Source organism: Malus domestica, chromosome 11 (genome assembly GCF_042453785.1).
Source record: "Malus domestica chromosome 11, GDT2T_hap1".
NCBI lineage: Eukaryota > Viridiplantae > Streptophyta > Magnoliopsida > Rosales > Rosaceae > Malus > Malus domestica.
Genome location: NC_091671.1, coordinates 18,105,580 through 18,177,668, shown reverse-complemented (window position 1 = coordinate 18,177,668; position 72,089 = coordinate 18,105,580). Strand labels below are relative to the sequence as shown.

At 37.6% G+C, this 72,089-nt stretch overlaps 3 protein-coding genes and 1 long non-coding RNA gene across 4 annotated transcripts; 3 read left to right on the top strand and 1 right to left on the bottom strand.

Moving 5' to 3' along the window:
- Positions 1-16,828: 16,828 nt before the first annotated feature.
- On the bottom strand, positions 16,829-18,739 carry LOC139189591 (uncharacterized). The gene is made up of 2 exons (XM_070808584.1): positions 17,508-18,739; positions 16,829-17,203 (listed from the first exon to the last, which is right to left on the bottom strand). The coding sequence occupies exon 1, from the start codon at positions 18,574-18,576 to the stop codon at positions 17,587-17,589; it is 990 nt and encodes a 329-aa protein (XP_070664685.1). The 5' UTR covers positions 18,577-18,739; the 3' UTR covers positions 16,829-17,203; positions 17,508-17,586.
- Positions 18,740-22,221: 3,482 nt separating this feature from the next.
- On the top strand, positions 22,222-35,228 carry LOC114819566 (borneol dehydrogenase, mitochondrial-like). Its single transcript, XM_070808105.1, has 2 exons — positions 22,222-22,416; positions 34,291-35,228. Exons 1-2 carry the CDS (start codon positions 22,376-22,378, stop codon positions 35,063-35,065), a joined length of 816 nt encoding a protein of 271 aa, XP_070664206.1. The 5' UTR covers positions 22,222-22,375; the 3' UTR covers positions 35,066-35,228.
- LOC114819568 (uncharacterized) lies at positions 27,483-29,726 on the top strand. Its single transcript, XM_070808106.1, has one exon. The coding sequence runs from the start codon at positions 27,749-27,751 to the stop codon at positions 28,391-28,393; it is 645 nt and encodes a 214-aa protein (XP_070664207.1). The 5' UTR covers positions 27,483-27,748; the 3' UTR covers positions 28,394-29,726.
- A 404-nt stretch (positions 35,229-35,632) lies between the features above and the next one.
- Positions 35,633-36,387, top strand: LOC139189325 (uncharacterized). Its single transcript, XR_011573143.1, has 2 exons — positions 35,633-35,833; positions 35,940-36,387. It is a non-coding gene; the product is annotated as an uncharacterized lncRNA (long non-coding RNA).
- Positions 36,388-72,089: the final 35,702 nt, after the last annotated feature.

Here is a 72,089-nt window from a genome sequence, read left to right as displayed (position 1 = left end):
AACTAGACTCAAAGAATGCAAAACTATACTTTAAAACACTAAAACAAACCAAAAGACTCAAAACAGCCCCTAAACACTCAAAACTACCTTAAAAACACAATCTGGGCAATTTTGGGACTCTCACACAAACTTGGACAAATTTTGGTTTTCTAATGAACTAAAACACTTAAAAACATAATCTAAGACAAGTTCTAATTAATATGACTCAAAGAAATAAGATGGGGTTGATTTTCGACGAAAATAATTAAATTAAGACAAGAACAAAGTAAACAAATTCTTAGACAAATTTAAGTGAATCAAAATAGATTGTAAAATGAATTTGAATGAAACTTATGGATGGAAGGCTAGCTAGGAGGTTCTTCTCCACACATGTCACACTTGCATACAAAACGATTTCCAGTTGCTTTTCGATAAACTATGAATACTCAACGCCCCAAATTAACCGTGAATTGCACTAATTAACCCTCAGTTTTTCCACAAGTTATTAGGTTGGATGATCGCATACGACAACCCAAAACATTCCCTACAAGTTCCGTACATGAATTGCATAATAGAGATACAAGCAAGAATCATTAAGTTCTATGAAAAACATAAGCATTGACGAGGCACTCGTTACTATGATTTGCATGAAACTTATGCCAAGAATTTACTTAACGTGATTGTGACTAGCAACCTTCACTACTTGTGAATATAAGTTCATAACGATTAGGTGAAACTCCCTTATACTCTAGCGTCAAATTCATGCATGAAAATTAAGCGTGCACTCTCAACCAACATACACAAATCAGTTTTTATACGAACGGATAAGTAAATTGAATTCACAACTTATGAATCACAACTGGATGTAATCAAATCATATTGCAAGCATGAACATAGTTTCGAATCACCCCCTAACTAAGAGGGGTTTAGTTCCTCATACTTACAAAGCAAAGATGCATAAATTTAGACATTAAAAACAAAGATAGAAAACACCTAGAAACGCTCCAACACTCCCGAGGCTTGGGCATAGGCACGGCACAAGATGTTCCTTCTCTTTCCTTCCTTGCAAGCAGCGGCACTAGAGGTTTTGGACGGTTTTGGGTGGTTTTTATGGTGTAGAATGGATGGGGAATGGTATGGAAAGGTTTAGGGTAAGTGTGGAGGAGTGTTTGAGGGTTGGAGGGTGGTGGAGAACTAGGCAAAGAGGGTGGAAGAAGGTGGAGTGGCTGTTATGTTTTCTAGGCACTAGAATGGTGTTTTTGGGGTGTTTTGCTTCCTAGGGTGTGTATGGACGAATTGTTGTGATAAAATGATGAATATGGGGGATTGTCCTTTGGCCAAGGGGTGTAAACATGTATTTATAGGCCCCAAAAACCTTAGAAAATTAGGTTAGGTTAAGGATGAAATGCATGGCAATTTGTGTGTGTGGTGTGTGCAATGGTCCAAGGGTGAAAATGAAGTAATTATGCAAAGTGTGAAGGGTAAAATGGAGTGGTGTTGTAGCTAGGGAGCATGAATGATTGTGTACATTGCATAGAGATGGAAAGGGAGGTGAAATGTGTCAACAAATGGGTCAAAGGTGTAACAACATGTGTTGCACATGGCATTGGATTCCAAATGTGAATGATGGAGCATCAATTGGTGCATGTAATGGATGTAAATGTTGTCTAAAATTTAATGAGTGAAGGGAACAAGAGGTATCAAGCAATTGAGTGTAATAATTAAATGAATTGAAGCATGAAATCAGAAATTATGTAGGGGACAAGAGTGATCAAGCATGGCATGGGAATCCAAAGGGAATTCTATGTGGTTTGCATGGCAAGGAATGCAAGTTGGGGTGACAGATTTTTGGGCTGTTTTCTTCATCTTTTGGACCATAATTCTTCATATTCTTGGCCTCTTTAGTTCTCAAATTCGTCCATCCACTTTGGCCCATGCATTTGCTATCCATTCCAAGCCCCATTTTGCTCCAAAATGCTCCAAAATGCATCTTCTTGCCTACTTTGTCCATAAAATCTGAAAACACACGAAAATGACTTTAAACATTAAAATAACTAAGGAAACACGACATAAATGCACAAGAACAAGCCAACTAAGTCGCATGAATATGTTCCTATCAATGCCTAAGTTAGTTTTCCTGAAAAGAGTACGTGTTTAGGGCTTTTAGGGGTAGTAAAAGCTCACCGAAATTTGAAAGAGATGGAGGTATTTATAGGGGAGTGGTCAACCATGGTGTTAGGGTTTTACCCTACACATGGCGGCATCCTATTGGCAAAGGTTTAGGAAGAAATATTCCCAAGATATTAAATAGGAAATAATATCTTGAGATAATGGAGTAAATATCCCAAATTGATTTAAATAGGGATTATTTACTTGAATAGAGTAAATCTTCATTTGGGAATGCATTAAAGACATGATTTGGGTAATTAATCTTTATCTTGAATGCTTTGACTTTTCCTTGCAAAAGGTAGGTGAGCTATGGGCAGTCGTATTCAATTGCATGGACCTTCAGGGGTGCTGAGCTGCACGCGGGAGTATCTGAGGAGTCTGCCTATTTAATGAGGGCAATCTTGTCTTTCTTGAGCAAAAGTCCATGTGTCGCTTCTGTAGTGAAAAATATGATTTTACTAAGTTTATTTGAGCAACATTTAATCATGCAATTAACAATTAAAGATGGAATCATGCTTGTATGTATTCAAAAACAAAACTTTGCCCATTAAAGTTCAAAGCCTAGTAGTTGTGAACCAAGAATCAACTCAAATAAAATAGAAAGGAGTTGAGATTTGTTATACCTTTGTTGAATTCTCTTTGTATAAGCAAAGGTTAATCACCCAAGAAAGTGAGGCTTCACTCCTTGCTTCTTGGCTTCATGGATTTCTTGGAGGAGGATGGAAGAATGGATTCTCCATGTTCCCAAGAAAGGGAACCTCTAAGTTTCCACACCAATGAGAGACTTAAAGAAGAGATGAGTGACTTGGGGAGGATTTGATGCTAGTGAAATCCCCCCCCCCTAAGTGCCTGCGTCCTAGAGAGAAAATGAGTGCTTTTATGGCCACTCACATTGGAGTAGCATAAATGAATTTGTCCTATAAATTTCCTTTTATAGCCACTCACATTGGAGTAGCATAGTTGAAATTAAACCAAATCCTATGTATGGTTGGCCTTGGGGTTATTATTGGGCATTTGGGCACTTTGTATTTAAGTTGTCATACAACTTAAGTTATTGGGCTTGACTACTCAAAGCCCATTGGGCCTTGAGGCCCAAATCTAACCCGAGGTCTAAAATGAACTTATTCGTTTGAATAATTAATATATTAATTAATCCTAGCGATAAATAATTAAACTATTTAATTATCATTACTCAACTCCGTTGTTTCTTCAATCTCTACCTTACACGGTGTACGATCCATTAGGTTCTAATTAGTGAGGTAGTGAGCGTTTAGAACTCTTACTAATTGATTGTGAACTGAAACTTACTTTCAATTCTCCCTTTAACAAAGATTAGTGATTGCTAATCTTCAGGGCTTTCACAAACCATGAGTTGTCATGGTTACCTAAGCTAAGCAGAAGAGGTGGACAACCTATTCAGTTTGTGATTAGAATGCAATACAATCCTTCTCGAAACCAATACTCTTAATCACATTGTTTGGATGATAGTTAATTCATGCCTTCTATACAATGTGATCCTCTCGTTATATTATTACCTAAAATGTGATTTGGAACATACTTCCCAAATCGTATTCATATGCTATGGCCATAGACTCTTATTCATATCATAGAGTATTCTCTTTCAATGGTTTGAAGGTTAGGATATATGTATGAAAGAGAATGGTCTCATGAATCTAACGTCTTTAGATCACATTCTCCTAATTACATATTCCTCAGACTTATTGTTTAAGCATACAACATTTATATGAGATGGCTTTAAACAATAATTTTTGCTCTTATATTAAGCTAGTTTAGTTTAACATGTCAAATATCTGTAAAGTATCATCATATGATTGGATTTAGGACACAATTCCAATAGCTTCTAGAATTTTTGGGGATTATTATAGGCTCCACAATATGGCCTGATATGTTTTTTATTAGAACAAATGGTGTTTTAAAACAAACCTTGTCTTGACAAGTGTGTGCTTTTAGTATTTCGTAATTTAATTGCATTGGGGAATGGTTGATTGCGCCAAGGATTTCAGTTGATTTATGAAAGTATTTGGTTGGAATTATTCCTTCCTGAATACAATTCAAATCTACTCCTGAATCGATTAGGGCAATTGTTTCTAATTGGAAATCTTCAATTATTATTTTGACTTTTGAATGCCATTTTCTTATTCTAATTTTGTTAAGTAAACTTAAAATTAAACTTTTGGTCGAACCTTATCATTTTCTTCATGGTTGTTTTCTCTTGGTTCTTCGTCAGATGAGGACGAAGTTGATTCATTGTTTTGTTTAAATTCTTGTGTTAATTAATTTTTGTGTTTGAATGAAGTTGAAATGTGATATAATTTCTTGATTGTTTGTCTTGAGGATTTTTATTTCTTCCTTAATTTTGTTTACTTCGTATTGTAAAACTTTAACTGTAATTTCCTTTTTTGGTTTATTAAATGTTTCCAAGGTTGTACTGAGACATATTTTACTTTGTGGAGTTGGTTGCTGACTGGTGCTAGCTTTTTCTTAACTTACTAATTTCTTTAATTTTTTCAAGTAATGGGATTTTAATTCTAGATCATTGATTTTACTTAATTAATTCAATTAATAAACCTTCGTGTTTTTCTTGTTTGTTTAAAAATGAAATTATTTCACAACAACTATCTCTACATCCCATATTTATGTCGGGGGAGTCAAAGTTGTTTGAATGGTTAGACTCTGTGGAGTTAGAATCGAACTCTTGTTCATTTTCACTTTGGTATGTGTCTTTTAACTCTAGTACCTAGATTAATTCGGTTTTTTTAACCTCTTCAGATATTTTTAACTAATTAATTGTCTTTTTGACTCTGCATTTGTTTGCATAGTAGCCAAATTTACCACATTTATAACAATTACCTTTGTTTTGGTCTTTGAAATAATTTTTATTAAATGAATTTTCCTTCCAATTTTTGTTAGGTTTGCTTTTTTCATAGAATTTATTGGTGTTAAAATTCTTTTTTTGTTGTACATGTCATATTTGTGAATTTTTTATTTGGGTATTTACTGAGATATCTTTTGGTTCTTTTCTTTTTACTAGAAGCGGCAATAAGGGGTAAACCATATTGTTCATAAAATGTTCCTAACTTATATTTGGCTATTGATTTATCTTTGTTTACTTGTTTTGTTATTTTCATATCAATATAAATTTTTAATCCTTCCTTCTCGATAATATTAATAATATTTCCATAAGTAAGAGTATTATATGGTATGATACCTTATTCGTTGACTAAAACTTGCATGATTTTGTGTGCAAACAAGTTTGGTAATCCATTTATGAACTTTTCTTTCCAAAATGACTCTTTATTTTCTTCTCTAAGCATTACTCTAGACATTAAAACGTCTTTGTACCACCTAAAATCGCTTAAAGTGGGGTATATTAGATTACTTAGTTGATCATTTATTATGGAGGTTACGTTACTTGGTGTTCCTACGAAGTGTTCAATTATTGTGAAGAGTCATGTGCAAGCAGCACCTGGGACTCCCATATCGATTCTTTCATCGAATATAGGGGTTCCATCTTCATCCCTTTTTACTGCATGTTTTATTGCATTTCTGGATTGTTCAATGAGATGTTTTTCCCACCAGGAATATAATATTCCTGTAAATCCAGTGATTAAGAGATCAACAACTTCTTATTGATTGAGATTATGATTGTGTTTGGGCCCAAAATATCGGTTTGGGCCGAATTTAGAGTTGTTCTCGGCCTAGAGGCCGTACTTAGGAGTCACTGGGGGTCATCCGGTTTATGGGCCATATAGCCAAGGCCAGCCGTGTCCTATTAGGAATCCATGGGTAGTGGAATCCTGATACGAGAAGGAGTTTTAACAGGATAAGGATGTTGAAGTTTGGGATTGAATGCAACCTAATAAGGGGGTTGAGTTCAAAGTCTTAGTAGGAGTAGGACTGGCCGAGATAAGGTTGGATCGGGGGAATGAGTTCTAATTCGAGTATGGTTATGATTCGATTGGAAGCAGGTTGACTACTATAAATAGAGGGATGAGGACATCATTAAAGCCCTCTCCAATTCAACACACAAACTGCCCTGTGCAAACCTTTACTTTCGCGAAACCTTTTAACAACCTTTAGATTTTTATTTTCCTTTTCCGCTGACACATATTCAGTTTAGATAAACAGCACTGTGAAGGCAACCGGTGATACCTTCAGTTTGGATAAACAACACTATTGCCGTAGAACCAACTGACTGCCGTAGAACCAAACATCCACCCACTACACCCATTACATCCACTTATGACCAAACATCCATCCACTACACCCATTACATCCACTCATTACCAAACATCCACCCACTACACCCATTACATCCACTCATTACAAAACACTCACCCACTACACCCATTACATCCACTCATTACCACAACATACACCACTACCACCTTAATTAAATGGTATTCCTCTCCCTAGCCTATAAATACATCCACCCTTCACCATAACAAGGGGGAGGAGAAAAGATCCATCAAAAGACACTACATTCACATCTCACAACTCCATACACTTACACTTTCATTCCTTGGCCGGGAAAACACAATCCACCCATCCACCCTTCACCATAACTCACGTATATCCATCAACCACCATAATTTACCACTCATCCATCAAACCACACCTTGTGCCGCAACAAAGAGAAGAAGGAGGACCCTTGGACGTGCTTGTCATTCAAGTTGGATTGTTGGAGGGTTTTTAGGTGTTTTCATTCTTTTGTTTTCAATGTCTAAATTTGTTTATCTTTGCTTTGTGAGTATGAGGAACTAAACCCCCCTTAGCTAGGGGGAATTCGAAACCATGTTCATGCTTGCAATATGATTTGATTACCTTCAGTTGTGATTTCATAAGTTATGAATTCAATTTGTTTAACTGCTTGATTGATAACTTATTCGTGTATGTTTATTAAGAGTGCACACTTAGTTTGCATGCATGAATATGATGCTAGAGTATAAGGTAGTTTCACCTAATAGTTACAAACTTATATTCACAAGTAGTGGAGGTCGCTTATAAAAGATCGCATTAAATAAATTCTTGGCAGGAGTTTCATGCTCATCATAGTAATGAATGCCTCGTCAATACTTATAGTTTTCATAATGCTTAATGATCTTTGATTGTATCTTTATTGTGCTGTTCATGTAAAGAACTTTTGAAGAATGCTTGAATTGTTGTATGCGTTTTCCCATCCCATTCAATAACTTAAGCAGACTTAATTAACCTGGGGTGTTGAGTTTCATGATTGATCGAAAGAACAACTGAAAATTGGTTTATGTGCAAGTATGTCATGTGTGGAGAAGAACCTCCTAGCTAGCCTTCCATCCATTCAATTTACTCAAATTCGTGCAGATTTCATGAGTTCTTTAATTTACTTGTTTTGTTTTCAAATTCGTCAAAACCAAAGCCCCCTTTACTTTAAAGTGTTTTATTAGTCAAAATCTGTTTTCATTTGTGTTTTAAGGTGTCCCAAAAGTGTGTTAGAGTCCAAATCTGCCCAGTTTGTGTTTTTAGGCAGATTTGAGCGTTTTTAGCTTGTTTTGAGTCCTTTGAGTTTGTTTTAAGTTCTTTGAGTCTAGTTTAGTGTTTTTAACTTTGTTTATATGTTTTTAAGTCAGTTTAGAGGTTTTAGCAAGCCCTCCTAATCCCCGGTTTAGAATGATCCCTACTTGCATTTATACTACAATTTGAGAACAAGAGGGTTTAATTTGTGTGTTAAGTTAATTTTCGCATCAGCCGACTAGTTATCTATCCAAGTCTCGGTAGAGAAAGACTTTCGGGACTTTATTGGCAGAGGTCATCTCATTAGCCTTTTTGGTGAGGTGAGGTGTTACAATTTACTAGGGCTCGGCACATTGAACACCAAGTTGTTTTATGATTGGATACTCATAAGTAAACTTTAAAGTTCAGTATTCTGACGGCTGAATCACATTTACCATCAAGAAATATTTCTGTTATGAGTATTTGTGCCCCTATACTCTTGTGTCAATTCGGCGTGCTTATACCCTTACAAATATAATCACTGTGACCGAATACGGCGCCAACAATTTGTGAACTTCGCAAAAATTAATAGCCTTGTCTTTAGACTCTGGAACCCGACGGCCGAGAGTGTTCCTTCCTTAACCGCAGTCTTAAGATCAAGAAGTCAGCCGCGCGCTCAGTGCAGCATCAACACATTTTACTCCTCGGCCGACGTTGACCAATGAGTTGGCACGCCCCGCATCAACCAAAGGATGTAGTTAGCTCATTAGTTACTCGGCCTGCTGATGGGAAAATTATCTTAACACATAAATTTAACCCTCTTTTGACAATTGTAGTACAAGTATAAGTAGGGATCGTTCTGGACCGAGGATTAGGAGGGCTTGCTAATAACCTCTAAACTGACTCAAAAACATAAAACTAAACTTTAAAAACACTTAACAAGACTCACAATACTCAAAGCAAACTTTGGACGAAAATTGACTTTTACTTGAATCAAAACACTTAAAAACACAAACTAAAACAGATTTGAAACACTTTGAAACAAGAAACTAAAAAGGGGGTTTTGATTTGGATGAAGTTGAAACAAACAAACAAGTATGAAAAACTAGACAAATTGTAACATAAATTTGAGAAATAAGATGATGGATGGGATAGCTAGAGGCTTTTTCTCCACACATGACATGTATGCAAATAACTTGATTTCCAGTTACTACTTCATTGAATTATGAACGACAATGCTCCAAATTAACCGTGACATCATTAGTTAACTCTCAAATTTTCCTTGTTTTATTGGATTGGATGACATCATTCGACAACCTAAAAGATTCTTCAAAAGTTCCCTACATGACATCATAATAGAGATACAATCAAAGATCATTACGTTTAATGAAAATCATAAGCATTAACAAAGCACTTGCAACTATGACATCATGTCGCTTATGCTAGGAATTGAACTTAACACGATCGTTTATAAGTGACCTTCACTACATGTGAATATAAGTTTGTAACGATTATGTGAAACTTCCTTATATTCTAGCAACGGATTTATGCATGCCAATTAAGTGTCGATCCTTAATTAACAAATACAAATAAGTTTTCAATCAAATAGTTAAGCCAATTGCATTCACGATTCAAGAGTTCATAACTGGAATTTATCAAATTATATTGCACACATAATCATGGCTTTGAAATCACCCCTAGCCAAGAAGGGTTTAGCCACTCATATTTACAACAAAATGAAAGGACATGAATTTAAACATTAGAAACAAAAGAAAGAAAACACTTAAACGCTCCAACGATCCAAGTTGGACAACAAGCACATCCAAGCACTTTCCTTCCCTTCCTTTGCTATGGCACAAGGTGTTGGTGAGTGTTTGAAGGTTTGTTTATATGGAGGAATGGATATAAAGATGAATGGATGTGTTTCGATGAAGGTTGTATTGAAATGGGGATGAATGATCAAGCAAAAACTCAACTATATGGCTGCCACACACACTTCCTTTTATAGAGGAAGTGCACGGCAATGGAGGGAAATTGGTGGTGTTTGAAATGATTCAAGGGTGAAAATGAAGTAATGATGCAAAGCATGGGGGTAAAATTGAGTAGTGTTGCAGCAATGAGTGCATTGAGTGGTGTTTGAAATGATTCAAAGGTGAAAGTGAAGTGATGATGCAAAGCATGGGGGGTGAAATGGAGTGGTGTTGCAGCTAGGGAACATGAATGATTGTGCACATGGTAGAGAAAGGAAAGAGAGGTGGAATGGTGCAAAAATGAGTCAAAGGTGCAGCAAGACTCATGATGCAAGGCATGAGATTCCAAATGCGGTGGATAATGCATCAATGAGTGCATGTAGTGGAGGTAAAAGTTGTATGAAATCTGATGGGTGAAGGGGACAAGAAATGTGTAGCAATTGAGTGCAATGATTCAATGTTTTGATGCATGAAATCAGAAATAATGAAGGAGACAAGGGTGGTGCACGGCATGGGTGGATAATGAGTGCAATGGTGCATGAAATGAGTGCAAGAAATCTGGTGCATGAAGGGGACAAGGGTGATTATGCATGGTATGGGTGGAAAGGTGAGTAAGTGGTGAATCAATGAGTGCAAAGATGTGAAAGAATGATTGTGCACATGGTAGACAAAGGAAAGGAAGTGGAATGATGCAACAAATGAGTCAATGGAGGGAACATGGATGATAATGCACGGCATAGGAATCCAAAGGGAGTGCAATGGTGGTGCATGACAATGATGGAAAGGTGAATGGTGGAGTGATACCCCTTTGTGGCTAAGCTCTTTGTCCTTTTTACATTAATTCTTCTTTCTCTTTAACACATTTCTAGCCTCTTTAGCCTTCAATTTCATCCATCCACCTTGCTCCATGCATGTGTTATCCATTCCAAGCCCAAAACTGCTTGAAAATGCATCTTATTGCTTTGTAAGGCCTATGGACCTACAAACACACGAAAATAGCTTAAAATACATAATTAACTAATAAAGAACAACATAAATGCATGAGAACAAGCTAACTCAGTCGCACAAATATGCTCCTATCACTTGCGCGCGTAGACTTGGTAGTTTTTAGAGTCAATAGATTGGTAACATAACTATTAGCAACCATAGACACATGTTGTAATTTTTTTAAAATATCTTGTTTGGATAAACCATCTATATTCTATTCATAGAGTTTATCTGTCAACACTGAGAATTGACTTTAGAAATTTCTTTCTTCAAATTGAATATTTGGAGGTGTTGGCCTTGGATACCAATTCTTGATAAGACTGGTTGGATTTATTTTGCCTTTGTTTGTTATTCTTTTTAATTCAAAATTTTGGAAAGCTTCTTCCAATTTTTTTATTGAGTTACTGCCTTCTGATTTTGAGTTATTAGAGTTTGTTTCTTATTGTGATTCTTGGTGTCGTACTACATTAATGGTGATTTGTTCCCTTTTTAATCCCTTTAACATTTGGTCTATTTTGTCACTAGTAGAGTTTGTTTTTAGAGCTATTTTACTGGATGAGGCATTTGGGAAGTTTGCTAGGGGTTTTTCTATGGTTATGGTTTTTTGTTGTGGTCATCTGTTTATTTTACTTTCAATTTTATCTAATTGTTTTCCTATGACATGTAGGCTTTGGTTTGTGAAATTGTTTTGTTCTATGACTGGTTTAATCCCTGCATCTTCTTTAGGGATTTTATAAGGTGTGGCTGTTACTTGTGCATTTGAGGTGGTGATTAGTATTGTTTCTTGTGGAGGGTGACTTGAAGAAATTACTATTTTGTCTTGTTTGACCCAATTTTCTTTTGTGATCACTTCAATTTTCTTTTTTGATTCATAATATTCTTTAACAAAATCAAAGAAAAATATATCAATCTTGTGTTTACTCATAATGTGTTCCCATTTTTTGTAAATATCTAATTTTTTTATCTTGGGTGTAACTGTGTCTGAATCTTTCTCTCCTTGGTATATTTTCTTCTGCTTTGATGTCAGCTTTTAATGATTTCCAATGTATTTTAAATGGCTTGCTTAAAACTAATAATGGTTAGTTTACTTCAAAATCAGGACTTGTTGGTGAAGTTGGCTCTTCTTGAGTTTGGATAGTTTTGTTTTGGGATTGGCTTTCGTAGTAAGGGTGAGCAACTTGGGAGTTTGCCTAACTTACTTGAGTCTAATATTTATTAAATTATTTATTAACTCTTGGTCACGATCTAATGCGTTTGTTGAAGTTGATCCTGAAAAAGAATTTCTAACTGGTTCTTTGGACCTAGTTGATTGACTTAATTCTTGATGTTGGACGCTTGACTTCCTAGCTAGAGTGTTGAAATTGATTTTAAATGTACCATCAAAGTATTGTTCTATGTTGTCTAGGTTGACTAAGTTGTTTTGAACATTAACTGGTTTACTTTCATTAATTAGGAACCAATTTGATCGTAAACTGATGTTTAACCATTTGATGGTTCTGAGTATTTTGATATTGGTATTTTCTTGATTACTTTGGATTAATAAGGTTTGTTCTCTGAGACTTTTAGCTATGGCTTGGAAGTTCATCTTTATACTTGTGCACTCGTAATAGACTCTAAAAATCAGAGCTATGGTTAGACACCTTCCAAGACTTGATAGCCACAGATTTTTATGTTTAATGTGAGTGCTTTTAACACATGTGGGTCTGTTAGGCTTACTGTGAGGTCTGGGAAACAATCAAAATGGATTGGTCTGTTGTATAGGATTGACTCGGTCATTCTAAGAATGCTATCATTAAAGTCAGTCAATCTTTCATCTTGGAGACATAACATGATAGAGGTGTTGAGACTTCTTCTTGTTAATGATTTATTGCAATATGTACAAGACCATTGTGAATGTAATTATGACTGTCTTTTCTATGAGCTCTTATTTGTTCTGGTGTGAATAGTTGACAAGTTTCATGTTCTTTACCGACAACATAAGCTTACTCAACTGTTCTTACTTGGTGTTCACTTCTAAATGAAAAGAGTGATTCTTATAAAAAAATCTACTGGATACTTTGGGGTATTCCATTCTTCAAAGTCGAGACTTTCGTCTGACTGAAATTATAACTTTTGTTCTTCATTTACTATGTCTGGGATCCTATTTAAATTGGGCCTAGAGCTAGTATTGGCATATGAGTGTGTGTGTGTGTGTGTGTGTGTGTGTGTGTGTGTGTGTGTGTGTGTGTGTGTATGTTTAATATGCAGATGCATATTATTATGTTAGTCTCTGGTGAGACTTGTGACTATATTTGATAATATCCTTAGATCATCAGTGATCTATTTTCACCATATAAACCTATTTGATAATAGTATTTGATTTTCAATGAATGATACTCTATATTAATATACATTTGATATATTGAACTCTAGTTATATAACAACATAAACCTATGTAATTTGTGGTATTTTATGTAATTTGAAAAAAAAGCATCTACACATAATTATCAATGATAATCAACCAAATTGAAGAATGATGATCAATCTGTGTTACTATTTGTTGCGCTGGAACCTAATTTGCACCAATGAAATCAATGCTCTCATAGTGGGAAATCTGGTGAAAAACTGTTATGTAATGTATTTGAGATAGCGAAATAGAAGAAATCTTGGAAATAAACTTGCAAGAGCTTGCTGAAGTTCCTAACAAAATATTGAAAAAAAAATAAATAAGAAAAAAAAAAGAAAAAACCTCTCCAACTGGTGCAAAAGTGGATGCTATTCCACCGAAGAAAAACTAGGTAACCATACTTTACCCCTATTTTTTTTTTCACAATATAAGTCTATTAATATATAAATTTCATACATGTGTTTCAATATTTTATAGCCTAGTTGAACTGAACTCGAGCTAGTTTGAACTCTTGAAAATTTAATACATGTGTTTCAATACTTTATTGTATTTTACCTTTGTATAGGTCATTTTATCAACAATTCATAATACAAGAGGAAAACTTTTGTTGTTCTGCTAAAGAACGTTGTCATCCTTTGTCATTGTAAATAGAACAATGTTTCCTAATATTTTTTGCCATGTAAATAGCATTGCAGAGCTAGGACTCCCCATTCTTTTTTGCATATGAACAAACAATCTAGTGTTTTGTAATCTTTTATGCACAGGTGCTAATGTTGATCAAAGAGTACTACTCAAGGGCAATGTATGAACCCAATCATTTTTGTATGTGAATGGCCAAACATTCTGTGATCTTTTGCATGTAAAAAATGTTCTCGACATTTTCAGTAAAGAATGCTAATCTTCTATAACACCATCTTTTATATATTTCTAACACAATATATCATCTTTAAAATAATAAAAAAGAGTCATTAAGAGAGATATTATAGGAGTCCTTTATTAGGAAGGAATTATATTGTATTGTAGTCTTCCTTGTAGAACAAGGTTTGTATGTATATGTAAAAATATATTTGGCTATATATTATTTCAAATAGATACCGAGACTTTATACAGAGTCATTCCCTTGATAGAGAGTTAATCTAGCCTACATTCTAGTTATACAAAAGAGAAATATTTTGTACAAATCAATTACAGACTTTGTTTCCTATTCTAAGCCAAGATATCAGGGATCTTGATATCATTGACTTCTCAACACTCCCCCTCAAGTTGGAGAGTGGACGTCAAGAACTCCCAACTTGTGTATAATGGTTGAGAAAGCCTCATTTCCCAATGCTTTTGTGAATACATCTGTGAGCTAGTGTGAAGAGGGAATGTATCTTGTGACAATTGAACCATCTTGTATCTTGTCTCGAACAAAGTGGCAATCAATCTCTATATGTCTAGTTTGTTCATGAAAAACTGGATTAGCAGCTATATGGAGTGCCGCTTTGTTGTCACAATGTAGCAAGGTCGGTTTTGAATGAGGCAAACATAAATCCCTCAAAAGATATCGAAGCCATGATAGTTCACAACAAGTTCCAGTCATGGCTCTATATTTAGCCTCCGTTGATGATAAAGAAACAGTCTTTTGTCTTTTTGACCTCTAAGAGATCAATGAAGAGCCCAAAAAAGCACAATAACCTGTAGTTGACCTTTGTGTCGTAGGACATCCCGCCCAATCTAAATCACAATATGCACTTAAGGTCAAGTCATTTTGAGAAGAGAAAAACAAATCTTGTCCAGGTGTACTCTTCAGGTACTTTAAAATTCGGAGGGCTGCTTCCATGTGTGGTTTGCGTGGTTCATGCATGAATCTACTTAACACATGTATTGGATAAGTGATGTCCGACCTTGTGATTGTTAAATAGATCAATCGGCCAACCAACCTTCTATACTTTGCCGGTTCTTTTAGTAACTCACCAATATTAGAAAGCTTAACATTTTGCTCCATGGGAAACTCCACTGGGCGAGCTCCCAAAAGACCACCATCTTTCAAAATTTCTAAAGCGTATTTCCGTTGGGAAATAAAAATCCCTTTCCTTGAACGTGAAACTTCTATTCCCAGAAAGTACTTCAAGTCACCAAGATCCTTGATTTTGAAACAACTATGATGGAATTGTTTAAGAGTATTAATTGCTTCTGGATCATTGCCGGTGATCAAAATGTCGTCAACATAAATCAAGAGGGTTGTGAAGGATTGCCCTTGCTGCCTTGTAAATAGAAAATAGTCTGCCTTTGATTGAATATAACCAGCGGATTTAATAGCTTCTGAGAATTTTGCAAACCATTGCCAGGAAGCTTGCTTCAAGCCATAGAGAGATTTATTAAGGCGGCAAACGATATTCTCCCCCTGTCGCCGAAGACCTAGAGGAGGAGACATATATATTTCTTCATGAAGATCACCATGAAGAAAAGCGTTGTTGACGTCAAGTTGGTGAAGAGACCAATGACGGGCAGCAGCTAGAGCTAGCAAACAACAAACAGTGACCATCTTAGCAGTAGGAGAAAAGGTATTATGATAGTCAATACCTTCAAGTTGAGTGTAACCCTTGACGACTAAGTGAGCTTTATAACGCTCAATAGAACCATCAGAATGATGTTTGATCTTATACACCCAACGACAACCAATTGGAGATTTTCCGGCAGCAAGAGGAGTAAGCGTCCAAGTGTTAGTGGCCTCCAAAGCTTGCAATTCAGAGTCCATGGCAGCTTGCCAATGGGAATGGGGTGTAGCCTGAGCATAAGTTTGAGGTTCTACCTGTTTACTGATGGAAGCAAGAAAAGATTGTCGTGGGGTTGAGAAACGATAGTAAGTGAGAAAATTAGCAAGAGGATACCTTGTATCGGTGGCAGGACCTGTCAACGAAGATGACGAAGTGATTGGTTTGGTAGATGGCAAAGTAGGGCAAACATAGTCGCTTAATCGAGTTGGCGGAGCGGAGTGACGGCCAGAGTGGCGAGTCACTGGCGCAGGGAGCGCTGGGGACGTGGGAATCACTGGAGGCGTAGGAAAAGCTGGTATGTCAGGAGCAATGGCAGGGATATGTGGATCATCGGACGCATAGGGTTGTCGAGATGGAGACACAACAAATGACACTAAAGGAAGGTTGGTGTTAGGTGGTAACTCTGGGGAAATATGGGAGTCAAGAATGGGATGGGGTAAGACAGGTCCGGGAAGATGAATAAGGATATTAGATGATGATGGGTTTTGGTAAGGAAAAAGGTGCTCGTGAAAGATCGCATCACGACTTGTGAAAAACTTATGGGTGGTAAGATCATAGAGCTTGTATGCCTTTTGACCAGCGAGATACCCTAGAAAAACACACTTATGAGCACCAGGAGCAAACTTATGAGAAATGTGAGTATTGGTAGCATATGCAAGGCATCCAAAGACCATTAAATGGGAAAAGGTAGGTGATTTGGAATAAAGACGTTCAAAAGGTGTAGTGTTGGAAAGAATCTTGGTAGGAAGACGATTAATAAGGTGAACTGCAGTGAGCACACATTCACCCCAAAAACGAAGTGTAGGGTAGCTTGAAAATGCAAACTACGGGTTGTTTCAAGTATATGACGATGCTTGCGTTCTACGACCCCATTTTGTTGAGGCGTATAAACGCAAGAGTGTTGGTATATAACACCATGTTCTTGGAAAAAATTTCGAAGGGAAAAAAATTCACCTCCATTGTCTACACGTATTTGATAGACAGGAGTATTAAATTGAGTATGAACATAAGAAGAAATGCTTAATGAGTGGTTGGGTCTCAGTTTTGTGGTGCATAAGAAATATCCATGTGAAACGAGAATAATCATCTACAATGGTAAAAAAATATTTTGCTCCACAAGTAGAGGCAATCTTATATGGACCCCAAATATCACAATGAATTAAATCAAAAGGTTTCTTGGTTGCAATGGTACTAACACCAAAAGGTAAACGACTCTGCTTGGCCAATGGACAAACATCGCAAGCATTATTAGACTAAAAAGGAAAATGTAACATGTTTTTGGACATGAAATCTAATCGAGAGAATGACAGATGACCCAAACGCCAATGCCACAACTCTGTAGGTGAGAGAACCATGTTGCAGAAACGTCTCGAAGTGCCATCTTTGGTAGGAGCCAACGCCACCAAATAGTAAAGTCCTCTTCTTTGCTTACCCAAACCAATCGTTCTCTTCATGGTCAGGTCCTGCAAAATACACCAAGTGGGAAAAAAAGTCACAGAACAATTTAATCCTCCAGTAATTCGACTCACAGACATCAAATCTACATTAAAAGTAGGCGCACACAACAATCTCGTAGTAAAACAGTAGCACTAAAAGGTAAACTTCCAGTGGATACAATAGGTGCTTGTTCTCCACTTGGCAATAAAACTGGTAGCAAACTAGTATTTTTCACACTATTAGTGAGCAATCCCGGTGAGGAAGTTATATGATCCGTCGCGCCACTATCGATAATCCATCGATGGAGGTGCGAAGGATTTTGTGACAAACCTTTAGTAGTTGTGGCAGCATTAGCTTGAGGTGCAGCGGATGTATCTTTGCTATTCATAATGCTGAGAATATGTTGAAATTAAGAATCTGACAAACCAGACATTACAGACTGCATTTCTTGCATAGAGGGCCTTTTAAAGGAAACTAGATTTGCTGAAGAAGTTGCTGACGAAGAGCCGTTGTCTCGCTTGGATCGATTGCCACCACGTTGATTGGATTTGTTTGTCTTATGAAGGCGATGCCCAGGTGGATGCCCATGCAACTGGTAGCAAGTGTCAATGGTGTGGTAGTCTTGATCGCAATGCGTACAATGAAGGGGTTTGCGAGCAGAAGAACCTGAGGTCTTGGAATTATGGCCCGGATGAACTGCCATGGCTGCTGTTTCAGTGGTGGTGTGGGAAATGCTTAAAGAATGTTGTTTCTCCTTCTGTGAGATTGAGGAGTAAGCTTGACGTACGGTAGGCAAGGGATTCATCAAGAGGATTTGTCCTCGAACAACACTATATGAATCATTGAGTCCCATAAGGAATTGCATCAACCTGTTTTTCTCATTTTGGGCACCACATGTGCATGAGGATGAATCGCTATAAGATGATAACTCATCCCACAGACTCTTCAATTTGGTATAGTAAATTGCAACAAAGAGTTGATCTTGTGAAAGAAAAGAAATGTCCCGTTGCAACTGAAAAATCCGAGGGGCACTGCTTTGAAAGTAGCGCTCTTGCAATTCGTCCCAAATCGCATGAGCACTAGTCATGTAGAGAATATTGTCTGAAATATTTGAATCAATTGAATTGATGATCCAAGCAACAATCATGTCGTTGCATCTCTTCCATGGAGCATGGTCGTCCGGCTTGGTTTCAGCGAAAGGTTGTGTAACAGTGCCATCAACAAAACCAAGTTTGTTTTTGGCACTCAAGGAAATCTTCATGGCGCGAGACCAGGTTGAATAGTTGTCCCCATTAAGGGGCTTCGAGACCAACACCATAGCTGGGTGGTCTGAATGATGAATGAACAGTGGATTGGAAGCATCAGGCTTGCTTTCGCTCAAAGTCCGATCGTCAACCATGGCTGCTTGTGTTAAACAGCGGCAAAAGGAAACAACGGCTGCAAAAAAGAAGAACTAGGGTTTTGACCTAGCTCTCGATACCATGTAAAAATATATTTGGCTATATATTATTTCAAATAGATACCAAGACTTTATACAGAGTCATTCCCTTGATAGAGAGTTAATCTAGCCTACATTCTAGTTATACAAAAGAGAAATATTTTGTACAAATCAATTACAGACTTTGTTTCCAATTCTAAGCCAAGATATCAGGGATCTTGATATCATTGACTTCTCAACAGTATACAGATTATAAATTCTTATTGGATAATAAACAAGAAAGTATTGTAGGTATACAATTCTACTCTTTTATATGTTTCTAACAAATATGTTAAAGCATTTTTAATCCCGCATCAATATGCAGGTCAAACTTTCTAATTTGCTTCTACTTGTGCGATGTGTACTACTTCTGTATACAATTTCTTTGGATGCAAAGAAATCGGCTTAACAGCTGTCTGCATGTGAATCCGTTTGTTAATCTCTAAAACTAAACCAGGGCAGATGTGGCTTCTGCCAAGGAGCACCTTTGTTTTGATTAGAAGAACATAACCATATTTCAAATGCTTTTAACCAGAATTGTTGCATTTTTTTAAGTTCCGTCACGTAGTGCTATAGTTCTTTGTTTCTCAAAATTGGCTTTGTTTTCTTCTTTTGGAAAATTTTCCTTTGCCATCTAGATTTCACAATCCATATTTTGTGTATTGTAACAATAATATTTTTGTGACCAGTCTCATGTAATTAACGTTATTGACAGAGAAATATACCATAGTTATTTTGGCAGGGTGTTTGTTGAAGAAGTTATCTCATTTGGTGCTTTGTTAATTGCAATTTATGTATTTATATGTTTATATTTTTGGCATGTACTATTAGAAAAGCCGGAAGTAACCAAGTTACCATGACTGAAACAAGGATGGCCCGTAGTATATCTGACAAGGATATGATTGCTATCTTGGCAAGGGAACCTCAGATATCAAAGACGTTCACTTTACTATATCGGTTGCATGAGAGAATCCAGTCCGATACTGCTATTGCTTAGTCAAATTAAACGAACAAAAACTCAAAGAGATCCCGTACATCAATCTGTCTGAAGGGTTCTAATGGCCTTACAGGGAAGCATAGAATTGTAAAATTTGCAAATTTCTTTACAGGTATGGAACGAGTAGCATAAAATAAGATCTTACAAGAGCATCCCCAAAGGACTAGGCAATTGTTTTAGGGAAAATTCTGCTTTTGTTGGCTGATGTGGCATTTTGCCTAGTTCATTTAGTTGGTGAGTTTGTATATAAGCGTGAGCCATTTCTTAAGTAAAGAATTCCCGTTTCTATTTTTTATTTTGGATAAGACAATATATTTACAAAATGAGCAAATCATAATTAATTGGACTGAACTCAAATTCGACAAAGATCGAGCTAAAGACTTTTTACTTACAAGTGAAGATAAATATTATTAAACGTGGTAGTAAATGGCATCATCCCTCTAATTTAAAGGAAAACTTTTTGCAGAAGTGACATGCATTCGTGCTATTTATGTAGTTATGATGGTTTTTGGCTGTTGATATATTTAACGATGAAAGGCAAAGTGAGATGTAACAAATGAGTCACGGGAGATGGGTCATGGTGACTTTTCTGAAGGCAGCACGGAATTCGACCTAGGTTTGGGGACAAATTCAACTTTTGACCCCATATAGCGAAGGAACATCACACATGCATGTAAAAGTAACTTCATATTTTTCTGAACATCACATGTGTGTGTACGTATATAATTTTAGAATCTTTACCAAAAACAAATAACTGTCTTGGCAAATTCCCATTATTAATGTGTGTCACGTTTCAAGATAAAAAATGAGTGTGAAGTGTTATTTATTTATTTTTTCTATGCAATGATACTTGTAGATAGTAAACATTAGGTTTTGATTATTCTTACTTTACTATTCTTAAGTTTCGTCAAAATCGCTCATATCTAAAGTTTGTTTTTTATATAAATTTTTATTATTATTAAGAGGAGGGAGGAATGATTCGAAACTATATAAATAATTTAGCCTAATCGTTAACTTTTTGTTAATTGATGACGTAACAGGATCTTAACCCCACTAATTCACACTTTACTATTCTAAAGTATTTTGAAATTCACACTCTTATCACTTTTAGTTTTTTCATCTCACTTTCATACATAGGCACATTTTGCTCCCAAATTCATGCTTATGTTAGCCTGGTAGCCATCGGCTTCGTTAAAAGTGTGACGTTACACTTGATTAGATGATGACTATCAGAAACGTGGCACTATTGGCCAAGTGCCATGTTAGGCTTTGATTGGAAGTTGATTATGGAAAAACGTGGTACTGTGGGCCCCTCAAGGTATACAAGATTGTTCAAGCGGAGACTTTGAAATAAGTTCTAGTCAAATTAAAAAATTTCAAACACTAAGAGCAACAAATGTTGCCACGTGAAAAATAAAAAAAAAAACCTAAATTCCGCAAAAAAAGTTGACATTTGAAAATTTTATATCGCAAATGTTTTTTAATTGTTTAATTTTTTTTTTCTTAAGCCATAGTGCCACCTTTCCACAAAGTCATTATGCAGTCAAGCTCCACGTTACGCTTTAACGAAGCCAAGACGCTCAGGCTAACGGAACTATGAATATAAGAGCAAAATATAAATTTAGTTATAAGAGTAAGACAAAAAAAACTAAGGATAACAAAGTGCGAATTTCAGAATACTTGAAAGTAGTAAAGTGAGAATTAGTGGGTCAAGATACTGTCACGTCAACAGTTAACAAAAAAATGAACCGTTAGGCTAATAGAAGTACCAAAGTGGTAGAAAAATCAAATTTTAGGTATGAAAGTGAGACGAAAAAGGTAAGTGTACGAAAGTGCAATTTTGACAAAACTTGAGGATAGTAAAGTGGGAATTACCCAAACTTTTTATTTACAAGTGTTAATGAATTTCACATTGATGTATGAAGAGACCTTACATGTGCTTATAAGCAATGGGGTGTGATATTCACACACCCCTTTTTACTTCTCCCACACCTTTTTAGTTTTCGGCCGTCGAATTGGATGAATTGAAAAAGATCAACGGACATAAATTAACAAGGGGTGTGTGACAAGTAAAAATGGGTGTGTGGATATCACACCCCATAAGTAATTTAGCTAAGTTTCATATTTCCAATTAGTTTTATGGTGGAACATCAACTTTCGATATGGTATCAAAACAGTTTGCCCCACATGTGAAGCTTAACGGCTACGTGTGCTCCACGTCATCTGATTTGTATTGTCCACATGTTAGGTTTAACAATTCACCACGTGTAAGGGGTGTGTTGAAGATAAATCTCATACTAATGAGAGAATGGACCTTGGTGTATGAAGCTTAACGGCCACATGTGTTTTGTCATCTGAATTGTGTTGTCTATGTATTAGGCTTAACAATTTATCACATAAAAGATACGTGTTGAGAAAAAAATTTATACTAATAAAAGAATAGACCTTGCATATATTATGTTCAATTATCGTCGAAGAATAGTTCAAATCAAATTATTATTGCGTGACGTCTCCCGATTGGATCTCAATTATTGATAAAGCAGACAAACCTCATTCACCTAAATGAGAACACCGCATTCCACATGGTCTGCTACAAAATGCGCACGTGTGCTTTGAAAAGAAGTTATATATGCATCTAAATTACTGAAAAGAAGTTAGAACAAGGTACCCACCTCCAGGAAATGATTCTCTTGTTGTAGAGGAGGTTAAATCATTTTGAAGAATATGGGAAGCTTCTCATTTGTCTCAGCTGCTGCTGCAAGAAGGTACTGTGTATGTTATCTTCTTTTTACTCCTTCCCATCAAGACCACTGAACTTTCGAGATTTGATCTGACCATATGTTGTCCATTGAAGAAAATAAAATAAAATGGTATTGTGTATGTTAATTTATACAGTTTTACCAATGTAACTAATGAGCTATCGCAGTCAAGTTTTAATTTAATTAACATCAGAGTTTATTCCTAAAAATTTCTAGTTATGTGCAAATGGCATTGAACTAAAGTGGCAGAAAGTAATAATGTTTATGCACTTTGGTATGAGTTTGATTCCTATCGATTCCCTTCTCCCCAATATTTAACAATTTAACCCATATGTTATCGTTTGCTAAAAACAAAAAAAAATTCTAATTATGCTTTAAGGTCTTAGTGGTTATTATCTTTTACACAATGATATATTTAGACTAAGAGTTGGGGGAATAAATTAATTTTGAACTCAACATCCATCGAATCTAAGACTTCTCAAAATGAAGAGGAATATCATGAGACCATAGTACTAAGATGCAAAAATTATATTATTTAAAAATGACAAATTATATAGTGATAATTGTTTAAAGATGACAAATCATATGTTAGTTGGTTAGAGCAATGTGTCCCTTTTTTCTAAGGTTGAATTCCTCTTCTTGTAGATTTGTCCTAGTTGATAAAATTCCTCCTATATTAGAGTAGTAGAACATCCCATTTGCCAAAAAATGACAATTTTTCTCTTCATTTAATATTCGGTTCTGAGTAATGCTAGGTAGATTAAATTTGTAGATCAAATTAGCAAACCAAATATGTGTCACCAATAAGAAATGAGCACGTTAATGAATACTTACGTAATAATTTTTTTTATCAACACTTAAGTAATAATTCAATCATCAACTTTTATATCATTTAGTTTATAAGATTTAGTCTGATTTTCTATAAGGTCGGTGTCATGAGCAGCATATGGCATCTAGTTTTAAAGATGTTGCTTCTTTTTATCCTTTATGTTTTGGAATTAGTAGTTGCAAATTTGCACATTACATTATTTCTTTTGTATTTTTTTTTGTACTTATTTGCATTTCGACAAGAGAACTAAATTTGCAATATGAATAAAAATTGGAATATTTGAGTCAAGATACATCAAGTTCGTTGTTTGGATTCTGTAGACATCGAAATTTCGGTAAATAAATGTTGACCGATAAATCAAAGTGTCAACGCTCATGTATTACATAAATTTTACACGTAGCGTGTGACTCAACGAAAATTGAAATGAGTTGGAAAAGTCATCAAATAGGACACGTGTCAACACCTGGCAGAAACGACTTATTTCATCTGGAATATTATATTCAAAGTTAGGCCTTGGAAAATTCTATAAATACAAGCCCATTTCATTCATTTAAGGGGGAATTCATATTACACCTTGAAGCTCTGAAGCTCTGAAACTCCGAAGCTCTCAAGCATCCAGGTTCCCGAAGAATCGAGAAAGCTCTCTTCGTTCTTCGTTCATCGTTCTTCCAAGATCAAGCCCAAACGGCCCTTTGGATCAACAATCATCCACCAATTCAAGATCAAGCCCCGACGGCCCTTGAAGAAAGTGTTCTTCGTTCTTCGTTCATCGTTCTTCCAAGATCAAGCCCAAACGGCCCTTTGGATCAACAATCATCCACTAATTCAAGATCAAGCCCCGACGGCCCTTGAAGAAAGCCCCATCGCTCATCATCCGTTCATCCAAGATCAAGCCCCAACGGCCCCCCTTTGGATTAACAACGTCGACAAATCCACACATCCAACCGTTCTTCAAGATCAAGCCCAAAAGCCCTTGAAGATCCGTCCATCACTGTTCTTCAAAATCAAGCCCAAATGCCCTTGAAGATCTGCTCATTACCGTTATTCAAGATCAAGCCTCAAACGGCCCTTGAAGAAACATTCATCCTCAAGATCAAGCCCCAACGGCTCCTTGAAGATCCGCTCAAATCCACCTCCAAAGATCAAGCCCACGGCCCTTTGAAGAAACTTCCAACAGTTCATCCAAGATCAAGCCTTGACGGCCCTTGGATCAACGAAATATCCACCAATCAACACCTTACGGAGATCGAATCAGAGGATCAAAATAGAGAGAGATTGTAACCCAAAATCATCTAAATACGAATATTTGTTTGTGCGCGTTGTTCTTGTCTCTTTCGTTTCAGGAATTTTCCGTGTTCACAAATTGGCACGCCCAGTGGGACCATCTCTGCCTCTCATCTCTTTCTCCGTTCAAGAAATTCAAGCGCACTACCAAAATTAATGGCATCAAGGAAGGCTCAAACTGTTCCTGCAACCGGCGCAAAGAACAAGAGCGTCCTCGTCGCAAGTGGTGTCACGTTGGGTATCACGACTCGAAGCAAAGCAAAAGCTACTTCTGCCACCTCTGCATCAACTCTGCCAGGGGAACGAGAGTACCCCAGGCATGAGCCTGTGATCACCTTAGCCTCACTAAGGGCACCAAGGGGGGAAAGCCCAAGGAAATACTCCGAATCCATGCTCTCCGATGCCGATTCAAGCGACAGTTCAGCCATGCAAGTCATGACCATTGGAGCAACTTCAATCGATGAGCAGCTGGCTCAAATGAATGAAGCAATCGCAAGGCTAACCCGAACTGTGGAAGAAAAAGACTTGCAAATTACAGCACTAGTCAACCGATTGGAGGCACAAGACGGCGATAAACCCGACCCAGAGGATGATCCACTAAAGGGAGGAGCTGGCGGAGACGAAGAACCCCCGGTGAAGAAAATCGATGGGAAGCCGGAGCCAGACCAAGCAGCGGCACTCATGGGATCTCTTTCTATCCAGCAGCTGCAAGAGATGATCACCAACACCATCAAGGCACAGTACGAAGGGAGCTCAAATACCTCCGGGTTGTACTCAAAGCCGTATTCAAAGAAGATCGACGCCTTAAGGATGCCGAGGGGTTATCAACCACCAAAGTTCATGCAATTTGATGGAAAGGGAAACCCGAAACAGCACGTTGCCCACTTCGTTGAAACTTGCAACAACGCAGGAACTGAAGGGGATTACCTCGCCAAGCAGTTTGTGCGCTCGCTGAAAGGAAACGCCTTTGAGTGGTACACAGACCTAGAGCCTGAGTCCATCAACAGCTGGGAACAATTAGAGCGGGAATTCCTCAACCGCTTCTATAGCACCCGCCGCACTGTGAGCATGCTAGAGCTAACGAGCACAAAGCAGTGGAAGGACGAGCCAGTCATTGACTACATCAACAGATGGCGCACTCTAAGCCTCGACTGTAAAGACAGGCTCTCGGAAACCTCTTCAATCGAGATGTGCATCCAAGGCATGCAATGGGGTTTGCAATACATCCTTCAAGGCATTAAACCACGGACCTTCGAGGAATTAGCCACTCGCGCCCATGACATGGAGTTGAGCATCGCCCATCATGGGAAGAAGGAACCAATCGCCAACTACAAGAATGACAATGTTCTTGAGACAAAGGTGGAAAAGGCTGCATGGAAACCCACCAAGGAAGCGATGACGGTCAACACATCTCCTGTCAAAATCTCCACACGAGGCAAGGCGATTCAAGCCGAAGGCTTTCGTGATCAAGAGATGCGTAGACGCACTTTGAAGGAGCTCGAGGAGAAAACTTATCCATTCCCCGACTCTGATGTGGTTGCCATGTTAGAAGACTTGCTGGAAAAGAAGGTGATCGGCTTGCCTGAGTGCAGACGGCCAGAAGAGATGAATCGCACCGACAGTCCAAGGTACTGTAAATTCCACCGCTTCATCAGTCATCCGACAGAAAAATGCTTCGTACTGAAAGATCTTATCATGAAGCTGGCTCAAAAAGGAATCATCGAGCTAGATCTTGACGATGTGGTGAAGTCAAACTATACCACCATCACTTCTGACTCTTCCGACTCGAAGTTTTCACCTCAACCGCTGGGGGCATCCTCCAAGACAAGCAAAATTGAAGGATGGACTCAAGTCACTCCTAAGAAATTGCACAAGAAGCATACGTCTCCTCCACAAGTCCGCCAATCGGAAAAAGGGGCAAAACAGCTCTTGTCAACCTTCAAAGCAACATGAACGTGTTGAAGATGATGAAATTGCGACACAAAGATCTTCCGTTGCCATCACGATGCGCGACTTCTTGCCCGAAGACTTCTTCAATCACGCAGTCAAAGCTCCTTGCTATGAAAATTGTGAGGAACGCCTCTCCCGGATTGCTTGACAAAATCAACAAATTCTCCTTGCCCGCACGAGTCTAAACTGCATGGCACAAAGCTCCTTGTTCGCACGAGCCTAAACTGCACGAACCAATGCTCCTTGTTCGCACGAGCCTAAACTGCACGAACCAAAGCTCCTTGTCCGCACGAGCCTAAACTGTAGGACACAATGCTCCTTGTTCGCACGAGCCTAAAACTGCATGAACCAAAGCTCCTCGCCTACACGAGCCTAAATTGCATGGCACAATGCTCCTGGTCTGCACGAGCATAAAAGGCAACACCAACGCTCCTGGTCTGCACGAGCATAAAATGCGACAACCCAAAGCTCCTTGCCTGCACGAGCTGAAACTGCAACACGGCACCAAATGCTCCTTGTCTGCACGAGTTGAAACTGCAAACAGCACAAAAAAGAAAATACCAAAAAATAAAATAAAATATGTATGTATTTGAACTACGTTATGACTTGATCTCTTCTTTGGAGGGGTACGTAGGCAGCTCGAATGTTCAATTTTTCGAGTTCAGTCACATCAAAATATAAATAAATGTTTTATTAAAGAAAGTCAATCTTATTAAAAAAAAAAAAAAAAAAAAAAGGGGGTTTGTTTAAAGTCTCATTAATGAAGGTCAATTTTATTACAAATTTACTTGCAATTTTCTTGGTACAAAATTAAATTACAATTTCTTTAAAAAAAAAATTATTAAAAAAAAAATTAATTAAAAAAAAAAAAATATATATATATATATACATATCTGAGCCCAGCTACAAAATTTGGCCCATCTCCATCTCTCCTCAGACCCAAACCGTGAGCCCGGCTACAAAATCTGACCCACTTGGCTCCTTTCCCCATGTCTTCAGCCTGATCACTAGAGCTCTCCTTTCGGACCGACGCTGACGACTTGAGAATCTCACCCTGGAGCACCGATGGAGTGCGCTGATGCTGGTCTGCAAGCCGTGGCTGCAGGTGTGCAAGGATCCCTGCCTCAACTCCGCCTTCGACCTTGAGCGGCGGATCGATTCCATACTCCGATCTGTCGTCCATTGGAGCGCGGGCTCGTTGGAACAGATCCGCACCAGGCACTGCTCCAACCAGTCCTTCCCACACACTCCCCACTGAGAAAGCGAGAGACAACAATGGCAGTCTCGATACCCATAGTCGCCATCGTTACCTCCCTCCATCTCATCGCCTTCATCTTCGCCGTCGGCACCGAACGACGCCGTAGCACGGCAAAGATAGTGCCCGATGAGTACGACGAGCGTACCTACTGCGTGTACGGCACGGATGCCTCCACGGTGTACGGACTAGCGGCGTTTGGGCTGCTTGCCGTCAGCCAGACGGTGCTTAACGTCGTCACCAGGTGTCTCTGCTGCGGCAAAGGTCTAGTCACTGGCTCCTCCACCACTTGGACCGTCTTCTTCTTCGTCTTCTCCTGGACAACCTTTTTGGGAGCGGAGGCGTGCTTGTTGGCTGGGTCGGCAAAGAATGCATACCACACCAAGTACCGGGGAATCTTCAAAGTAGATGACTTGTCCTGTGCTACTCTGCGCAAGGGCATGTTTGCCGCCGGCACTGTTCTTACGCTGTTGTCACTGGCAGGGTCAAGCCTTTACTACTGGGCGCATTCCAAAGCTGATACTGGAGAAACGGAGAGTGTTTTCTCAGATCAAGGGCGAGGTCGGATTGAAGATTTTATCCTGTCTTTGCCGTTCCCCGACCATCCATGCTCATCATCATCGTCCTCTCAAGCCTCCTCGCAAGGTCCCCAAGACACCCCATAAGGTTCTGGATGCTCCATCACTACAAGATGACTTTTACTTGAACCTTGTGGAATGGTCTTCCCAAAATGCTCTGGCAGTTTGACTCGGCACCAGTGTTTATCTTTGGAGTACATCAAACAAGCAAGGTGACAAAATTGTGTGACTTGAGGCCTAATGACGGTGTGTGCTCTATCCAACGGACACGGGAGGGGTCAGACTTGTCAATTGGCACAAGTCTTGGTCGAGTCCAGGTTCGGGATGGGATGCAGTGCAAGAGGGTTCGAACGATGGGTAGGCACCAAACAAGGACTGGAATTTTGGCGTGGAACTCGCGCATATTAGCTTCAGAAAGCCGAGACCGGAACATACTTCAACATGATCCTCGAGTCCCAGACAATTACATCAGCAAGCCTGTTGGCCACAAGTCTGAGGTATATGGGCTGAAATGGTCTAATGACGACAGGGATTTGCTGAGGATCTTCTCTCTGTCAGAGCTCCGTAAAGCTTTCAGAGAAAATGGTGGATCTGCTGTCGTCGTACCCTCATCCACTTCAAGGCCGAGACTTCCTGCATACGCCACGAACTCCACTCCTCCGTCTTCTTCCTCCACGGCTGCGTCAAACTCCAAGCTCTCCACTTCTCTTCCTCGGCTGCCCAGCAATGGAAGCAGCAACCCAGCTTCTTCTTCCTAGCTGATCATCCTTCCCCAACAGCACCGTGTCGAGAGTAGCAGCAGGCGGAGCGAGAGAGACGCCAACGGCAAGGATCTCGACCTCGAGAGAGACGGCTCTCGTGGCATCAGCGACGAAAAGAATGGCGAGACGTGCAGGAAGAAGCTCAGGCTCTCCAAGGATCAATCTCCGCTGTCTCTGCGACATCCAGCCCAACCCCTCTTCACCATTAGAGCTCCACATTCGAGATGCTGGAAGGTGGTGCCAACTCTGTCGCCGCGTCGTCTGAATCTCCACCAAACCCCACCTGCTGTATATGGTGCGCACACCCGGAGCAAGTTGGGCTGCGCTCTCGGCATCGACTCCTTCCACCGCAGCGCTTGGCCTCCATCTAATAATTTGCACCATCCAAGGAACCTGCACATCCTCACCAGTACCTGCACCAGTATCTTAAAACTCCTCGAGGTCCTGCCATGGCGTCTCTGTCCGTCACAGCTGCCCTGGTCACCTCCACCTCCACCGTCTCTTGCCTCGCAGCTGCCAACAACTTCAAAGACCGCTGTCAAACGACTAGCCGGCCGAGAAGCTCTTCCTCAAACTCGAGCTCCGCTCCCTGCAAATTCCTCTACCCACTACCCAAATTTATACAGAAAAAATATATTAAAAAAAAAAAAAAAAAAAAAAAAAAAGGATGGTGGAGCAAAGTGGTGATGGCACCACGTGAAAAAAGGAGAGGTGCGTCTGGCACCATGATTAAAGAAAAGAATTGTTTGATATTTGGTGCTCAGGCACCATGTGCAAAAAATAAAACAGAGGAAAAGAAAGGAAAATAAAAAATAAAAAAATAAAAAAATAAAAAAAAAATAAAAAAAAAAACATTAAGAGAAATAAAAGTCCATTTTATTTATTTTTCTGGAAATTTTACATAAATTTGCATTATACATACCTAAAAAAAAAAAAAAAAAAAAAAAAAAAAAAATCAAATCAAATCAAATTTACAAGAGGGGATATTCAAGGACGATCAGGTGGCGCCTCACAACTCGGCAGTGCTCCAGGAAGAGAAGGCGCCGGAGGTTGACTGTTTGAAGCCTCAGCAGTCGGTACAGCCCCAGAAGACGAAGGTAAATGCTGCTGGAACAAACCCACAAACCTCTGATGATCAAGTAAAATCTGACCATCAGATTCCTGCATCTGGTCAATCTTCCTCTTCATGTTTGTCGCATAGCTATGTGCGAGCTTATGCAACTGTTTATTCTCCTGCTTGAGCCCTCTAATCTCCTGTTTGAGACTCATCACTTCAGCCGCCAATGATTCAACTTGACGGGTTCGAGCAAATAGGCGTTGGGCCATATTAGACACAGAACCTGCACACTGCACACTGAGAGCCAGAGAATCCTTAACAGCCAACTCATCAGACCGTTTGGAAAGTAGTCTGTTATCTCTGGGAGTGACAAGGTTTCGGGCCACCACCGCAGCGGTCATATCATTCTTCACCACCGAATCCCCAACGGTAAGAGGACCAGTAGGGGATATGAAGGATGGGCGCCATATGTTGTCTGGAGAAGGCGGGACTGCCTCTTCACCAAGATTCAAGTCAAAACGACGGTCGGAGGGTCCAGACATTTTCAAAGTGTTGAAGGAAGAAGAGATCAGACAAATCAAGATCTTAGAAGTGCAAGAGGGGAGTTTTCACAAGCGAAAATTCAAGTGTGCTTTGAAACAAACTGCATGCCTCTATAAAAAATCAGCACTCGACGGGATTTCAGAGATCGAAGAGGCGAGCTCAGAATTCGAAGAGGCCATTCAAAAATCGAAGAGGCAAGCTCAGAAATCGGAGAAGCATCTTGCTTTTCCAGACGCGTCAACACCCGTCACACGCAAACTCAGCTTTGCGGAAATCACGGGCAATTTGTTAAAGCGCCAATCCCAGATATCGAAGAGGCGCCAGTCTTTTCAGCCTCGTCATCACCTGTCATATGCACACTCAACTTTGCGCAAATCACGGGCAATTTGTCGAAGATTTTCGGTGAAGGAGAAAGCACGTGAAATTTTACTGTTCAATCACGCGTTAGTTGCCGACACAAGTGAAAGAATAGTACCTCTACAGGTATTAAGGGACCTCCTATAACTGTCCACCTTCACCTTCCATAGCGAGGCAGACATACAGAACCTTTCTTCATCTCCGAGAATGCCTTCCTAACGAAGCCTCTCGAGTCACTTAGTGTTCCTTATTCCTTGGGGTACCTCTGTAAGCCAATAACTTCAAAGCAAAAGTATCTCATATCACCAGGGTAGAAAGCAAGAGTATCTCATATCATGCGTTCTCCCTGTCGTTTCCTTTGTCCTTGCTCCTACCTACAAAGACAAGGATAAAGAAAACAATATGCCGGAACTTCCACTCAAACTCGGGTAAGGAACCGACTGCTTGGAACCCTTCCCTGATTGCCTGCCTAGCACTGCTCTCGAGTACTCGTCTCCCACTGCTGCTGTACTTCCATAGAAGCTGTCACATCTGCCTGGAGAACAGATAAGGCAAGTGAAAATGATACCTTGCAGCATGTGGAGACAACGTGCTGAAGAAACAAGCAGAGAAGAATGCGGCCTGCACAGTCAACTCAGCAGAAGGAGTCCGAGCTGAGGAACTCGAGAAGCTGCCATATCTGCCTGAAGAAACAAGCAGAGAAGAATGCAGCATGCACAGCCAACTCGGCAGAAAGAGTCTGAGATGAAGAACTCGTTTTGACCCTCAAATTCTTGGGTCGACTTACTAGGCGTTGTGGGCTGCACGTGCCGATTCACCACCCTTGAATCGAATCCTTAAAGATCAAGTCACCAACTGGAAGAAAAGCCCATCAATCTTGAAGATCATACCGTTGACCAAACTGCTCAGGTGTGAATTAGAAAGATTGAACAAAGAAACAGGTTGTCACCCTCACCTCGTGCCTGCTTGCCATGTGTTCGAGTCAACCTTCAAGAATCAAGCCTCAACGGCCCTTGAAGAAGTTTCCGGCCAAATTCAAGATCAAGCCTCGATGGCCCTTGAGGAAATCACAAGTCCGATTCAAGATCAAGCGTTCACCATATTTGAATCAAATCCAGTTCAAGAACAAGCTGTGGAAAATCAACAATTGGAGGAATCCAGAAAATCCTCCAACCCAGTTCAAGATCAAAGCTGTGGAAAGTCAACAAGCGCAACAAAATACGTGCCGATTCATCCACTACCAAAGCCAAATATCATCTACCACATGAAGCTCCTTGTGGCCCAATTTCAACCTTCAAGATCAAGCCTCGACGGCCCTTGAAGAAATTTCAAACAAAAGTTCAAGAACAAGCCTCAACGGCCCTTGAAGAAATCTCAAGCCCAATTCAATATCAAGCCTCAACGGCCCTTGAAGAAATCTCCAGCCCAATTCAAGATCAAGCCTCAACGGCCCTTGGATCGACATCTACAGTAAGGGACTTCAAAACGCATCTCCTACACGTGACAAGCACATGTATACGACGTGCCTTGAAGTGGGGGCATTTGTAGACATCGAAATTTCGGTAAATAAATGTTGACCGATAAATCAAAGTGTCAACGCTCATGTATTACATAAATTTTACACGTAGCGTGTGACTCAACGAAAATTGAAATGAGTTGGAAAAGTCATCAAATAGGACACGTGTCAACACCTGGCAGAAACGACTTATTTCATCTGGAATATTATATTCAAAGTTAGGCCTTGGAAAATTCTATAAATACAAGCCCATTTCATTCATTTAAGGGGGAATTCATATTACACCTTGAAGCTCTGAAGCTCTGAAACTCCGAAGCTCTCAAGCATCCAGGTTCCCGAAGAATCGAGAAAGCTCTCTTCGTTCTTCGTTCATCGTTCTTCCAAGATCAAGCCCAAACGGCCCTTTGGATCAACAATCATCCACCAATTCAAGATCAAGCCCCGACGGCCCTTGAAGAAAGTGTTCTTCGTTCTTCGTTCATCGTTCTTCCAAGATCAAGCCCAAACGGCCCTTTGGATCAACAATCATCCACTAATTCAAGATCAAGCCCCGACGGCCCTTGAAGAAAGCCCCATCGCTCATCATCCGTTCATCCAAGATCAAGCCCCAACGGCCCCCCTTTGGATTAACAACGTCGACAAATCCACACATCCAACCGTTCTTCAAGATCAAGCCCAAAAGCCCTTGAAGATCCGTCCATCACTGTTCTTCAAAATCAAGCCCAAATGCCCTTGAAGATCTGCTCATTACCGTTATTCAAGATCAAGCCTCAAACGGCCCTTGAAGAAACATTCATCCTCAAGATCAAGCCCCAACGGCTCCTTGAAGATCCGCTCAAATCCACCTCCAAAGATCAAGCCCACGGCCCTTTGAAGAAACTTCCAACAGTTCATCCAAGATCAAGCCTTGACGGCCCTTGGATCAACGAAATATCCACCAATCAACACCTTACGGAGATCGAATCAGAGGATCAAAATAGAGAGAGATTGTAACCCAAAATCATCTAAATACGAATATTTGTTTGTGCGCGTTGTTCTTGTCTCTTTCGTTTCAGGAATTTTCCGTGTTCACAGATTCATAAACATAAGTTTAGAGATTTCATTCATAACAGAACTTAGGAATTCCAACTTAAACTTCATCTTAACAGTGGTTATAGGTCATTCATTGGTTTCTAATTCTTTTAAAGTATTCAATCATTATCTTAGGGTGTTGTTTACATCCTCCCGAGTGTAATTTTTCTCTTATATTTCGATCTGTTTGGAGGACACATGACTTTTTTAGAGTGCCTTAAGGTACCGTTTGGTACGCAGACGGGACGGAACAGGACGGGACGGGACGGGACGGAACAGGATGGAACAGATGATGTAAATATTGAAAAAGATAAGGAGAAATTTTGTCATAAAATGTTATAAATTTGTGTTCTACGGATGTGGAATGAGTCGTTCCAGGGGGAAGAGGTGGAACGAAAAATCAGCCAAATTTCGTCCCATGGGACAACCCGTTCCACAGTTTTTAGACGCACCAAACGTGGGACGGAACGGCTCGTCCCGCTCCGTCCCGTCCCGTCCCACGTACCAAACGGTACCTTAGCTTCCTTATTTTATTGTTAGCAAAGATTCATCACCAACTTTTGTTAGATAATTAGGTGCCTAAGCTAGCTTGTTACTAATAAGAACAATCTTTCCTTTAATTAAATGTTGTGTTGAAACTAGACTAATATGAGAGGAAAATTATGCTTCAATGTTGAAGGCTTGAAGGCAAAGTGGCACTAGTCACTGGCGGAGCCAGCGGCATAGGGGAGTTCACAGCAAGAGTCTTCACGAAACATGGAGCTAAAGTTGTGATTGCAGATGTGCAAGACGACTTGGGTGAATCTGTTTGCACAGATCTAAATTCTTCATCCGCTTCCTTCGTCCATTGCGATGTAACAAAAGAAGAAGACATCGAAAATGCGGTTAATACAGCCACAAGCAAGTATGGAAAGCTAGACATCATGTTCAACAATGCAGGCATAGCTGGCACACCCAAACCCAACATCCTTGACAATGACAAGGCTGAATTTGAGCAAGTGCTTAGTGTAAATCTAGTCGGATCATTTTTGGGGATTAAACACGCAGCTCGCGTGATGATCCCAGCAGGCCAAGGCAGCATAATCAACACTGCTAGTGTTTGTTCTACCATAGGCGGAGGTGCTTCACATGCCTACACAAGTTCGAAGCATGGGGTAGTGGGGCTAATGAAAAACGCGGCCGTTGAGCTTGGACAATACGGTATTCGTGTAAATTGCGTGTCACCATACTTAGTTGCAACGCCGTTGGCGAAGGACTTCTTCAATCTTGATGACGATGGAGTGCATGGAGTTTATTCCAACCTTAAAGGTAAGGTTCTTAGGCCAGAAGATATTGCTGAGGCTGCTCTTTACTTGGGTAGTGATGAGTCAAAGTATGTTAGTGGGCATAATCTTTTGGTGGATGGAGGTTATAGTATTGTGAACCCAAGGTTTTGTATGTTTGAGAAATCTTGAGGAAAAAAAATTTCACTCTAATGCATGTGACAAAAGGAATAAAGTGATGTTGCCCAAATGATGATGATAACGTTTGTGCAGTTTTGTTCCAATTGAATAATTTCACACTTTTTTTTGCTATGTGACTCATTAAGAGCAGAGAATGAAACAATTTTTATTTTTATTTTTTTGCGGCAATCGGCATAAATTTTTATTAGATTTAAATTGAAATGTTTACATTAAATGACATTGCATTAAGCAACCAATATGGTGCATAACAGTCCCATATATGAGAGTCAACTATTACAACTTGTACCTTAAAATAATCTATCTTATTTCCAAGATGTGTGAAATGACTATTTTGCCCCTGAGTGAGTGTCTTAATTAATTTATCGATCCTCGACTCAAGAATTTCTATCCTCATACTTTCTTCAGTTTCATAACTTTACTTTTCGTACATTAGTTTAACGTTGAAATCGAATCTCAAGTCAAGACCCCGAGTACCAAATTGTTATTTGCAACTTAAGAGGGCAATTGGGTTATTTCACTTAAATAATTCTTAAGTGGGGTAGGGTTATACCCACATCCGACCTACTCCTCTCCTTCTTCATTTTTTTGAAGCCTAACTCTAACTCTCGACACTCTCCCTCTATCTAAGCTTCGAGAAGGAACCCCCACCATAACTCTCGACACTCTACCTACTATTTCCAGATTCCGGCGAGTTGCACCAAGCCCAAACCATTGAATACAATAAGGATTCAACATCTCATCGTCCTTAAAGGGTCCTAGGTGAGTTCCTGGTGATTTTTAGGACATGTTTATACAAATTTTGGCTTCGAAATCATTGAAATTGAGCTCAAGAAGCCTTAAACCATATTCTGGTCTTTATTTGCAGATTCCGACGAGTCATCGGTGATCGGCGATGGTGACCTTTGACAATCACCGTTAGCTTTAAAGGCAGGAACTGAGATTCTGTTAACTTTAAAGAAATCTTGTATCGAAGAAGGTATATTTTGTTAACCTATCTAAATTCATTACACCAGCACGTGGCCCTGGCGATGGCGAGTGTGACGTCTACTCACCGAACCGTAGCAGCGAGTATGACGATGTGTAACACCACAATAGCGGCACGTGGTGGCGCATGGCTGAAGCACGATGGCTCATGGCGGCGCGTGACAGACATAAGGATGCAAATCCTGGAACGAGATTGCTAAGTACTTCAATTCTAGAATGACTGAGATTGCAAAGTAAAACTGGATCATACATTATGATGAAAACAATGGATTTAAATTGATGATGCAAATTAATTACTGAAAATAGAATTTATTTTTTCCTTTTAAAAACTGACAATTGACTGATAAAATTTACTGAATTAACTGGATGATGGTGCTTGTAGACATCCATCTTCTTTTTCTAAACTGATATTTTATTTCTTTGAATACAGCGTGAACTCAAAGAAAATTTGAACTGAGGAAAAGATGCGTAAATTAACTTGCTTTCTTTGTCTTCGGAGTCTTCTTCTTGTAGACTTGGAAAATGAGACTTGAATGATTGAGTTCTTTATTGTTGAAGCACAAGATGGAAGATGACTTGCTTTTATTGTTGATGAATAGTGAACTTGTTGAAATAATTGTTGCGTGCTGAGTGATTCTTGCTGACTGATTGATTCCTCGCTTTTACTGTGAAAATTATGTCTGAATGCTTCACATGTTGTCTTGAAATAATGATTGAACTCCTTACATGGTGACTCACTATGTTCACATGGCTTGACTTGTTGATTCTCATGGCGTTATGCAAATAGGTCTTGTGCATCTTGGTAATCAGCCCACCTGGTGCTTTGACTATTTGGCTTTACTGGTTGTTATGATGAAGTATTTGATAACCTGGAGGAACTTTCATCTTCTTCATCTTTAGAGTTTAACTGTAATTGTAATTGGGCTGCCTGTGACTGTAACTGAGTCGCTTGAGAGAGAAGTTTATGTCCAAGGTCTTCAATTTCTGCAGCTTTGTGCTTTGATTTTGATGACTTGGAAGACTTTAACTTTCCTTTGAGTAAGGAAGATGGAGAGATGTCTGATAATGACTGTGTTTCGAAAACTAGCTGGGGTTCAACTGGAAATTCACTAAGAATCTGTTTAATAATTCTTTCCTAGTTGAATTTGTCCCACCATTTAACTAATTTGACTCTATGAACTTCTTCATTGTTTGCTTCATACCCCCATTTTAAAATTTATGGAACTTTATATTTGGCCATGAAAATTAAAAGAAGCAGTATTTTATTGTTGAATAGGCTTGTATCGAATCTTGACTGAAAATGGTTAATTCTGTGCATGAGCAATTTCGGGATGAGACTGGCTATTGGGTCATGAACTAACCACCACTTGGAGAACCAAGCTGGGAATATTGGTTGTGTAACATCCCACATCGCCCAGGGGAGTGATCCTTAAATGTATATTCACATCCCTACCTAGCACAAGGCCTTTTGGGAGCTCATTGGCTTCAGATTCTGTAGGAACTCTGAAGTTAAGCGAGAAGGAGGCCAGAGCACTCCCAGGATGGATGACCCACTGGGAAGTTGCTCATGAGTTCCCAAAAATAAAACCGTGAGGGAATGGTAAGCCTAAAACAGACAATATCGTGCTACGGTGGTGGAACGGGCCTGGGATGTGGTGGACCCAGGCCGGGATGTGACAGGTTGAAATTTCTTATCGAAGTTGATAAACCAAGAATGACTGAAATCCTTTTTCTGATAGAGGAAAGTGTTTTTCCATGCATTGATGTAATCATAATAATTATACTGAATATTGGGTGGTTGAGTGTGAAGGGACTTGTGTTTATAATCATTTTCTGACATGGTATTTCCAATGTGTAAATTATGATAAAGGATGTTGTTTTCATCTGTGTGACTGGTGATAGATTTAATGGTTATTAATTCGGTTTCAAAAAGAATGCTTTTGAAAAATCCAAGGGTTTTGTATGACTCTTCTGGTTGGTAGTGGAAATTTGGGGGAAACTAGAATCTAGCTAACTTTGCTAGTATTACATTTGGATTAAAATCTGGAGGGTAACTGAACAAATGTTCACTACATGATTTTTGAATGTAAGGAGAGGTTTGACTGTAATTGATCGTTGGTTGTGATGGTCTTATTGAGGTTTTGTAAGGATCATAAGGTTTGACTAAGGCTGACTGATAATTTGGTTGGAAATTCCTTACGTTAGAACCTAAGGGAGTAAAACGGTTGACTGAACCGCTGGTTGAGTAAGGTACAAAGCCTGACTCTTGTTTGACAGATTCTTTTTTGACTCGGTTGAGAGAGGCAAAAAGCCTTCTTTGATAAGGATCCTGGCATTTTTTCCTGCAGAAACTCTCTTGTTAGGAAATCAGAAATGCAATTTTGACTACCTTTTAAGCATTCAATTTTGAAATAAAAAAAAAAAAACTTAATATTGATTGTCATCATGCAAAAATTTGTCAATGTTTTGAACATCTTTTTGTAATACATGTTTTGCCCTTTTACAATTGACTCTTACTAAAAGATTTAGATTTAACCAATCATCTTGAAATTTTAATATGCATAGTACTATAGATAATATTTCTTTTTTAATAAAATTCCAGACTCTTGAATGGAAACGAACAATTTGTTCAGGAGAACTGAGATGAGTTGACTATTTAAGAATACCTCTATAACCAATTTCAGAGGCATCATTTCAACAATTTTGAATGAATTGTTTGTAGGAATACCAAGACAAGGTAATGTCTGGACATGAGACTTGATTTAATTGACTATGGAAGTATAAGTAGAAGACCAAGATAGGGGATTAGTCTTGAGTTTGTCAAATAATGGTTTGCATTGTTCTTCAATTTTGGGTAGAATTCTGCAACATAATTTAATGATCCTAGAAATATGTGGTGTGGAGCCAAATATAATCACAAGGCGACACGTGGATTTTTGACAAAAAAAGACAAAACTACCCTTGAGGTATACCGGGATTCCTACCCGCAAGCAGCAGGCAATTATCCCTCAACCAAGTCAAAAGTGCCCAAAATAGGTATCAACTTAAAACCTAATTTATTCATATATTTCCCATTTCATTATTTAGCTAATCAATTAGCTAAATAATATACTTATTCCTTTCATATTTCCTAAAATCATAATAATTGACTAATTAAGGGATTAATTACCTAATCAATCCCTTCATTATCAATTGAAACACCCATCCAAACCTAAAACTACTAAAATGGCCGGCCAATCCCATCAAGAAAAGTAAACCATCTTAGTCTCCACCTTTTCCACTATTTTCCCTTTTTAATTACCCTAATTAACTAGCCAATTAATTCCAAAAACCACCAAAACATTCATTTTATGTTTAATAGCCAAATAAATTGGCTAATTAAACCAAAATCAAACACAAAAACCCTAGCCACCTCCTATCCCTATAAATATACTCTCATTCTCACCAAAAAAGCCAATTCCAACACTTTGGCAAAAATCCCAAAATTCTCTAAACACTCTTTCTCTCTAAATTCTAACTTTGGCATCGGAGGTTCTTCGGCCAAAGCCCCCCCATTCATCGTGGGCGCGTGAGGCTCTTGGCCTTAACCTAAGGTGTTAATTGTTTTGTAGGTGCAAAATTGTCCAAGATCAAGGAGGAAGAAATTTGCATCCACATGTGGAGTTGGGTTTTGTCAGTGATTTTATCTATTAATTTATCTGCAAACTGGATGACTCCGTCTATGGGTTAGATTATTGACTGATGGATGTTGTATCCTAAAAATCTTATGTTAGTTTGAGACAATTTTATTTTAATGGATGAAACAACTAATCCGTTTGACTTAATTATTTTGGTGAACATGTTTAAATGTTTCCAATGTTCATCAATTGACTTTGAATAAATGAGGACATCATATATGTAAACGATGGAAAAGTGACTGTATTGATTGACTATTTCATTCATAATATTTTGGAATTCACTGGGTGCATTTTTCAGACATTACATTCCATTCATAATGGTCGAATGGATTGACAAATGCCGTTTTGTATTTGTCATTCTCATGACTTTGAATTTCCCAGATGCCCAATTTCATGTCAAATTTTGAAAAGATTACTGCTTGACTTAATCTATTTATTAAATCTCTTTTATTAGGGATTGGATATTTTGTCCATTCTAAGACTTCATTTAAACGTTTATAATTAATGACTAATCTTGGGGCACCTCTTCCTAATTTAGCATTTTTTTACACAAGGAAAGTAGAACATAACAAATGTGACTTTCTTTTTCTAATTATTCCTTTGTTGAGTAATTATGTGATTTCATTTTTACAAAATTCCCTAGTTTCTTGACTCATTTGGATTGGTTTGGCTTTTGTGGGTATTTTCCTTTCATTGAAGTCCTTGATGTGAGGAAGTTTGACTATATGTTATTTCCTTCGCCAAAAGGCATTAGGAATGTCTGAACATATTTCTTGAACAAGTTTTTGTTGCAAAGAATTAATTCTTTGTTGTAAAGGCTTATTGTTTAACTGTTCTTCAATTCTTTTTTAATTTATTTATTCTTTTAAATAACTGATTTGTTGTGTTTTTCTTTCAATTACATTGATGGCGCATTTATGTAACTATAATAAAAATAGGAGGAATTGAATTGAGGAGGAGTTGAAATAAGGAGAAGTTAGAATTGGATTCTTGTTGAAGCTGTTTACTTAAATGTTTTGGAATCGGAATAGAAATGATACTAATTCTATAAAGCTATTTACTCATTCAGTAGAATCGGAATATAAACCAATATGATTACTAAAATGTTGTTATCCCAAATCAAATATTTTATGTACTTTTTTTAATAAAATTTCTTTTTTATTTCATAGAAACACTAAAATAAATGCTTTTGTTTATTTTTTAATAAATTTAAGTATTTACTTTAATATTTAAATTTTCTCGCCCAAGTTGTAGTTTCTTCTCTTCGCCATACGCATGTAGTTGTGCATAATGTGAATGTGCGTTGTGCTTAATGAGCTAGAAGGACATGAGGAGCATTTTCAATCTTAACTCTTCAAGGATATATTTTGTTACATAATGTTAATGAGTAGAAGGAATGATTTTTACCATTTCAAATCAAAAAACTTGATTCCCCTTAAAATAAAGAGATCTTCAGGAGGAGAATTTTATATAATAGTAAATAAATGATGAAAAAACATTAGGAACAAACAAAGAGTAGGAAATAACTTCATTAAAGTTAATATTTTACATCAAAGTACATCTATCTAACCATAATAACCAACCTAAACAAACTAGTCATACGCTACCTAAGCATCATATTATCAACAAACTATTCATAACCTGCCTACACATCAAATTGTCAACAAAATATTCCTAACCTGCCTAAACATCATAATTTCAACAAAAAGTAGTTCTTCACCATCATAGTGTCATCTAATTAGTCATTAGATTTACAAAACATTCACAATTTTCCCTAATATGTCATGGCAGCGAGCATGTCATAGCATTCACATTCTTTGGACCATCACTTAGATGTCATTATGCAAAAAAGTAACATTCACATTCTTTGGACCGTCACTTAGATGTCATAGCAAAAAACTAGCATTCACATTAGATTTACAAAACATTCACAATTTTCCCTAAAATACTAGGCCTGTGCTTGTCTATGGAATGCATCAATTTTAGATCACAATTTCATGGCAGCCATTTTCCTCCCAGTGAAAGCACTATCATCCCTTAGACCGTAGATTAAATTTTAGCCGTTGATTGTCGTTTATGTTTACGCTCCATTCTTCTAACAGAATTTCGTTTTTCAAATTTTCTTTTCAAAAAACATAATCTTCTAGTGAATTCAAAAACATGAACGGTTTGGATCGTTGATATCACGTTTAGATTTTTACGGTTAGTGAAATTATTGCTTTGAGTTTATAAAGTCTCCATAAACTATATAACATCAACTCATATTTCAGTTGACCGTAAACATCGGAACGTGATATGTAAGATCTGAACCGTTCATTCGTTTTTATATCCTCCAAGATTGTATATGTAAAAAATCGCAAAAAACAAACATTCGGATATTAGGTAACGAGACAAAACCTTTCGACGGTTATAAATGAAAACTCACGATTTAACGGTTATTTTAATTCCGATTTTGATTATTTTTTACAAATACACTCCTCAACCCTATAAGAGTACGATGAATGAATTCAATTTTCAATTTAAAATATTTGCACTAGTGGATACCACAAATTATTATGTTTTACTTAATGGAAGTATAAAATAAACTCCAAGTGTTTGTTGAATATATCATTTTGAAGGGATACACATTCTACAAAAATAGTTTCAATGATCAAACCGTCAAACTTGTTTGTATATGTTCCAAGATTACATACGTAAAAAATTGCAAAAAACAGACATTCAAATATTAGGTAACAGGACGAAAACTTTCAATGGTTATAAGCAAAAACTCACGATTTAACGGTTATTTTAACTCCAATTTTGCTGATTTTTTACAACTACACTCCTCAACCCTATAAGGGGACGATGAATGAATTCAATCTTCAATTTAAAATATTTGCACAAGTGGATACCACAAATTATTATGTTCTACTTAATGGAAGTATAAAATAAACTCAAAGTGTTTGTTGAATCTATCGTTTTGAAGGGATACACATTCTACAAAACTATTTTCAATGATCCAATCGTCAAATTTGTTTGTATATGCTCCAATATCACATAAGTAAAATATCGCAAAATACAGACATTTAGATATTACGTAACGGGACAAAATCTTTTGACAGTTATAAACGAAAACTCACGATTTAACGGTTATTTTAACTCCAATTTTGCTTATTTTTTTACAATTACATTCCTCAACCCTATAAGAGTACGAAGAACAAATTCGATCTTCAATTTAAATATATGCACTAATGGATAGTACTATTTTAATACGATTTTGTGTTTTTTTCCATATGTATTCTAAGTTATATGATCTATTTATTGTTGAATTTAGATTAAGCATCAAACTTATTTCAAGAATATTCCAACGACACATGTGACCATTGGTAAATAATTGATTCCAACAAAACCATATGCCTTAAAATTTTATTTTGACAAAGAAAACATTTTGTCGAAAAAAATATGATTACTTCCGACAACAACTAATCACCCTCGAAAATATAAAAGCATTACCGAGAGGATTTTTTTCCCTCAAAATATAAAATCATTACTGAGAGGACTTTCTTCCCTCGAAAATACTAAATCAATTTCGTCAACATGAGTAAACCTTCGGAAATAACCATTCTATTTCCGATAAGAACATTACTCGTCGTTAATCCAATTGGCGCCAATTCTTCCCGCCAAACAAAAGTGCATTTCCAACGAATCTTGATACTTTTTCTGAGGGCATTATGTGCGTTGGTAATAAAAATGTGTTTCATACTATGTTACCGACGACCCATATTTTATGGTCGTAAAATGTGCTTTTTACAACGGTTTTTTGGGGCCCTCGGAAAATCTTCGTCGGTAATGACTACTTTTTTTTGTAGTGCAAGTCTGCAACAAAGTAGTCACATATGCACTCTTCCCTTCATCAGACATGTTGAAAGGACCCTCAAAAGGTCATGTTCTTTGGCGAAGTTGGTGACTTGAAATAATTCCATGGGAGCCAAAAACTCCGTTTTTCCAACTCACCGTCAAGCTTTTGTTTCATTTCGGTCAGATTTATATTGGTTGCCAATGCATGAACTAGGCCATCAAGCTTAGGTCCCACATTGGCTATAGATTTACCCATAATAAAGAATTGCTTAGCCATTTCATCCCCTACTCTTGCCCTCTTGTGACCACTATTTGATGTGTTACTTTCTGCATTCCTTTGTTGTTGGGTATTTGGTACTAAGAAAGAAGTATCAAAATCATTTCCACTTTCATCCTTACCTTCATTTTGATTGACATTGGCATCTTCAAGTCTAACTTCTTTTTCATCTCCATCCACATTACCAACATTTGCACCCACAACACAATCTTTTGCATAAATCTCTCCCAAACTATGGTAGTGCGGAAAAGGCTTATCGTACAATCCACTTGCATCCTTTTTACCCTACAAACAAAAAACACAAAATACAAGGCACGTAAGAAAACTATAAAACAAAACACAAAATGCAATCAGATATATGCGCAGCAAGATTCACCAATTTGATTTTATAAAGGTACATATGTGCAGCAAGAGTCACCAATTGGCCGATTGGCTTTTATAAAGATTGATACCAATTTGCATTGATATCATCTATTGATTAGCTGATTGGCATTTATATAGATTGATACCAATTTTCATTTATAAAGATTCACCACAATTTGCATTTATTCATTCAAATGTCCTTATAGGATAAATACTATTTTTGTCTAGTACTGATAAATATTAAAGTTTTCTTAAATTAGCCAGGGCATATATATGCACACCTTCGTAGTCTCGTCATACACACTTTTCTCACAAGCCAACATCATTTTCTCTTCATTCCACTCAAACCCACTGAGAGCTAGCAATTATTTAAGGCAAAATATTTTGCCTTCAACATCTTGATGTGTGATTCAATGTGGGGTGATGCCTTTAATCTGAACCCTGGGAGTTTGGCTTCCATCATAGCTTCTATCTTCCCCAAATAACCATTCTTGAAACCATTCTTGAAACCAACACTATGCAACTTAAGCAATGATTCAACCAATATTGTATCCTCATTAGTTGTCCAATAACGTTTCTGTTGTCCCCTTCCTTGTTTTGTAGATGAAACAGACGTCATTCTGCATAACAATATTAGAAATCATAAGCATTCCAAATGATTTTGATTACAAATAGGATGTCTTTCTTTAACTTAGAAACAAATACAACATTCCAAATGTTATTACGCAAACAATTTTTGACATAAGCATTCCAAATGATTGTGATTACAAATATTGATGTCTTTCTTAACTTAAGAACAAAAGAAACATTCCAAATGTTATTACAAACATTATAATATAAAAAGACACATTAATGTCTTCATTAAAACAAAAGGACATATCAAACACCGACTCAATGAACTGCCCTGTTGTTCCACATTTCTTGGGCAAGGTTATCCCTCCATGCAGTCCACTCATATGAGGACTCAACAATGGTAATATTGTTAGCATCTGAATTCCCATCTTGAAATTGCCCATCCGCATTAGCTTCAATAGGATCTACAACCATTTCCCTTTTATAAAATTATGGAGCATACAACATATTGAAATTATGCTACGATGAATCCTAATATCCTAAAAGGATGGGCTTCCAAGAATTCCCCAATGCATTTTCAATAGCCCAAAACGCCTTTCAATGACATTCCGAGCACTTGAGTGTTTCTTATTAAAAAAAAACTCAGCCGGTGTTGTAGGATGATCATCATCTCTCCACTTATTCAAATGATAATGGGTTTATCTATAATGTGCAAGAAAACCTTTTCCGTTTGTGTAGCCACCATCAACTAATTAGTAACAACCTGTTGTTGACAAAGAATTAAATTGTCAAACTTACAACTCTATATCACTTGCAATTCAAAAGCTAAGAATTTTAATTACTAAAAAAGTTGTGAATGTTACCATTAGGGACTTTCAATCCATTTCTCCTAGTCACAGCATCTCTAAGAACTCGGCCATCATGTGTGGACCTTTCCATTCTAGGTAAAACATATATAAACTGCATGTTCAGAGTGCAGACTCCCAAAACATTCGTTGCTATTTCATTTTTCCTTGTTTTGTACTTTGGTTATCACATTCTGGTACATGCACCTTAACCGATGTTCCATCTAGTGCACCTAAGAAATTCTACAGTATATAGGACACTAAATAAACAAGCTAAACTATGAAATAAAAAACTAGTAATTACTAAGTAGTGTAGGCATGTATATACTACATACCTTAAACCATTTCCCCTTTGGTTCAGTTAAGTTCTCAGGGATAGGCTCAGGTGTTTGATAGAAATCATTTTGGCATCGAATCATTACTTTAATACACTCATGGAAATACTTACTAATTGTTTGACTAGACCTTATAAAGTGGTGGTTAACTGTGCTATTCTTAAGATGGTGTGCAAGAATGTATAGAAACAATGCAACCATCTCCTATATAAACACATTTCGAGTAGCTCGTAGTTGTCCTCTAGTCACAAGAACTTGACATAATCTATGAAAGGAACGTCTATCCATTCATAGTTCAGCAATACATGTCACATCAGTCTCATAATTTAAACCATGTAAGAATTCTAATTGCTTGTCAACTCTTATAACTGTTTGAGAAGGTGAGGAACTTGTAAGGCACTTTTGGAAACGATACCAAGAATAGAAATACGAAGTAGCACACGCAACAAATATAGTTCAAAGATAGATAATCAACACGTTCAACGCAGCATGTATTTTCTTCTTTGTGGACAAACTCAGATGAGCCATTAGTCTACATGATATAATGAAGAAAAAAAAATGTCATGAAGGACTTCAATTAACATATTAGCAAATTGAAATAAATTAACAGTACATAACACAATCAGTCATAAAAATTTATATTTTTTGTCCTCCATACCTAGTCTCACAATTAATGGAAAAATAACAACATAAATCATAGTATACCTGCAACCAGTGAAGAGAGCTCAACCCACAACCTTGTCCTCACTCTTCCTAATTTCATAAAAATGACGAATATTTCATTAATAAACATTTTTTAGCATAAAGAATTAGGAATAAAGTACTCTTACTAAACAATACAACATTCAAATAAAAATTAATAAAAAATGCAACTCACAGGACATTATTATGGATATGGGCAAAAGGGATGAGGTTGGAGCTTATAAAAGGGCTGAGGTTGGTTCTTTATGCTCAGTGCTCACATGGAATACAAGAAAAAGGGCTGGGCTTGGTGCTTATCAGGGATGCAGCAGGACTAAAAACTAAAAATTCAAAATGAAAACAATAAATCCATCATGAACTCCTTTCCATGAAGAATTGAAAACTAAAAATTCAACACAGAGATAAAAACACAAAAGAAGTAGGGATTTACCTGTCCGTAATTGTGACGAGAGCTGCGGTGAAAAAACAAATGACAGTCTAAGGTTAATGGGTTTATAAAGGATAGTCTTGGAAATAAAAAAAAAGTAAGCGAGGGCATAAAGGGAACAAAAATGTCATTTTGATTGCCTAAGCAATCAGGAATCCAAATACCATGTTAATCTATGGAATTCAAATCCTCCAAATTTGGGAATTGAATTCCAAAATTTTGTGTGGGTCCCACCTTTTCTTTTACTCCCCATGTTTAGCAAACAAAGTTATACCCTGTAATCGAAATTCAATTCCATGTTTTGATTCTGATTACGTTTAATTAAATGTGTCCTGATTGTTTTGGAAATATTGTTTTTCTTTAATTCGTTTATATATTTGAGTTCTACTCTGGAAGAGAACTTAAATTTTACTTATTGACTTATAGCAGTGGTAAAAATTCCACCATAGTGTACTGTAAAAGGATACATTAGGGCTATGAAAGGAAGTTCTAAAATGATATGTGTCGATGCAAATTCCCACCATCTTCAGTCTTGACGAGAATGCTCCTGCAAAACATTCAACACCTTTGATCAAAGACCTAACCTTCATACAACCATGAGGTTTGGTTTGGGGGGGGGGGGTTAGGCCAATGGATCTCCGATGCCTAAGTTAGTTTCTCTGAAAAGACTATGTGTTTAGGGCTTTTAGGTGTAGCAAAAGCTTGCCGAAATTTGGTAAAGATGGAGGTATTTATAGGGGAATGGCCGGCCATGGTGTTAGGTTTTACCTTACATATGACAGCACCTTATTAGCCAAGTTTATGGAGAAATATTCTCAAGATATTAAATAGGAAATAATATCTTGAAATAATGGAGTAAATATCCCTAATTTATTTAAATAAGGATTACTTACTTGAATGGAGTGAATCTTCATTTGGGAATATAGGATTTGGGTAATTAATCCTTATCTCTAATGCTTTGACTTTTCCTTGTGAAGGGCAGGTGAGCTATGGGCAGTCGTATTCAATGTATGGACCTTCAGGGGTGCTGAGCTACGCACATGAGTATTTGAGGAGCTTGCCATTTAATGAGGGCAATCTTGTCTTTCTTGAGCAAATGTCCACGTGTCGCTTCTATAGTGAAAATATGATTTTACTAAGTTCATTTGAGCAACATCTAATCATTCAATTAACAATTAACAACGGAATCATGCTTGTATGTACTCAAAAACAAAACTTTGCCCATTAAAATTCAAAGCCTAGTAGTTGTGAAACTCTACTTAAATCAAAGAGAAATGAGTTGAGATTTCTTATATCTTTGTTGAATCCTCTTTCCATAAGCAAAGGTTAATCACCCAAGAGAGAGGACCTTCGCTCCTTGCTTCTTGGCTCCATGGATTACTTGGAGGAGGATGGAAGAATGGATTCTCCAAGTTCCCAAGAAAGAGAACCTCTAAGTTTCCACACTAAGGAAAGACTTGAAGAAGAGATGAGTGACTAGGGGAGGATTTGATGCTAGTGAAATCCTCCCTAAGGGCCGGCCTCCTAGAGAGAAAATGAGAGCTTTTGTTCTCTTCAATTTCCTCAAAAGCGAACCCTAAATGAATTTGGCCTATAAATTTCCTTTTATAGCCACTCACATTTGAGTGGCATAGTTGAAACTAAGCCAAACCCTATGTATGGCCGGCCTTGGGGTTATTATTGGGCATTTGAGCACTTTGTCATTTAAGTTGTCATACAACTTAAGTTATTGGGCTTGACTATTCGAAGCCAATTGGGCCTTGAAGCCTAAAACCAACCCGAGGTCTAAAACAAACTTATTCGTTTGATTAATTAACATAATAATTAATCCTAGCCATAAACAATTAAACTATTTAATCATCCTTACTCAACTTCGTTGTTTCTTCAATCTCTACCTTACACGGTGTATGATCCATTAGGTTTTAATTAGTGAGGCAGTGGGCGATTAAAACTCTTACTAATCGATTGTGAATTGAAACAAACTTTCAATTCTCCCTTCTCTAAACCAATACTCTTAATCACATTGTTTGGATGATAGTTTATTCATGTCTGCAATCCAATGTGATCCTCTCGTTATATGATTACCTTAAATGTGATTTAGAGCATACTTCCTAAATCGTATTCATATGCTATGGCCATAGACTCTTAACAATATCATAGAGTATTCTTCTTCAATGGTTTAAAGGTTAGAGATCCCTTGTTGCACACTCACATGCCTCTACGATTAGGTAGCTTAGCCCCAACGATGTCGTGGACACTCTCAATGGAATGTCTTCAACATAATCAAAGATTAAGGACCTAAGCATAAGACAACTATGGTGTCTCAAGTCAGTGGACTACTTTGCATTATCCCAACCATGAGTTCTTTCATAACTTTCTCTCCCTCTTAGACCTTTCTCTCGCAACTCACCCTCGTCATCTCCACCCCCAAGCACCACACATACACACATGTAGCCATCCCCTCTGACGAGCATCATCAGCCACTGTCGTGATGGGCCTCTCTCCCTCCTTTATTCTTTGGGAAGCACAGAGTCTACCCAACCCTCATCGACGAGTTCCAACGACTTTAAGCCAAATTCTCGACCATTTCCTGGCCACAAGCTGGAATTGAAAATGGTATGATCCTCTTTCTCTCCCTCATAGCTTCATGTTTATAGTTTAATCACCAAGTTTAATGTAGACTCTAGGTCGCTTAGAGCTCGGGGAGCTTCGTCCTTCTTCCTAGTTGAAACCGGGTTAAATTGACCCAAACCCGGAAACCCAGGTCACTATTCAGCCCAAACCCAATAAAGCCCAGCCTATTTCCCTTAGCCCAAAACCCAAATGGAACCTGATCCAATACTCTAGGCTCAGACCCAAGTACCTCAGGCCCAACCTTGAGGCCTAATACATATAACCCAAGCCCAACCCAAATAGAACCAAACCCGACCCGGATCCGGCCCAAACCCAGTCGGATCCCAAAGCTCTGGCCAACGAGTGGGTAGCAAGTGGGTGTCTGTCCTAGGCAGCGTGTGGAGCACACGCGCCTCCACCGGAGGTACTGTGCTCCACCACCGTCCACGGCGGCTCCAACGGTGACGCCAGTGACTTTCCTGGCCAACTTTCCAGCAACCCAAAATAACGCATGGCCATAAGGGCCGCCACCTGTGGTGGTGCATGAGGGCGCGTGGGGGTACCCGAGGTCCCCTTTTATGTTTTTCGATGTTCTGAGTCTGTTTATGATGTTTGTTTCCCAAAATTCAATCGTTATGATAGAGTTTTATTAATTGGACCCTTTATGTGCTTAGGTGCAATTGTTTATGGCATTTTCGTCTTCGCTAGTTTGTATGGCTCTTCGACGGCGAAGTATCTATGAGTGGAGCCCTTCTAAAATGCATGATTTTACTATTAGAATTGCATACATGAAAAGCATGATTTTATGGATACGTTTTATGAAACATTTATGAGTAAATTTGATTTATGCTTTATGAATTGTCATGCTTAATCGAATAACTGTTTACCGAGATATTTATGATATAATGTTTGAGCTATTAAGCTTCGATGAGATTATATACATATATTTTGAAAATATTATGTTCATGATTTTCTGTGCTTATATATGCCCACGGGCGGGAGATATAAGATATGGCTTCAGCCGGGCGTGGGTTGGTGGCTTTGGCAGGGTGTGGGTTGGTGACTTCGGTCGATTATGATAACATTATTAAGCACACTATATGATATATATTTTACGAAGGTTTTATGACATGCTAGGGTTTTCGGAAAACCTATTACATATTATACTATTGAGTTTTCATAAAACTTTGAGGGGGTATTAACGTTAATGAATAACTGTTTCAGTATTATCTATATATCAACTTGGTTCACTCATGTTTTGTTTTGAGCCCCCTCAGGACTTAGAATTCGATGCGTACAATCCCGGCATCAAGACACTTCCGCATCGACATCTTTGAGTCCTCTCGGTGTAAGACCCATTCCCTTTGTTCATTCAATTTTATATTATTTCTTTTCTAGTGTCTTAGACTAGTTGTATGCTCTAAACACGTTCCTCATTTGCATATTAATTATATTTAAATTTATAAGTCTTATTTATATTCATTGGTTCTCATGCATATTAGTATGGCTTTGTCACCTTCGGGTGTCAACCAGCACGTGCCTACCCTAGAGTTTGGAGGATATCAGGGTTGGGTCATCAATGCCCAGTTGGCAATTCTGTGATCATGAACTGTTATGATATATGTATAGAAGAGAATGGTCTCATGAATCTAACTTCTTTAGATCACATTCTTCTAATTACATATTCCTCGAACTTATTGTTTAAGCGTATAACATTTATATGAGACAACTTTAAACAATAATCTTTGCCCTTATATTAAGCTAATTTAGTTTAACATGTGAAATATCCATAAAGTATCATCATATGATTGGATTTAGGGCACATTTCCAATAGCTTCTAGAATTTTTAGGATAATTTTAGGTTCCACAATATGGTCTGATATGTTTTTTTTTATTAGAGTAAATGGTGTTTTAAAACAAACATTGTCTTGAAAAATGTGTTCTTTTGGTATTTCGTAATTTAATTGCATTGGGGAATGGTTGATTGCGCCAAGGATTTCAGTTGATTTGTGAAAGTATTTGGTTGGAATTATTCCTTCCTAAATACAATTCAAATCTACTCCTGAATCGATTAGGGCAATTATTTCTAATTGGAAATATTCAATTATTATTTTGACTTTTGAATACCATTTTCTGATTCTAATTTTGTTAAGTAAACTTAAAATTAAACTTTCTTCTTTTATTCATTTTCTTCATGGTTGTTTTCTCTTGGTTCTTCATCAAATGAGGAAGAAGTTGATTCATTGTTTTGTTCAAATTCTTGTTCAATTAATTTTTGTGTTTGAATGAAGCTGAGATGTGATCTAATTTCTTGATTTTCTATCTCAAGGATTTTTTTTTTCTTCCTTAATTTTGTTTACTTCGTATTGTAAATCTTTAACTGAATTTCCTTTTTTGGTTTATTAAATCTTTCCAAGGTTGTACTGAGACATATTTTATTTTGTGGAGTTAGCTGCTAACTAGTGCTAGCTTCTTCTTAACTTACTAATTTCTTTAAATTTTTTTCAAGTAATGGGATTTTAATTTTGGATCTTTGATTTTACTTAATTAATTCAATTAATAAACCTTCTTGTTCTTCTTGTTTGTTTAAGACTGAAATTATTTCACAACAACTATCTCTACATCCCATATTTATGTCGGGGGAGTCAAAATTGTTTGAATGGTTTGACTATGAGGAGTTAGAATCGAACTCTTGTTCATTTTCACTTTGGTCTGTCTTTTAACTCTAGTACTTGGATTAATTAGGTTTTCTCTTCTTCAAATATTTTTAACTGATTAATTGTCTTTTTGACTATGCATTTGTTTGCCTAGTAGCCAAACTTACCACATTTATAACAATTACCTTTGTTTTGGTCTTTGGAATAATTTTTATTAAATGAATTTTTCTTCCAATTTTTGTTAGGTTTGCTTTTTTCATAGAATTTATTGGCGTTAAAATTCTTTCTTTTGTTGTACTTGTAATATCTATGAATCTTTTATTTGGGTATTTACTAAGATATCTTTCTATTCTTTTCTTTTTACTAGAAGGGGCAATAAGGGGTAAACCGTATTGTTCACAAAATGTTCCTAACTCATAAGTGGCTATTGATTTATCTTTTTTGACTTGTTTTGTTATTTTCATATCAATATACATTTTTAATCCTTCATTCTGGATAATATTAATAATATTTCTTTCTTCAAATTGAATATCCGGAGGTGTTGACCTTGGATACCAATTCTTGGTAAAAGTAGTTGGATTTATTTTGCCTTTGTTTGTTATTCTTGTTAATTCAAAATTTTGGAAAGCTTCTTCCAATTTTTTTATTGCGTTACTGCCTTATGATTCTGAGTTTTTAGACGTTGTTTCTGATTTCGATTCTTGGTGTCTTACTACATTAATGGTGATTTGTTCCCTTTTTAGTCCCTTTAACATTTAGTCTATTTTCCACTAGTAGAGTTTGTTTTTAGAGCTATTTTATTGGATGAGTCACTTGGGAAGTTTACTAGGGGTTTTTCTTTGGCTATGGTTTTTGGTTCTGGTAGTCTGTTTATTTTACTTTCAATTTTATCTAATTGTTTTCCTATGACATGTAGGCTTTGGTTTGTGAAATTGTTTTGTAATGTGACAAGTTTGATCCCTACATCTTCTTTAGGGATTTTATAAGGTGTGGCTGTTACTTGTGCATTTGAGGTGGTTATTAGTATTGTTTCTTATGGAGGTTGACTCGAAGAAATTACTGCTTTGTCTTGTTTGACCCAATTTTCTTTTGTGATCACTTTAATTTTCTTTTCTGATTCATAGTATTCTTCAACAAAATCAAAGAAGACTATATCAATCTTGTGTTTATTCATAAAGTTTTCCCATTTTTCGTAAATATCTAATTTTTGATCTTGGGTGTAACTCTATTTGAATCTTTCTCTCCTTGGTATATTTTCCTCTGCTTTGATGTCAACTTTTAATGATTTCCAATGTATTTTAAATGGCTTGCTTAAAACTAATAATGGTTAGTTTACTTCAAAATCAGTTGTTGTTGGTGAAGTTGGCTCTTCTTGAGTTTGGATAGTTTGGTTTGGGATTGGTTTTCGTAGCAAGGGTGAGCAACTTGGAAGTTTGTGCTAACTTATTTGAGTCTCATATTTATTAAATTATGTATTAACTCTCGGTCATGATCTAATGTGTTTGTTCAAGTAGATCTTGAAAAAAAATTTCTAGCTGGTTCTTTGGACCTAGTTGATTGACTTAATTCTTGAAGTTTGACGCTCGACTTCCTAGCTGGAGTGTTGATATTGATTTTAAATGTACTATCAAAGTATTGTTCTATGTTGTCTAGGTTGACTAAGTTGTTTTGAATATCAACTAGCTTACTTTCATTAATTAGGAACCAATCTGATGGTGAACTGATGTCTGACTATTTGATGGTTTTGGGTATTTTGATATTGGTATTTTCTTGATTACTTTGGATTAATATGGTTTATTCTCTGGGACTTTTAGCTATGGTTGGACACCTTCCAAGACTTGATAACCATAGGTTTTTATGTTTAACGTGAGTGCTTTTAACACATGTGGGTCTGTTAGGCTTACTGTGAGGTCTGGAAAACAATAAAAATGGATTGGTCTGTTGTATAGACATGACGTAATCATTCCATGAATGCTATCACTAAAATCATTCAATCTTTCATCTTGGAGACATAACAGGATAGAGGTGTTGAGACATTTTCTTGTTAATGGTTTTACTGCGATATGTACAAGACCAATGTGATGGTTTTGGGTATTTTGATATTGGCATTTTCTTGATTACTTTGGATTAATATTTTATTCTCTGGGACTTTTAGCTATGGTTGGACACCTTCCAAGACTTGATAACCATAGGTTTTTATGTTTAACGTGAGTGCTTTTAACACATGTGGGTCTGTTAGGCTTACTGTGAGGTCTGAAAAACAATAAAAATGGATTGGTATGTTGTATAGACATGACGTAATCATTCCATGAATGCTATCACTAAAATCATTCAATCTTTCATCTTGGAGACATAACAGGATAAAGGTGTTGAGACATTTTCTTGTTAATGGTTTTACTGCGATATGTACAAGACCAATGTGATGGTCTTGGGTATTTTGATATTGGCATTTTCTTGATTACTTTGGATTAATATTTTATTCTCTGGGACTTTTAGCTATGGTTGGACACCTTCCAAGACTTGATAACCATAGGTTTTTATGTTTAACGTGAGTGCCTTTAACACATGTGGGTCTGTTAGGCTTACTGTGAGGTCTGGAAAACAATAAAAATGGATTGGTCTGTTGTATAGACATGACGTAATCATTCCATGAATGCTATCACTAAAGTCATTCAATCTTTCATCTTGGAGACATAATAGGATAGAGGTGTTGAGACCTTTTCTTGTTAATGGTTTTACTGCGATATGTACAAGACCAATGTGAATGTAATTATGACCATATTTTCTATGAGCTTTTATTTGTTCTGGTGTGAATAGTTGACAAGTATCATGTTCTTTATTGATAGCATAAGCTTGCTCAACTGTTCTTACATGGTGTTCACTTTTAAATGAAGAGAGTGACCGTTTTTTCTTATAAATTTCTTTACTCGATACTTTGGGGATATTCCAATCTCCAAAATCAACATTTTCTTCTGGCTGAAATTCTAACTTTTGTTCTTCATTTACTATGTCTGGGATCCTATTTAAATTCGATCTAGAGCTATTGTGTGTGTGTGTGCGCGCGCGCTTAATATGCACCCGCATATTATTAATTTATTATGTTAGTCTTTGATGAGACTTGTGATGATATTTGATAATAACTTTAGATCATCAGTGATCTACTTTCACCACATGGTCATCATGTGATATTGCATATATCTATCTTCGGCCGTTGATTTATTTGCAGGCGATATTTGTCCTAATGGATGCTAGGGTTGATGATTATTACCGATATTGAGATTAACTAGTTGATGTTAATATATTTCTTGCTTGTTGTGCTTATGTTAGTTGATGCTAGCATGATTGATTGAAGGAAGGTATGATTTTTGAACTTGATTTGATTGTTTTCGATAGTATTGATGAATGAGATTTACTATTATGATAGTAAATATTATTATATAGTTTTTGCTGTATATGTTTTCAAAACAAGAGTTATTATGTTCAACGATGATTTTATAACTGTGATAAAACTGGTACACTCACGTTTTGTTTAAATCGACCCCTATAGGACATAACGAGAGTAAGGAGAACATTGGTAGGGACGAGTGGGCTTGGCAATGAAGCCTCCATCCTCTGGACTTTGCGTGATGGTTTCTTTATTGCAGTTTTATCGTAGTTGTAATAATTGTGACATGATCTTACTTTTGATTATGCATAATATTGCACTATGTTGTATTTATTGTTGCCTGAAAATTTTAGTTGCTCTATTGTTATATGATAATAACGGGGTTAAACCCAAGATAACTTGTGCCCCTAAGTGGGGAGGCTGATCAGTGATTTCTTGTAGCAGCTTTGGATTTATATTAAGTGAACATCTTTGGTTCAAATTCTTACACATCATAAATATCTTACTATGGTTTCATCATTAAATTGGCTATTGACATCATCTCTAGATGGGGTTATATGGCCAATTTAGTATCGGCCAACATACATAGCCTCGTAACTTATGTTATTGGGGTTGGGGTACGTCATCAACAATTCTAGACACAAAAGAGGCCATTAGTTGTATAGAAAAATTACAATCTCGGGAAGCAAAAACATATTTCTTATTGAAAGAATGAATAGTTATACTATTTGCTTCTCTAGTATAATTGTGAAGGAAAATATTTGAGAAACTAAGAGATTTGATAAGTGAAGATGCAGGACTTAGCGAGATGGTGGGTGTCACAACCCGACCTGGAATGTCCACCTGGACTCCGAATCGAGCTGTGTTGGTTGACATCAGGAAGGTGAAAAAGCCATTAGTTTAGTGTTAAAATAATTAGTGACTAAATGCAAGAATGCACATGTGGGCGGGATTGAACCCATTTCAAACATGATGTCAGAGCATAAGCATAGTACAGTAAAGGAAAAGAAGAATTATACCATTCAAGGTACTCTTCTATACCAACATTTGCCAAGAATCCTCGTCGACAAAAAACTCTGCCACTAAAAACCTAGAGGGGCCAAAAATAAGGGTGAGTGGACCTAAAAATAATGCTTTGTAAAACCTTTTTGAAAATGTAATTATTCATCGCCGTAAAATAGCATACTACGTATAGAATGAAAATACTTACCATAAACGATAATATCTTAAGAATGCGATACTTCACAATATTTCATAGGGAATTGTTATTAGCACTTCAAAAATCTTATTTGGCACTCCAAACTTTCTATAATTAGAAAGAAAAATACACTTGTGAAAAGTGTAGAATGAGATTTTTGGAGTGCTAATAACAGTTCCCTATTTCATAAATAAACACATAACATTCGGTAATCACAATATCTCACATAAGCTCATACAGAGATATTGGGTAATGTTTTACGCTCAGTACTACAATCACGTGAAGATTGGTGCTATGCGCATCACATATGAGTCCTAATTGCCTATAGCAATCTAGGACAGGATTGGCACTTATAATGGATCCAAAGTGAGCGTCCAGTGTGATGTGAACATACACGTAAAGGCTTGCCCTGGTCCGGGCGAGTACTAACACCAATGTAGCAAAATATAATCATGTAATGGTATAATCGATAATTCTAGCTAACATAATACTATTCATGGCTGTAAATATAATTAAGGCATCCTGTAGGATTTATAATGATCTCATAATTCTCATCATTATGACTTTTCTTATAAAAGTTAATTTAATTATGGCATCACGTAAAAATTCATTATTAAACATATATGAAAATTCAATAAGTATATATATTATATAAAAGAAAAGACCCACTCACAGTTACTTGCAAAGTCGTAGCCATTCAAACTAGTAAACACAGATCACCGAGGCTAATCGTACCTAAGCATAATAGAGACCCATTAGTAAAAATCAATTTAAATGTTTGAATTTGGAAAAATTGATGCCGAATATAGAATCAGCACATTGAAATACCTTAAGAAAGGTCCCTGACAAATTTTGTAAAAAGTCAACCGTTAACCAAAAAGTCAACCGAGTCGCTGAAGTGGTCAACTACGTTAAAACTTTGAAATTTCACTACACAAATGCCAAAAATGGATTCAAGGCATCAAAATTAGTCTAGAGGATTTTTGAGAAAATTTCGAAAAAGTTAACTGGAAGTTAATGGAATATTTTAGCTCGATTAAGAAATGGGTCCGGGTGGAATCCAGGTTGATCAGATTAACGGTTTGAGTCCCGAGTTTGGGTCGGTGCACGGATCCGGGTTTGGATTCGATTCTGGGCTATCGGGTCGGGTCGACCCGTTTGGACTCGCAGGTTGCACCTGCCGGACCCAACAAAAAAGAAGGCTAAAATTCGTAGGAGAAGCTCGGAAAACTTCAATGGCTTCGATAAAGGTCCTAAACTCAACCATTTTTAACAATTCAAAAGCCAAAATGAAGTTAGGGGATAAGGATTCAAACTATAAGTAAATGAGACTAAGCAGGACCAGAGGTGCCCGGCAAAAACTTGCAAAACTCTTGGAATCTCGTTGGAAAATTGGGAAAACCTTCCCCAAGCTATCTTTAGGTCCAAACAACACCAAAACATCTTTAAAATGTTGTAATGCTACTTCTAAACATGATCTACGAAGATTTGAAGAGTTTTTTAGCATTACCTTCATCAGAGATGGTGAGAACTCGTCAGGAAAAGTTTTGTACAGTGACAGTACCACTGTGCAGAGAGATAAGGGGAGAGAGAGTGATCACGTTCCTAGGCTTGAGGTTTGCGACGTAAGTGGTTTGGTGGTGGTGCGGTGGTGCTCGCTGGAGTGGTGAGAGATAATGGTGCAGCAACAGTGTACAAAAAGGAGAAAGAGAGAGCTAAAAGAGAGTTTTGAGAGATGAGGTGAGGGAGAAGGGAGCTCAAGAGAGTTCTAAGAGTCTAGGTTAGAGACTTGCGGAAAAGAGGGAGAGAGTTTTAGTGGTGTGGGCCCTACGTGCCACAAAACCCCAACAAAATTAATAAAATAAAAGAAGAAAATATCTAAATTTCAATTTACTAAAATACCCTCGAATTTTGTAATTCCGTAAAATTTTAACTGTAACTCCGATTTCGATTCTATTTGCACCCATGCGTTTGTAGCAACAAGTACTACATGAATACGGTAAAATAATAGCCCATATACATCACGAAATGACGGTCAATGAAAGTCAACAATCTCACCTCTAAGGGCATTTTGGTCAATTCACAACTTTATAATTATAAAAACCGTAAGATTAGGGACGGGTTATTACAGTGGGTGACAACAACTAATGAAGAAATTTACAAGTTCATAAGTTTAAAATGGTTTCAATTTTAGTTTAGACATTTTAATTTTGGTTTTCATGTTGTGATACTTTATGTTTCTTGTTTTAAGTAGTTTATGTTTTGCACTTGGTGTTTCTTGTTGTGGTACTTTATGTTTTGGATGACTATATGTTGTGGTACTTCATGTTTCTTGTTGTGGTACTTTATGTTTTGGATGACTATATGTTGTGGTACTTCATGTTTCTTGTTGTGGTGCTTAATATTCATAAACATAAGGGCTGATTTCATAAACTATCACAAACATTCATTCAACATAAGGGTTTGTTTAATAAATTGTAACTAAAATTCATTCAATATACAAGTTTCATCTTATGGATATCAACAAATAAGGGTTTGTTTAATAAATTGTCACTAAAATTCATTCAATATACAAGTATCATCTGAAAGATATCAACAAATAAGGGTTAGTTTCATAAACTATCACAAACATTCATTCAACATACGGATTTGTATCTTAACCTGTCACACATTCTTCAACATATAAAATTGCGAGGGATGACACTTTAGCCATCCAAAACAAGTAACAATGTTGAAGGAGATTAAGAAAGAATCCCCAAACACTTGGAATTCATCCAAATCAACTACAAAGTTGGAGGCCACATGGTACTGCGGTCTAGTGGTATTCCTCTCCACTTATAAGTGTAAGTGAGAGGTCTTAGGTTCAATTTTCGTCAAAAGTGAATTTGAACCACATTATTGCTTGCTCATTGTGAGACTTATCCCACTCTCCCACTCCCTTAGAGTAGGGGTAGTATTGCTGTACCCAAAAAAAAAAAAAAATCCTTGTCAACAAGTTGTCCAATACAATGAGTTCATCCCAAACAATTACAAACTCGGTCAACAAATCAATAAATTGAACAAGTTGAGAAACAATTTCATAATATAACTAAACTCAATAAAGATTTTATGAATTAATGGTGACATTTTATAAATTGAGATGAAACTAGTGAGACATATCTATTATTGTCGCTTATGCATGCTCCGCAACTTATCGAGTTTAATCATCAACCCGGTACACTATTCCAAGTTATAGAAGTTGTTTTTGTAAAATTACAGATAGCTAGAGGCAAGGAATTTCGAGTTGTGTATCGGTATTCGGGCGCTGCAGTGGAGAGTAGAGTTCAGTGTGTTGTCTAGTTATTTTGATAGCTAGATCATCTTTGAACTAGGGTTTATTATTAATTATTATGCCACTAATTCTTAGATATATTTCTATAAATTTTTCAAAATATTTTCTTCAAGGAACTACCATTTAAAATTTGGAAGCCTTCAATTAAGGGTTGTTGATACCAAAACAAATAAAACCAGTAAACAGATCTAAAAGGGCTTCAAAGTTGCTTATTACGGTCTAATGGTATTCTTTTTCATTTGTAAATGAAAGGTATTAGGTTCGATTTTTGTCAAAGGTGAATTTGAACCATATCATTATTAGCCCATTGTGAGGTTAAGATCACCCACTTCCCCTTAGTGTAGATAATATCGTTTGTTAAAAAATAAAAAAAATAAAAAAAGCTTCAAAGTTGGGATGAACAAACCAAAGTGCCATACGAAAGTAAGGGTGGACAAGCCACTTGTGATAAAAGCATCTAATAATTTATCGAGATACTATTATTTGCATTTTACACGACGAACAACACAACATCGGTAACCTATGGTTACCTGGAGAGGTATTTGGTAATATCAAAGATATATATTGGTGGTACTGAATACTTTTGTCTAATGGTGTAATGAGTTGCATATTTGTTTAGAATTGCTAAACACACATCATGACAGTAGAAAAATGCTTTTGATTATATTTGGTAGAAAAATTTGACTTATAGAACCGCTTTTTGAATAAGCACCTAGCTATCACCTCATCAGATACTGGATTGCGTTGAAAGGGGGATTAATCGGTCACTAATGTGTAGTAGGATACTTTCTATATTAAAATACAATAAAATTAGGGAAGTGCTATTAGCACTCCAAAAATCTCATTCTACACTCCTCACACGTGTATTTTTCTTTCCAAATATAGAAAGTTTGGAGTGTAGAATGAGATTTTTGGAGTGCCAATAACAATTCCCTAAAATTATTAACATGTTATAATAAAAGCACGGGAAGTGTTATTGGCACTCCAAAATCTCATTTTACACTCTTCACAAGTGTATTTTTTTTTTTCAAATATAGAAAGTTTGGAGTGTAGAATGAAAATTTTGAAGCGCCAATAACAATTCCCAAAAGCACTTAGAGCAACTCCACTGTGTGAAGTAGCCCCAGCGACAGGCCCCAAAACAAAGGGCAATAGCCCGGCCTACTTGCTCCAGCGTGTGCCAGCCCGAGGAAGAGGTCTGGCACGAATTGCCAGCCTAAGAGCCCGAAGGCTTCCTGACGCACAGTTGACGTCGGCTAGACGTTAGCTCCTTTTTTTATTTTTTTTCTGTCAAGTGTGTGGGCCTCAAGCGTGCGTAGGTGCGTGTCGGCAGACAAGATTGTAGGAACTGGGGCCCGCGACATAGTGAAAAAATGTTACCGTTGGGAAGTCACATGGCTTCTCCTAGTCCGTTGGATTTCAACGATAATAAATTTTGGGCCATTGGATTTCCAAAGGTAAAAAAATTTTAAAAACCTTATTTAATTTCAACCGTTGGATCTGAGATCAACGGTCCACTTTATTCGACGTTATAAATTAAAAAGAAAAAAGAAAAAAACATTTTAAAATTGTGAAATGTTACCGTTGTGCACGTGGTACAATCTGGAGTGTTAAAATTCAAAAATTTTAAAATCCAACGGCAGAGATTAATTAGGTGAATAAAAATAAAAATAAATGTAAAAAATTAATAAAAATCCGGAAAAAAAATTTTGAAAAATTAAAAAAAAAATGATTTTACTTTTCTATAAATACCTTCTCATTATCTTCTTCCTTACACCACAAATTCATATTTTCTCAACTACTTTCAACCATATTCCTATCTTTCTCTCAAAGTTTCAGTCCAATTTTATCCAACAAAATGACTACTGATCTTGGTACGAATTAGACGCTTCTTGAAGATGTTGCGTTGTGTAGTAGCTAGGTTGAAGTTGCTCATAATTCGCTTACGGGTAATGAGATGCAGTTGCAAGAAATTTGGAGTCTTATTCATACCAATTATCTTGAGAAAATGGGTGGGAAAATAACCAAAGAATCGATGTCCAGTTGTTGGAAAATATTTAGCCAATCGTTTAGTATGTGGAGAGACGCATTGGCACAAGCTAATGGTAATATTCGAAGTGGGGAAAATTTAGCGAATCAGGTAACAGTATATTATTTATTTGTTTGTATTATTTATTTGTTACCTACTTTCATTATAATTATTTGTTTGTATTATTTATTTGTTACCTACTTTCATTATAATTATTTCTTCTCCCGCATTGTGTAGGAACTTCAAGCACAAACTTGGTATAATGCCAAAAGCAAAAGCAAAAACAAGTCATTCACCTGGTGGGAATGTTGGAATATTGTTAAAGATTGTCCTAAATTTAGAGTTGTGCCTGTCGGTACAGAAGTTTTCATGAACAGCGCCCCTCTACACTCTACACCCGATCTTGCCTCGCATGTTGATGAAGATGACGCAGAAGAAGTGCCCAAAACGCCCCCCCTAAACAAGCATCGAGGTCGACCCGTTATCCAATTAGGCCTCAAGGTAAGAAGGCTTCAAAGAGAAAAAGGAGTGCTTCCAAGAATGATTATGCAAAGTATATGGAAGAACTTGACCGCCAAGATGAAATAACTTTGGCGCGGGAAATGGCGAAATTTGAGGCTGATAAGGCTAGAGAGAAGGCAAAAGCTAGAGCTGTTGAGAGAGCATTTCAAGCTAATGAGAGGGAAAGAGAGCTACTTAGGCAAGAAAGGGCACATGTTAGAGAAGAAAAAATGGCTCAACAAGATCGTGAAATTATGAACACGCCTCTAGAAGGGAAGTCTCCAAATTCTAAATATTTTTGGCAGTCGGAGAAATCGGAAGTGGTGTGAAGGAGGCGTGCAAGAGAAGTGAGAGCAAGTGGAGATGGTCCTAGCACGACAAGAGGGGATCATCCTAGCATAACAAGAAAAGATCATCCTAGAACCACAAATTGGTTAAGTGATGATGAATAAAGTACTTTTCTTAAACGAAGCCCATAATTTTCCAATCATTTTGGGTTGTAATTTATTATTTATTGAATAGAGTACTTTATGTTGTTTCCAATTTATTGAATTTAGTACTTTATTTAAAGTGATGATGAATATATTACTTTTTGGTAATTTATTTCAAATGACATAAACAAACCAAATAAAATTACATAAACATACCAAATAATACAAAAAAACTCACTAAATGAACTAAAAAAAACACACCAAATAAAATTAAATAAACACACCAAATAAAAACAAACACACTAAATGAACTTGAGTATCAAGAGTTTGTTTCAATTCCCACTGGTGCTCTATCAAGTCAATTGGCTGGGCATTGTGCATATATGACCTTTGAAGTGTAGTATATCGTTGAACGATCAATTCATTGTAACATCCATCCCTTTCTAGTGGCTCATGTTGCATGGGTTCTTCGGTGGTGTCATGAGCACAATATATACGTGTTCTTGAATTGTTCATCATGTCTGGCTCATATTCATCAATGGCATCATAATCGTACTCATCTTCCACAATCATGTTGTGAAGAATGATGCACGTCATCATGATGGATCGAAGCGACAGATAGGAGTATATTTATGCGACTTAGTTAGCTTGTTCTTGTGCATTTATGTTGTTATTTCTTAGTTGATTTAGTATTTCAAGCCATTTTCGTGTGGTTGTAGGTCCGAAGGGTTAAAGAGGCAAAGAAGTGCATTTTGGTGCTTTTTGGAGCAATTTTGGGCATGGAATGGATATCACATGCATGGAGCAAAGTGGTTGGACAAAATTAAAGATCTAAAGAAGCTAGGAATGTGCCAAGGAAAGGAAGAAAATAAATTGAGGACCAAGGAAGACAAGGAAACCATTAAGAATGAGGAAAGACTAGTCAAACTTGCATTATCTTGTCGTTACCCTTCCTAATCCTAAATTACCAAAGACTTAGTCACACGAAGGGTTCCTAAATACTTTGGGACATTTCATTACATATTCTACAAGTCCTAAACCTGCCCTAAAAGTCCAAGCCATACCATCCTTCACCATTTCTCTTTCTTGCCGTGCAAGGGAGCCATTCCTTTCCTATTTTCTGCCATAAATCACTCCATGCCGTGCACATTCATCCATGTTCCCTCCTTGCACTCATTTGCTGCACCATTCCACTTCCTTTCCTTTGTCTACCATGTGCACAATATCCTTTCACCTCCTTGCACTCATTGATTCACCATTTACTCACCTTTCCACCCATGCCATGCATAATCACCCTTGTCCCCTTCATGCACCAGATTTCTTGCACTCATTTCATGCACCATTACACTCATTATCCACCCATGTCGTGCACCACCCTTGTCTCCTTCATTATTTTTTATTTCACGCATCAAAACATTGAATCATTGCACTCAATTGCTGCACATTTCTTGTCCCCTTCACCCATCAGATTTCATACAACTTTTACCTCCACTACATGCACTCATTGATGCACCATCCACCACATTTGGAATCCCATGTCGTGCATCATAAGTCTTGCTCACCTTTGACTCATTTCTGCACCATTCCACCTCCCTTTCATTTCTCCACCATGTGCATAATCATTCATGTTCCCTAGCTGCAACACCACTCCATTTTACCCCACATGCTTTGCATCATCACTTCACTTTCACCTTTGAATCATTTCAAACACCACTCAATACACTCATTGCTGCAACACCACTCCATTTTACCCCCCATGCTTTGCATCATTACTTCATTCTCACCCTTGAATCATTGCACACACCACCAATTTCCCTCTATTGCCAAGCACTTCCTTTATAAAAGGAAGTATGTGTGCCAGCCATATAGTTTAGTTTTTACTTGATCATTCATCCCCATTTCAATACAACCTTCATCCAAACACATCCATTCATCTTTAAATCCATTCCTCCATACAAACAAACCTTCAAACACTCACCAACACCTTGTGCCGTAGCAAAGGAAGGGAAGGAAAGTGCTTAGACATGCTTGTTGTCCAACTTGGATCGTTGGAGCGTTTAGGTGTTTTCTTTCTTTTGTTTCCAATGTTTAAATTCATTTTCTTTCGTTTTGTTGTGAATATGAGTGGCTAAACCCCTCTTAGCTAGGGGTGATTTCAAAGCCATGATTATGTGTGTAATATGATTTGATAAATTCCAGTTATGAACTCTTGAATCGTAAATGCAATTGGTTTAACTATTTGATTGAAAACTTATTTGTATTTGTTAATTAAGGGTCGACACTTAATTGGCATGCATAAATCCGTTGCTAGAGTATAAGGAAGTTTCACATAATCGTTACAAACTTATATTCACATTAGTGAAAGTCACTTATAAACGATCACGTTAAGTTCAATTCCTAGCATGAGTGACATGATGTCATAGTTGCAAGTGCTTTGTCAATGCTTATGATTTTCATTAAACGTAATGATCTTTGATTGTATCTCTATTATGATGTCATGTAGGGAACTTTTGAAGAATGTTTTGGGTTGTCGAATGATGTCATCCAATCCAATAAAACAAGGAAAATCTGAGAGTTAACTAGTGATGTCACGGTTAATTTGGAGCATTGTCGTTCATAATTCAATGAAGTAGTAACTGGAAATCGAATTATTTGCATACATGTCATGTGTGGACAAAAAGCCTCTAGCTATCCCATCCATCATCTTATTTCTCACATTCGTTTTACAATCTGTCTAGTTTTTCATACTTGTTTGTTTGTTACAACTTCATCAAAATCAAAACCCCCCTTTTAGTTTCTTGTTTCAAAGTATTTCAAATCTGTTTTAGTTTGTGTTTTTAAGTGTTTTGATTCAAGTGAAAGTCAATTTTCGTCCAAAGTCATTCCTAGTGTCTAGTTTAAGTTTATTTGGTTGTTTTAAGCTGTTTTGTGTATTTTAAGTTTGCTTTGAGTCTTGTGAATCTTGTTAAGTTTTTTTAAGTTTAGTTTTATGTTTTTGAGTCAGTTTAGAGGTTATTAGCAAGCCCTCATAATCCCCGGTTCAGAACGATCCTTACTTATACTTATACTACAATTGTCAAAAGAGGGTTAAATTTGTGCGTTAAGTTAATTTTCGTATCAAGTTTTTGGCGCCGTTGCCGGGGATTAGCAACTTTGCTAATCCCTTGTTATTTCTTTTTGTTTATTTTCATGTGTTTTTGTTCCTAGTTGCTGATTTTACTTGTTTTCTTGTTTTAGGTGGTTTATGACTCGAAGTTCTCAACCTGTTCATAAGCACATCTTTGACTTTGACGATGATTTTGAACGAACTTTGAGACGAGCGAGGAATCAACAAGAACCCCAACTATCTCAACCTGCACCAAATCTTGAAGAAGACAAAGTAGAAGAGCAAGAGGAGGCCACGGCAAGGACTTTTAAGAAGTCCAAGACATGGCAGTAGACAATTGAACAATCAAGGAGCTTTCCGCTTTGGGATTGGACAATGCTCTGCCTTTATGCATTCAATATCCAAGGGCGGCCCAAAATAAGACTGACGAGTTCGAATTAAAGTCCAGTTTATTGCAACATATTCCTAAGTTCTATGGGTTGTCCATGGAAGATCCTAATAAACATTTGAAGGAGTTCGAGGTTGTTTGTTCGAGCATGACCCCTGTGAATGTTGATGGGAGCATTCTGAAAATGAAGGCTTTTCCCTTTTCTCTCTTGGAAAAGGCTAAAGATTGGTTGTATGAGCTAGCCCCCGGAACTGTCACATCATGGGAGAGTATGAAACGGGCATTTTTGGAGAAGTTTCTCCCAACTTCTCGAGTCATTCTACTACGCAAAAGGATTGGTGGCATTCAACAAAACCAAGGTGAATCCTTTCCCACTTACTATGAGCATTTTAAAACCCTTGTTACTTCATGTCCACAACACCAGATGAAGGATGAGCTTCTTCTTCAATATTTCTACGAAAGGTTTCTACCAATTGAACGCCAAATGTTAGACGCCTCAGCGGGAGGAGCTTTGGTGGACAAAACACCCATGGCTGCCAAAACCTTAATTGCTAACCGAGCATTGAATGCTCAACAATATGAAGGCGTTGGTCAATGAGACAACCCATGGCAGCAACAAGTTAATGAGGTAAGTGCTATTTCCAAACTTCAAAATCAAATGGCTAATCTTACTACCCTTCTTTCACAGGTGGTTGAAAAACCAAAAGAACAAAGTGTAGATGTTTGTGGTGTGTGCTCAATGAATGGACATCTCACGGATAAGTGCCCTCAATTGATCGAGAACGGACGGTGGGAATCTGCCAATGCCGTGGGTTTTGGGAGTCAAAACCAACCAAGGAATGATCTGTTCTCGAATACATACAATCCAGGTTGGAAAGATCATCCAAATTTCAAATGGAAGAAGCCCTAACAAACCCAACAACAAAGTGCATTCAGACAGCAACCTTCGGGCTTCTATCAAAGGCCGTATGCACCCGCACAACCCCAAACACAACCTGCCCAAAATAACTTAGGTTCGTCTTTTAATAATGCTCAAGTTATTCAGTTACTAACTACGTTGGCGAAGGGTCAGGAAAATCAAGCCAAAGATATGCACAATTACGCCAAGGAAGTGCAAAATCAAGCTCGAAAGGTGACTGAATTGAAAAGAAAAATGGGACAGATGGCTGAGTTCATGGGGCAATTTAGTAGAGAACCAGGTAAGTTACATAGTTCGACAGATGTGAATTCAAAGGAAGGCTTCGAATCTGCCAAAGCCATCACCTTGCAAAGTGGAAAAGAAGCTGGATTTGATCCCAACCCATCTAAATCCAATCAAAAGGAGGACGAAAAGATGCAATCTGAGGAGAAGGAACAAGGTCTGCCCTTGGCAAGGATTGAGCAATCTTTGCCGCAGCCACCTACACACCCTAATTCGACCACCAAAGGTAAGTTGGGCTCAAATTCCATGACTTCTAATTCCATTCCAACCAATGCACCCTTTCCTCACAGGTTTATGCAATCAAAGAAGAATGAGAGTAACAAAGACATCCTTGACACATTCAGAAAGGTGCAAGCCAACATTCCACTTCTAGATGCAATTAAACAAGTCCCCAAGTATGCTAAGTTCCTGAAAGAGCTGTGCACTACAAGGAAGAGGGCTTCTAATAAAGAGGTGGTAAGGGTAAGTGAGAATGTCTCAGCTGTGTTGCAACGAAAATTACCTCCTAAGCGCAAAGATTCAGGCAGTTTTACAATTCCTTATGTTATAGGAAATACTCGCTTTGATTCTGCCATGTTAGATCTAGGTGCATCAATAAATGTCAATGTCATGCCTTATTCAATATATGCATCTATGAACTTGGGAGAATTAAAAAATGATGGAGTGATCATTCAACTAGCCGATAGATCTAATGCGTATCCAAAAGGTGTTTTGGAGGATGTTTTAGTACAGGTAAATCACCTAGTTTTTCCAGCGGACTTCTACGTACTTGAAATGGAAGACTCGAACCATTCCCCTCAATTACCAATATTACTTAGCCGACCATTCATGAAGACTACTCGTACAAAGATAGATGTATTCAAGGGAACATTGACCATGGAATTTGATGGGGAAGTTATTGATTTCAATATTTCTGATGCTATGGGATATACTCATGATGGTCACTCTTGTTTCTCTATTGATGTGATTGACTCTTGGGGGCAGGATTTCCTTGATGATTTGAATGAGGATGCACTTGAAAAGACTCTTACGCAAAGCATTGGACTAAAAAACGAAGGGTTAACACTTAGGCATGCACACGGAAACAACAAGGAACATCTTGCCGTGCCTATTCAAGAAGAATTGGTGGAGATGGTTGCTGCCCTAGAGTCAAATCCAAGGCATATTGGCATGTCTCCTAACCTAATTTCAATTCCCAATTCGACTAACAAGTTGCTTCCTTCTGTACCCCCCTCCCTAGAGCTTAAACCATTGCCGAGCCATTTGAAATGTGTGTTTTTGGGAGAACAAGAGACGCTGCCCATCATCAACTCTTCTTCACTCATTGCACAAGAGGAGGACAAGTTGGTGAGGATGCTTCGGGAATACAAAGCTGTCATTGGGTGGACATTGGCCGATATCAAAGGAATTAGCCCTACCACTTGCATGCATCGAATACTCTTGGAAGAAGGAGCCAAACCATCTAGAGAAGCACAACACCGGCTCAATCCACCCATGATGGACGTTGTGAAGAAGGAAATCATCAAGCTATTAGATTGTGGAGTGATTTACCCAATTTCTGATAGCCATTGGGTTTCACCAGTCCAAATTGTTCCTAAGAAGTCCGGAGTCACTGTGGTAAAAAATGAAGATAATGAGCTTGTGCCCACCCGAATCCAAACCGGATGGAGAGTTTGTATTGACTATCGGAAGCTCAACGCTACGACAAGAAAATATCACTTCTTGCTGCCCTTTATTGATCAAATGCTGGAAAGGTTAGCCGGTCATTCATTTTATTGTTTTCTTGATGGCTATTCGGGGTATAATCAGATTGTGATAGCTCCTGATGACCAAGAAAAGACTACCTTCACATGTCCCTTTGGTACCCTTGCTTATCGACGCATGCCATTTGGGCTATGCAACGCACCAGCCACATTCCAAAGGTGTATGGTAAGTATTTTCTCAGAATTTGTGGAAAAGATCATTGAAGTGTTTATGGATGACTTTAGTGTTTTTGGTGACTCATTTGATGCATGCTTGAATAATCTTACTTTGATCTTACAACGATGTATCGAAACTAATCTTGTCTTGAATTGGGAAAAATGCCATTTTATGGTAAAACAAGGTATAGTTTTGGGGCATATCATATCAGAAAAAGGGATTGAGGTTGATAAATCTAAAATAGATCTTGTACGTCACTTACCCTCTCCCACTTTGGTGAGGGGGGTTCGTTCTTTTCTTGGCCATGCAGGATTTTATAGGAGATTCATCAAGGATTTCTCAAAAATCGCTCAACCCCTTTGCCATTTACTCCAAAAGGAAGTAGCCTTCGAGTTCAACAAGGAGTGTGAGACCGCTTTCAAAACCCTCAAGGACATGTTAACTTCGGCCCCCATCATCATGCCACCATATTAGAACCTTCCATTTGAGCTGATGTGTGATGCATCCGATTATGCCATTGGTGCTGTTTTAGGCCAAAGGAGGAACAAACAGCCCCACGTTATCCACTACGCTTCCCGGGCCTTAAATGATGCTCAATTGAATTATTCTACCACTGAGAAAGAACTTCTTGCAGTTGTATTTGCTTTAGATAAATTTCGTTCATACTTACTTGGTACTAAAGTGATTGCATATTCTGACCATGCAGCGTTGAAGTATCTTCTCACCAAGAAGGAGGCCAAACCAAGGCTGTTTCGTTGGATGTTCCTACTTCAAGAGTTCAACATTGAAATAAGAGACAAAAAGGGGAGTGAAAACGTGGTGGTTGACCACCTCAGCCATTTGGTGCACGAGGAGGACTCCTTACCCATTCTAGAGACTTTCCCTGATGAGCAATTGCTGTCCCTAGAGGTAAGTGAGCCCTGGTATGCTGATTTGGTCAATTATTTGGTCACAAAACAAGTTCCTAGCACTCTAGATAAATAAATACAAGCGTGATAAACTCAGAAATGATGCACGATTTTATGTGTGGGATGATCCATATTTGTGGAAGTATTGTCCTGACCAGATTATTCGTAGATGTGTACACAATTCCGAGTTTAATTCAATTCTTGCATTTTGCCATAGTTATGCATGTGGGGGTCATTTTGGCACCCAAAGGACAGCCCTTAAGGTTTTAGAGAGTGGTTTCTATTGGCCTACATTATTTAAGGATGCTAGGACATTTTGTATAACTTGTGATAGATGCCAAAAAACAGGTACAATAAGTGCCAAGGACCAAATGCCGCAAACCCCCATCTTTAATGTGGAGATCTTTGATGTATGGGGTATGGATTTCATGGGACCCTTTTCGCCCTCATATGGTTTTACTTATATTGTGCTAGCCGTTGATTATGTGTCAAAATCGGTGGAAGCCAAAGCCACCCATACTAACGATCCTAGAGTGGTGGCAGATTTTATCAAGGCTAACATCTTTTCCAGATTTGGCATGCCGATGGTGTTCCTAAGCGATGGAGGCTCCCACTTTTGCAATCGAACCATTAAGGCGCTGCTTAAAAAGTACAATGTGAAGCATCGGGTTTCCACGCCATACCACCTTCAAAAAAGTGGCCAAGCCGAAGTCTCAAATAGAGAAATCAAGCAAATCTTGGAGAAGACTGTTGGGCCAAACCGGAAGGATTGGAGCTTACGTTTAGATGATGCACTGTGGGCATATCGCACTGCCTACAAAACACCTCTAGGGATGTCTCCATTTCGACTAATCTACGGCAAGCCGTGTCACCTACCTATGAAACTGGAGCACAAAGCGCACTGGGTTGTGAAAACATTCAATTTGGACTTAGATGCTGCTGGAATGAATAGGAAGCTCCAACTGAATGAACTTGAGGAGATACAAAATAAAGCCTATGATAATGCACGAATTTACAAGGAGAACACAAAGGCGTTTCATGACAAAATGATTCGAGGAAAAACATTCTCAATTGGACAGAAAGTGCTACTATTCAATTCCCGTCTATGATTGTTCCCTGGTAAATTACGGTCTAAGTGAATTGGGCCATTTGTTGTCACTAATGTTTTTCCCCATGGTGCAGTCCAAGTTAAAAGCTTAAGGAATGGCGACGAATTCAAAGTGAACGAGCATCGTTTGAAGCTATATTATGAGAGTGATGTGGGGTAAATTGTGGAAGAAATCTCACTCAGTGTCTTGGGCCCTATCCAAGCTTAGAAGGAAGTTTC

Bases quoted from the DNA above. Each gene is read 5' to 3' on its own strand.
- LOC139189591 (XM_070808584.1), bottom strand. From the start codon at position 18,576: ATGGTTGACGATCGGACTTTGAGCGAAAGCAAGCCTGATGCTTCCAAT.
- LOC114819568 (XM_070808106.1), top strand. From the start codon at position 27,749: ATGGCAGTCTCGATACCCATAGTCGCCATCGTTACCTCCCTCCATCTC.
- LOC114819566 (XM_070808105.1), top strand. From the start codon at position 22,376: ATGGGAAGCTTCTCATTTGTCTCAGCTGCTGCTGCAAGAAG. The intron at 22,417-34,290 runs GTACTGTGTATG...TCAATGTTGAAG, and splicing joins TCAGCTGCTGCTGCAAGAAG to GCTTGAAGGCAAAGTGGCAC.